The sequence below is a fragment of the Helianthus annuus genome, chromosome 3 (assembly GCF_002127325.2).
Source record: "Helianthus annuus cultivar XRQ/B chromosome 3, HanXRQr2.0-SUNRISE, whole genome shotgun sequence".
Classification (NCBI taxonomy): domain Eukaryota; kingdom Viridiplantae; phylum Streptophyta; class Magnoliopsida; order Asterales; family Asteraceae; genus Helianthus; species Helianthus annuus.
Window position 1 is genome coordinate 169,213,061 of NC_035435.2, and position 60,948 is coordinate 169,274,008.

The following is a 60,948-nucleotide window of genomic DNA, read 5'->3' on the forward strand; positions in this document are numbered from 1 at the left end:
GACTCTTATGGTTACTCGTTACGCACTTTATGCGTTCGGATCGGCATAGGTAACTAGTTTACCCATTATAGCCGAAACAGGTCAAACCATATCATTTCGGTCTCAAAATCCAGAATGTGATTAAGTTACCCATATTAAACAAGTATGCAAGCTTGTTGGGTCAAAACCACATTCTAAGACGGTCTTCGCCTTATCGTGCGTTTAAACCGTAATCTTCATTTAAGAACTAACCGGCTTAGGCTTCGGCCAAATTAAAAGACCCGTTAGGATTCTAATAGGTTATTAAAAACCTTCGTTCCAGATTTAGGAGCCCAGTAAAAGCTATCTGTACTTGCTTGGTGGTATACGGCTGGGATTAAATTTATATTTAGCTCAGGTAAATACTTTTAACTTATTTTCCCTTATACGGGCTTGGGGTACGGTATATAAAATACCGCTTGGTCGGGCAATTGACCCTAACTCATTAGTAGTTGGGTATTATCAATGTGACCCGTTTGAAAACTGGTTTTGTTTGTTTTACGCCTTTGGGAGCTTAATGACCATGTCCCGGATATCCTTGTCATCATTTTACGAAATGGCCACGACCTTGACACCCGGGTGTAGGCGTACACCCGGTAATATGTCCATATTTATTAAGGTATAATCGTTGGCCTCCCGCCGCGGATTTATACTAAGTGGTGTGTCAATTAACCTTAAACCCGGCACGAACCGGGCGACTGAACGCATAACGAACATGTAATTCTTTTACAAGATTAACTTTGATTAATTATTCCCAAGTATAAATATTTTGTGCCTTGTGCATTCAAATCAATTTTTAAAATGTTTTCAAAATGAGTCAGTTAAATTGTATTTACCAGTAAAACTGACGTATTTTCCCTAAAAGACTAAGTGCAGGTACTATGCGTAATAGGCTGGTTTCTCCTAGCATCAAATAGAAGTCTCGCAAGCTTAGATGCCTGAAGTCTGTTGAACAATGTTTTATTTTATTTTGCGATCCGCCTGTGGATCCTTTACTTTCCGTTTGTAATACCTTGATATTACTTTATATCGGATTGTAATGTATTCATCTTTTGCTTCCGCTGTGCATTTTTAATTGTGTTGTTTGACTATGATGATATCAACTACGTCACGATACTCCCCACCGGGCCCACCGGTGACACGTGGAAAATTGAGGTGTGACAGGTTGGTATCAGAGCCAACATTGAGTGAGTTAAACACTAGCCTTTTGTGTTTAATCTCAATGACACAATAGCACATTCCTTAACCTTCTGAGTCTAGACTTAACATAGGAATACCCTCATCTCTATTCGGAGAATTTTTGTTTTCAATTCTATGAATTCTTGATATGTCGCCAAGCAAAGAAGCCGTAATGGAAATTCTCCCCATTAGAAGCCTAGAGAAGGCTGAGCTTCGTACTGCGACTAGGATTAACGTGCAACCAAGGAGAAAACATTCGGAAATAAGATGAAGAAGAAACTCCTATTGCTAAAGATCGTTTCCTTAGAAGTCCTTATAAGGACATATTTATCTTTCAGTCCCTTTGTGGACAACATCATTCCTTAGAAGTCCCGTTTTAGGGCAACCATGTACCTGTATAAATTCTAATGGGATGGTTAGATTTAAAGTAACGTTCCTATTATAAGATCTACCATTATTATGAGATGGCAAGATCTAAGAAGGATAAGACCTAGCTCATGTGTCATTTAAGACAGGGCCAAGATGGTAGTTCCACAATTAGATTCAGATCCTTGATAACATCTCAATTTAGGATTGTTCTGCGTTAAATATTAAAAGAATCTTATAGGTAAAACCTAGCCTATATGTCACTACAGACATGGCCAAGACGGTAAAACCTATCTAAAAGATTCCAATCCATGTTACCATCTGTGAGTATGTTAACATTGCTGACAAACTGTGAATCGTTAAAGTCACACAGGCCGTATGTTAACATTACTGGCAAACTGTGAATCGTTAAAGTCACACAGGCCGTATGTTAACATTTTTGGCAAATTGTGAATCGTTAAAGTCACACAGGCCGTATGTTAACATTTTTGGCAAATTGTGAATCGTTAAAGTCACACAGGCCATATGTTAACATTTATGACAAACTGTGAAGCGATAAAATCACATAGGTCATCATTTAATTGGGTGATTTAAATTCCCTTAATTATATAACCGCCCTTAAGGGCGAAGTGCCTGCGGGCAATAATTAAATGTCCTCTGGGACTAAAGACAGTGGTAGCCTACGACTCCCTGTCAATAAAAGGTGACGAACTGTGGTTCAAACCTAAATACCTCGATTCTGTAAAATCCTGATTATAACTTAAACTTGTCTACGTGACTAGGATTTTTGTGCCATAGTTATATTTTAAATAAATTTAGGATAATTATTATGAAAATCCTGAATAAAATAAATATCATTCCTTTCCTGCCAGTATTTATATTAAAAAAAAAAAGAGTCTCAAAGGGTATAACCTAGCTTGAATGTCTTTAGGGACCTGGCTACGATGGTAATACCTGTTTAAAGAGATTCAGATCCTTGTTAAACACCTCAAAACGTGTTAACACTCCTGACAATAGGTGATGCGATGAAATCACACTTGTCATCCTTATATTAGAAATCTTCCTAACCTTTCATTTAGCCTAAATGATCAATAGGAATCTTGGCTAATAAACGTCGAACATGATGTACACATCTAAACATCCATCTGGGATGTATACCTACGGGCAAGGATGTATTCATGATAAAGATAGTTATTCATAACTTCCTGTCAAAAGGTAATGAGTTATGAAGTTTTCTGATCCAAAGGAATCATTGATTATGTTTTAGATTGTCCTTGTGACAAGGCTTTGTGCCATCTAAAGAATCCTTTGAAACAAGCCTTTGTGTTGTATAAAGTGTCTGTACGACATTGACAGTTGTGACTTATATCCCCTGTCTAATAAGAAGGATTAGATTCTGTGCGAACGCCAAAGATGGTTTATTTAAAAACCTAGGCAAAACATAATCAAATAAACTTAATACTATCTATTGGCCCATATGGTTTGTTCGCATCATGGCTTTTAATTATCAAGTTCGACAATTCCTTATATAATTAAATAAATTATTACTACTTAGTTTGTAGCCTTCGAAGCATCATCATGGCCGACCCCTCCGAAACTCCCAATCATCCAGTTAATCAGAATGATAATGCAAGACTAAATTTAACGGGGACCGAGTTACAGGCTATGATAGATATAGCTGTAAACAAAGTTGTGGACCGTGCGTTGAAGGATCATAAGCGAAAGTCCGATGACACCCCAAATAAGGGTTGTAAAAAGGGTAAGACCGGTTCAAACTATAGCCAGTTCAAGCCAGAGGAGGCAAAACCCGAGTGTAAAACCTGCGGGAAGAAGCACTTCGGAAAGTGTTTCTATGAGCAGACCAGGGGATGTGTCACCCGTAAAGAGGTGGATCCCGAGACCCATGAATGCAAGGACTCGAAAGACAACCAGCACTTAGGTAAAAAGACCAGATGCAAAACCTGTAAGAAAAAACCACCTCGGGAAATGCAGATTTGAATCCCAGCCTTTACCCTGTGGAATCTGCAAGTCCAAGGAGCATAAGACCTTGGATTGCAAGAAGTTGGGAGACGCAACCTGCTATGGTTGCAAAGAAATAGGGCACATCAAAACTAACTGCCCGAATAAAACCAAGAAGCCTGGGGAGACTAAGAAGGACAACGCTGGAAACTCTCAATTGGATGCTCAAGAAGCTAATCAGGATGCCAATATCGCAACAGGTAATTCCTTTATCAATAACGCTCATGCTAGAGTATTACTTAATTGAGGTTCAGATAAGTCTTTCGTAGACAATAGATTTTGTAAATCTTTAAATCTGCCTATTTAAAAACTCTAAGCGTTAAGTATAAAGTAGGATTGGCCAATGGTACCCTAGAGACTGCTCCAGCAATATTAGATGGATGTTATTAGGAACCATTCTTTTCCACTGTCCTTGTTTCCGTTGAAATAGAGGGATTCGATATAGTGATAGGAAGGTCATCTTATAGCTAAACCCATATTCTGGGTAATAAGAAGCAAGTAGTTATCAAGACTTTTTATGTTAAGCCCTTGGCAATTCAAGGAATACTCATGGTAAGGACTGCCTGAGCACTTGTTGAATTTGGTATTTAATACCAAAGCTTTGAGTATGGAAAACTCGGAAAGGACAAACAACAATCGCGATGCTAGAGATGCGACAAGTATTAATGGCACAACAGATGCGAGCCTCAATGTTAATGAAGTTAGTCTCCAAAACTGTAATAAACACAGCTGCTAGAAAGAGATCTAAGAAAAGTCATGAAAGGTTTTCAAACATGCTCATCATAAATCCATTAAGGATCTACCTCAGCTACTCATGTTAAATAGATTAAGAAATAGCCAGTCAAAGCTAAGACTGCCTCGAAATTGTTAAAGAATCTGCAGCTGAGTTTAAAAGGATTAAGAATTGAGGCATTTAACCCTCCTGATGAATGATTAGAGGCAGTTCGCATTAATAATGATATTAGATAAACCCCCCTATTGTGATTTTAGTACTAAGAATTTCATTTGGTTTCGGGTACTGATAAGTTTCTCATAAAAAAAAACCATAAGCTTAGCAAACTTTTAGAAAATATCCCATAAGAACCCCAGATATTAAGTGTAAAGTAAAACTTACAAGCGAAATCATAAGAACCATTTCTCTGCTCATGTCAGAAACCTTTAATCGTAGAATTTTAGAAATATCCTCCCTAAGGAAGTGCGTCAGCATACATAGATGATATCTCTTTGATCTCTAACGATTTCGGATACCAAACAGTATGATAAAAGCACCATATGAGGATTGATGTATCTTGATAAGCCCCATAGATTGCTTCTATGCCTGATCAGTATGGAGGTTTAATGCATGGGACCACAAAGATATCCCGATGGTCATATGGTACTAAAGTCAACTAATGGTATTCAAAGAAGATATCCAGAATTGAAGTTTTCATGCAAATGTTCCCGATTAAGGAATTCGTGGACTTATAACATGAATGTGTCATTTATTTGACTCGAGCAATGATGGATAAACTGGAGCCTGAGATATGGAAAGTCTCTATAACCTCCTTGTATTTTGATCATCTTCTCCTAAGATTACCCTGTTACCTCCTGAGAGGCAAGTAGAGTTAAGATTTATATCCCTTTTAGGGCTGTATTAATATGAAATCTCCAAGACGGCTAGTACCATCATTGGATGAATCGAAACCCTGATTAAGTAAGTTTTAAAATAGAGGATTCATATAGCCTAACTCAATATTCTGAGGATTCGATATAGTTAATTAAGAAAGGCGGTTCATTTTGCTTATGCACTGATTACCGCAACCCTAATTAGGCAACAATTAAGAATATCCATCAGCCGCCCAGGATCGTCGATTTATTCGACTGACTTAAAGGATTAGCTATCCCGTAAGGTTAGTTTTAAGCAGTGATTGGAATAACCATCTCACCTTAAGATTAGCTTGTCTATAATAATTGTTATATAAGTATCAAGGCTGCTCCTTGGGAGACCTTGTATAGATGAGATATTAGACATTTATTGTTAGACAGAAAATTGGTAAGTCCAATTATCAGGATCTGAAAGTTGCCTTGGAAACAACGAATAAGATCATGCAAATCCATAATCATCTATAAGTTGCCAGTATTCGGCAGAGAATCAAGGATTCATGGAAATAGCAAACCTCCTAAGTTCTTGTTAAGAAATAAAGTTCAACAAAAGATATCACCCTGGAAAGGTGTGCCAATCTGTTAATTGTTAGGCTAGTTAAGCTCTGAATATATGAAATCATTCGAAGGAATCGAATGTATCAAGATCAAGTAGCTTATAAGCTAAAACATATTTAAGGAGCTTGGCGGATCTCGCAATACGTTACACATTAAGGATTTAAGGATGTATTTCACCAATAAGTCAAGAAGCATTAACTCATATGATAGACAGATCTATCATATGATGAGAAACCTGTATCGATTAAGGACCGATAGGATAAGAATGCTCGAAAGGAATACATATACCTAATATAGAGGTCAACTTGGGAGCTTGGAAGGACTCCAAGCATGCTAAGAAAGTTAAGTCCGTTATGCGACAAAATAAACTTCCAGCATTTTAGCAAATCTCAAGGTTGAGATTTCTTTTAAGGGGGTGAGGATGTAACACCTCATAAAATCACGTCCAATGATGTATTGACACGTGTAATAAACCCTAATGAAGTCAAACAGTGAAGTTTAGGGACTACTTTTTCGAAAAATCGAAAACTTGATTTTGAAAGGACTGGAAGTGTTAGCATACCTAAAATAAGTTTCTAAATAACCTCTCACGATGGTGATATTCACAAATGTGCCACTTGATGATAAAGTGTAGCCGTTTGCGTAATTAATTGAAAGTTTGCGCAATGAAGGGTTAAAAGCGTCAACATGTAAATTCTTACCTCTGAGTGACCTTTTAACCAACCGGGAGCTTCATGATATTTAATTATACTCTCGGGAATGCCAAGTAATGGCCAACTAAGGTTTTTATGCCTATAAGTTAAGTTACGCGCAACTTTGCAAGTTAGAGGGACTAAAAGCGTCAATATGTTTAATAATACCTTTGAATGGCCTTTTAGCGAACCCGAAGCATCGTGATGTTTAATAATACTATCAAGGATGCCTAATATGGATTAGATGAGGCTTCAATGCAATTAAATGATGAGATGCGCAAGTTTGCGCAATAGAGGGGCCTAAAGCGTCAACTTTTGAATCTACGCCATTCGGTGTCCATTTAAGTGAACGAGAGCATAGTAATATTTAAGTATATGCTTGGGAATGATTAATATGGGCCATGGAAGGCTTAGATGTCATTAAACGGCATTTCGCGCTACTTTGCGCAATTAAGGGACTAATTGCGTCAAACTGCAAAAGGAGGTCGAATCGTATGGTGACGGACCTTCCGGAATATGTTCATAAGTTAAACATACCATATTTATCCTTTATATAGCTTAGGTATAGGCTTAGAGGTGTTTGGTGCGCAAAAATAAACTTTTATGTCATGCAGGGACTAAAAGTGTCAAAAAGTGCACAAGTTTGCACTTTTGCGCATATCTCGCGTTCTGAATATCCCCAGACACCCAAAAATTTATGTAAGCACTAAAATATTTTATTTTAGTGTGTGGCATGATAAAATTCCATTCGTCGTGTAATTTGGATCGTTTTTAGCGTCCGTCCGTGTTTCGTCGTAATTAGCCGAACAACGGGACCGTACGACCAAACGAACCGACATCCGGCATATTTTTGAGCATGTTTCATGTTCCCTATGCTTAGGCATCTTTGTAGAGCCTTAAAAATGGTTTAACGGGTCTTGGATGTGTCGGAAATGGCATTTGGGGGTGCAGGGGCCAAAACTGTCAACTAATGAAAGTGGCCATGTGCAGACCTGGTCCTTACGGACCGTATGCTATGGACCTTACGGTCCGTAAAGCCCCTCCAGATCAGCAGAAAGCTGTTTCCAGCTGTTCCAGCTGTTTGTGAGTGTGCAAATGGTTTTCTAAGCAATCTATGGGCTCCCATGGTATTGTAAATCAGTGGGTAAGAGGTGTACGATCCAGATCAAAGCTCGTTTATCGATAAACGATCTTAAGGGTTCCGAAAAACCTATAAATACCCACCTCAACTTCCCCCAAACTCACACCTTGATCTTGAAGTCTCTAAGTTGGAGACTTTGCTCTTCATACCTGAGAATTTAGGATCAACCCTCCTTGCTTGGACCCTTTGTAAGTGTCCCCTTTCATGCTTAGTTTAATTTTAGCGATTATAACCGAAAGTCAAGCGTCTTCGATAAACGCTTTGACTTTTAAACGGTTGAGCCATGGTTCGCTTCGAACATGGCTACGTGATCGTAATTAGGTAGGCAATTAACCCTCAAAAGGGCGCCTCCTAATTACCACGTTTACTTAGTTTAATTGTCGGGTCAAATGAAAGTCAAACGGGTTATTTCTAATTGAAATGCATAACTATTAAATTAAAGTCATAAAATCAGTTTTGCCACTTTAACAACTTGGTAAATATTAGTTGAACATGTCTAAGCATGTTCAATCCGACGATTCTAAGTATAGGCCGGTTCGGAGCCGAAAGTCGCGAAAGTTGACTTTTGCTTTGACTTTCAGTTCTGACCCGAATTAGACTTATTTAGATATGCCTTAGGATTCCTTTAGGATCATGTTATAGGTTAGTGTAACCCTCTGAGGTTATACAACCTGAATCCTTTGTTATCCTATTCATTTGCAAATTTCCGTTATATGCCGAATTGTTGACCGTTATGCCCTTTTGACCTTAAAACAATATTTTTGAAAATGTGAGAGGATAGAAACCTTCACTACTGAATTATAAACTTGTCCATAAAATTTGACATCAGTTGGAGGTCTAGATTAGGAGTTATGCTTAATATCGTAATTAGAAGCTTCTTTAGTAATTAAATAACGTAAATTGCATATAGCCTATCTAAACCCAAATTTTTATACAAAACTTTGTACCTACTGTATTAAAATAATATTTTGGGATTTTTAGAAATTTTTATTTAATTTTAGGCTGAGCATAACTTAGTGTTCTAAGCTTAATTCGGCTAATGCCGGTTTTGCCCTTTTGGGCTATAAAATGAGTTTTATATATCCGATTGACCTAAAACATTTTTCTATTGATCTAATATGTTAAATAAATTATTTTGAGCCTTCTGGAATTTTCAAAATATCAGCTTTCTATATAAAACTCGGAAATGGCTCCAAATCGCCTTTTTAAGCGTTTTTTTAACGCATAAGTATGTGCTAGAACCTATTTAAGCATATGAGGTTGAAACCTACTGATGTATTCAGTAAAATTTTATATTTAAACAGTAGGAGAATATCTTAAGATCAGAATTCCAATATTGACCTTTTAAGCATATGTGAAATTACCAAAACGCCCCTACGGAGTCTAGGAGGATTAAGATTGATAAATTTCACATGAGGACTTATACCCTACTGTTATAACTTGGTAAAATGAGTAGGTTTACTGATTTAATCAGACCTATAACTCAAACCCTTTTTCACCCTTTAAAATGACCAAAATGACCTTATGAGGCATAAATTGGGTTTAAAACCATTCTTGGGCATAATGGAAGGTATCCTTCTGATATCACAACATGTTTAAGGCATATTAACTTAGGAAACTTGTATATGACTCTTATGGTTACTCGTTACGCACTTTATGCGTTCGGATCGGCATAGGTAACTAGTTTACCCATTATAGCCGAAACGGGTCAAACCATATCATTTCGGTCTCAAAATCCAGAATGTGATTAAGTTACCCATATTAAACAAGTATGCAAGCTTGTTGGGTCAAAAACACATTCTAAGACGGTCTTCGCCTTATCGTGCGTTTAAACCGTAATCTTCATTTAAGAACTAACCGGTCTAGGCTTAGGCCAAATTAAAAGACCCGTTAGGATTCTAATAGGTTATTAAAAACCTTCGTTCCAGATTTAGGAGCCCAGTAAAAGCTATCTGTACTTGCTTGGTGGTATACGGCTGGGATTAAATTTATATTTAGCTCAGGTAAATACTTTTAACTTATTTTCCCTTATACGGGCTTGGGGTACGGTATATAAAATACCGCTTGGTCGGGCAATTGACCCTAACTCATTAGTAGTTGGGTATTATCAATGTGACTCGTTTGAAAACTGGTTTTGTTTGTTTTACGCCTTTGGGAGCTTAATGACCATGTCCCGGATATCCTTGGCATCATTTTACGAAATGGCCACGACCTTGACACCCGGTTGTAGGCGTACATCCGGTAATATGTCCATATTTATTAAGGTATAATCGTTGGCCTCCCGCCGCGGATTTATACTAAGTGGTGTGTCAATTAACCTTAAACCCGGCACGAACCGGGCGACTGAACACATAACGAACATGTAATTCTTTTACAAGATTAACTTTGATTAATTATTCCCAAGTATAAATATTTTGTGCCTTGTGCATTCAAATCAATTTTTAAAATGTTTTCAAAATGAGTCAGTTAAATTGTATTTACCAGTGAAAACTGACGTATTTTCCCAAAAAGACTAATAGGCTGGTTTCTCCTAGCATCAAATAGAAGTCTCGCAAGCTTAGATGCTTGAAGTCTGTTGAACAATGTTTTATTTTATTTTGCGATCCGCCTGTGGATCCTTTACTTTGCGTTTGTAATACCTTGATATTACTTTATATCGGATTGTAATGTATTCATCTTTTGCTTCCGCTGTGCATTTTTAATTGTGTTGTTTGACTATGATGATATCAACTACGTCACGATACTCCCCACCGGGTCCACCGGTGACACGTGGAAAATTGGGGTGTGACAATATTCACGGTGAAAGGGATTGAAAGATGGTTTTCCGACTTTCTTTCAACTCTTTTACACTCAATGTCTTCAAAATCGGTAGAAACGGAGCTTGTGCCAACTTGCTAATCATTCCGGTGGTTGCGTGGCCTAAGATCCAGATTCTATCCATGAGGTTCACCGATTTCGGGTTAAGCATGAAACACCGTCCCGAAGCGTTCACTAGACTGATTTGGGTGATTCCTGTCCGATCAGGGGGACCAAGTAATGACGAGGTTCCTGTTGCTTAACTTGTTATCAAGATACCTCGATAAAACGACAAACAATCAAAACAACCAAGTGTTAGACGAACAGGCCGACCAGGACAGGGTGCTGTCCGATCGGACTGCTGTCCGAACGGACAGCCAGCCGAACAGACAGTCAGCCGATCGACCGGTTAGCCGAACGACTTGCACTATGGGTCCCACACTTAATCAAATTATTTGAAGTTTGGGTATTGAACGAACTGCTATCCGATCGGACTACGATCCGATTGGATTACTCTTCGGATCATGAGATACTTGACTTCAACACTTAATCGATTTTCAACGTGGTTCAATGCACTAGGAATGCCACCCGATCGAACTGTTGTCCGATCGAGTGCCTTCTGCTGAAGAACTTGTTTGTGCTGAGGTACCTAACCGATCAGGTTGCCGGCCGATCGAACGACTGTCCGATCGACCGACCTGAAAGGTAAAGATACTTCAATGTTTTCAAATACTGCAACAAAAACTTCAAAAGTCAAACCATCATACACAAACACATCTTACACAAAGGAAGAAACAATCCACTCGAACAGCCATCCGATCGGACTACCGTCCGACCGGACAACTGTCTGAACGGACTGTCAACTGCACGGTCAGCCGTCCGATCAGACTACCGTCCGATCGACCAGCTGTCCGATCCTCCAACACTAGTTTCCGTTTTACGCATTTCTTATCATTATGCTATCGAACTATTCAGGCTAACCCTACCCTCAAGCGCTCCCTTCAATCCATCAACCGCTATGAGTATACTCGATCCCTTTTTGCTTTAGCACTTTTGGGTGTTACATACGTTACTTATTCTAAATCACAATCGATCACACTACGCAATACTTTTAAACGCTAACCGTTACCGCATGTTATACGTGACTTAATGAATGCTTGTTTGTTATGTTTACACATGGAATGCTGTCTACCTGCCTTAACGACGATAGTACTATAGTTTGGACTCAGCACCCGCTCATGCGGGGGTTGTTAAGGACAATTACTTGCATGGATTACGGTGGTAATCATGTATTGCGAACTGCCTCGGGCAGTCAACCCGCACTCATTGGTATCAATAGGTTCATGTTGATAACTAACATGCTTCGTTTTCCGCTGTGTACGTGCTGGTTATGCGTAAACTATTTCGAAATCTATATGCTACTATCAAACTTGTATACTCGCCTTTACACTATGTGTATTGACTTTATTTTAACGTATGTGACAGGTGTTTAGGATGCTTATTTGCTAGGAAAGCGAGGCTAGAATAAAGCTCTAGAGTCCAACAAGTAGTTGTCTGTAGTAGTCAAATCAAGGGTCTCTAGAAGCAGATAAACAATTGCTATATTTAAATCTGAGTTGTCGGAACAGAATTAATTGCCTAGATTTGGTCTGTAATAATTTGTTTACTGTTTGAGACATGGTATGGGACGTGTTATTTCAAATTGAATAGTAATGATAATTGTTATGGAAACTTCTGGACAATCTGTTTCGCTCAGTGCCATGCCCCGATGATTCCGCCATCGGTTGGGGTGTGACAATGAGCTCGGTACCAACCCATTTAATTACTTATCAAAGGTATCTTCGTTTGTGTTTTATTTAAATCTAGCTATAAGTCAAGTTTTTGTCTAGTTTTTATATGCAATATACAATGTATAAATAGCGACTACTATTATATATTGCGTGCACGCGTGTAACTGTGTAAAGTACCTGATGGACATAACTGCTGGAGCCAAAGAGATAATGGTGATGGAATTGAAGTTGGGGCAATTAGAAAGTAAAAAGTTGACAGAAGCGAAGATCATGATCCAGTAAGTGAGCCGAAGGTTGGTGGAGTCATCACAAAGCAATTCATGAACCTTCTTGAGGGATTGACCGCCAATGACCATATACACGATGTCGCAACCAACTTCAACAATCAGCTGTTGTGGAACTATTATAAACAGACCAAGTTTTTTCCCAAAAGCATGCTGGCCTAGCTCATGGTATCTGTCAAAGCGTTTTCCGGGTATGTTTTCATGCATCTGAACCATTTGCCATAATGTGTATACGGTTACAATCCACTTTTATAAAATGCACAAATTTGCTGGGCCATAATTATCTCCATTCATATAATTACTATTATGTATATGTGATAATACAAACATAACGGTAATAGATGAAAAAGGATACCTCTAATCCACTTTTTAGACCAATGCTGATAACTGTAACTCCAACTCCAACTCCAATAAGAATAACATATTTTCGACTATACCCAAATGGAACCTGCAAACATCAACCCATAAACGAAGTCATAAAATTTAATCAAGTATAACAACTGTTTTTGTTGTCTTAAAATATTCGAAATTTCTGATGTTGGAGGTAAAACCATATCAAGTTTTTGGATATGAAATCTGGTTCAGCTTGTAAACCACATCACAACCTTATGAAAGATCGTTTTTTATTTCCTATTCGCTCACTCTATTGCTTTAATAGAAGAAGAGTGTAACATGCCTTGGTTTTATTAGATGGCTCCTCGGTGGCGCCATCAGAGCTTGAGGAATTGCTGCATTTGGGAGCTACGGATATCATTTTCTTCGATACCAATCCATGACATTCTTTTGTTGAAAACGCCGTGTAACACCTCGTAAAATCATACCCAATAAAATAAAGACACGTGTCAAGTAAGGCAAACGTGTTATAAACCCGGATCAAGTTAAAAGATGTATGGTAGGATTTAAAAGTGTCGACATGTTAATTAATACCTCTGAGCGACCTATTTATAAATCCCAAACCTTAATGTATTTTATAAACATCTGATATATATATATTCAAATCAGGTTATCCTTAGTGATAATTAATTTAAATCTCAAAGAATGGATTCTATGTGAGTGTTACGACAAATTTTGCATTCAAGACCTTTTTCAAAAGAATCCAAGACAACACAAGTGCATGGCAAGGCTTTCATAGCTTTTCAGAACTGATCAAGTGGTCCCATTCTGATGATTAAGACCTTGGATTCGAGTTATAAAAGATTGCATGGTCAAAGCTTAAAAGTTTGCAAATTTTTGTCTTCTGACCATCGGTTACGGACCGTATGAGGTTCATCTTACGGTCCGCAAGGTCTGTAACTGGGCGATACAATTCAAGGTTGGTTACGGACCGCATCCGTCTGGACTTACGGTCCGTAAGAGGTGGATACGGACCGCAAGGGCTTTTGCTTACGGTCCGTAAGACTGTCGCTGGCAGTCAAAAATTGGCAGTTGCCTGTTATAACCGGTTGCACCGCCTTACTTGCATGGTATTCGAAATACAGGAGCATGGCCAATAGTTTTACATGCATAGGGACACATGGGATGATCAGGGAACTTTTGTAGACTTAGGTGTGATGATCTTGTGCAATTTGGGTTCTTATATAAAGAGTTGAAGTTGCAACCATGGGACTTGCTCATTCAAACTCACTTCAAGGACTTCTCTGGAGCTTCTCTGGTCTTCAACAAGTTTCCTTAGGACCCATAATCATGCTTAGGACCTTTGTATGTGTCCTTAACTTCCTAATTTCAGTTTTAATTAGCTTAATGACCATAAGTCAAACTTATCGTAATTAAGGTTTGACTTCGTGATTAATCACTACTGGTCCAGTCATTAGTTAAATTGAAAGTAGTTATAAGTTGGTAATTATGTAGGTAATAAACCCCTAAGAGGGCACCTACTGATTATCACCCTAACTTGGTCAAATGTCGGGTCAAACCTAATACTAAAAAGTCAACAGAAAGCTAATTTTCAAATAATCACATAATTAACAATGTAGAAGCCATGAAACATGTTTTATCACTTGTATAACTTGGTAATTAATGTAAGAACATGTCTAGGCGTGTTCAACCCGACAATTTCAAGTTTAGGCTCGGTTCGGAACCGAAAGTCGCAAAAGTTGACTATTTCTTTAACTTTCAGTTCTGACCCGATTTAGATTATTTTAGAAATGCCTTAGAGCTCTATTAGGATCAGGTTATAGGTTAGTATAACCCTCTAAGGTTATACAACTTGGTTCCTTAGTTATCCGATTCATATGCATGTTTCCATTATATGCCCAAATGTTGACTATTATGCCCTTTTAACCTTAAAACAAGATTTTTACAAATATGAATGGACAATAAACTTTGTTACTGATTTATAAACTTGTCCTAAAAATTTGACATCATTTTGCGGTCTAGATTAGGAGTTATGCTCAATATCGTAATTAAGAAGCTTTTTATTAATTTAACGGCATAATTAGCATATCGCCTAGTTAAACCCTAATTTTGATATCAAACTTTTTACCCATTGATGTAATATAATATTTTAGGATTTTTTTTTAATTTTTAGGCTGAGCATAACATAGGGTTCTAGCTTTGATTCGTTAATTGTCGGTTATACCGTTTTCTTGAATAAAATGAGTTTTACATAACATTTTGATACCAAACCTTTTGCTACTAATTTTATATGATAAATAAAATATTTAAAGCCTTCTGGAATGATAAAAATATCAGCTTATAAAACCCGGAAATCGCTTGAAACCGCCTTTTACGCGTTTTAAACGCATAGTATGTATTAAAACTATTTTTATCATATAAGACTTAATACCTACTGAAATAGGAGCCCCCAAACGTTGAACTTTGCTAACAAATCTGCCTGTTCTAATCAATATGTGTTTGTTAGTATCCTTGTTTTGGTAATACTTGAGAGATAATTATCACCTTTACTGAGCATTGAAGAAAGATTCATAACATTTTAGTTTTCCCATCACAGCTGCAACAAGTAAAATTCTAACGAAAGTATCATTAAACTAACGGAAAACATATTGCCCTTCATGCTTTTCCAACTCATTCGTCTCATACTTTTACAGCCGCTTCTCAACTTCACCATTAGCAAAACCACATTTGCTATCCACCTAGTAGTTTTGTTCACCTACAAGATCAATCATCTTGTTTTTTTTAACGACAACCCAACTACGCTAGGAGACCGTAGCGAACTACGGCTAAGGGCAACTCGCAGTGTAACTGAGAGCCGCCCACCCAAGGTGGTAAATACACGCCCGAACGGAGTCAAACTGTAACACCCCAAAAACGGGTTTAGTAGATAAACCGCGTTAACGTCGAAGAGCGGGTAGAATACTTTTAGTGGTAAAAGTTAACCCGGTAAATATTAGGATTTAATTAAATAAACTGGATGTTAAAAAAAGGAGAATAAATACTTTGGGAAAAACAAAGTATATAGAAGTCCCGAGTTAACGGGACTTAAAGTAAAATGGGTTATAACTTCCCGAACCCATTTAGTAACTAGGAATAGTTAACCTAGTTAATTATATGTTGTAGACAATAAAGGAACTTGACTAATTAACCTTTATTTTATAAACTTTGGAAAATAAAGGGGCTATAATGGACAAAACTGAAAATGAAATTAATAAAAAGAAAATTTGACTCAAAACACACACAAGGTGTGTGTTCTGGTCGATGTTTACACATAGCAAGAAAGGGGTTCCTTCTTTTGAACCCTAAACTCACTATTTGATCAAAATCAGAGGGAAAACAAGCTAGGAATTTGGGGCTTTTACTAAATTCGCGATCACCAAGACAAGGGGGTTGTAAGGTATGTCGAAAATTATGATATGGTGATATTTTGGAATTTTGATAATCATGCATGAATGAAATTCGTGTATGAAATTTAATGTTTTAGAGAAATTGGTGTGAGTATATGTCTAGGAACAAACCCTAGATGCAAACTTGTAAAATTGTGCCATAAACTAGTGATAGTCAATTAATCAAGTATGAGCTAAGTGGGTTTTTGACTAAATAGTAAAAATGATGATATGCATGTGCTTAGAATCATCATAATTGATGATGATTTGTAAAAGATTTATGAAATTGATGATGTTATACGAATAAATAGTGAGTAACTACTTCAATTTCACCTAAATAACCCTTGGTAGTGAAAGACTTGGGGTTTTGACTTTATGGGTATTATGAAATCCGAAAATTTGATGTTATACATGGCTTACATCACAAAGTTGTGTTGAATGCTTGAATCTATATTAGTTGATGTCAATTGATGATAGCAATTACTAGGGTGCTTAGAATTGGTGAAAATCCGAGTGAAAACTACAAGCTTTAAAGGGTTAAGGACCATCTTGACATGTTAAAGAATCATGTGTTAAATGGTTGCACATTAAGTGTTTGATAAAATTCCCACATGAAACTTGAATTGATTCAAGTTTGTGTAAAATAGTTTGAAATTCGTCACTTTTGACAGCCTTAGATAGTCATCTTGTAAAGGCCGTATCTCATTCGTTATTAGGAGTTAGACAACGAACCTTATATGCTCAGAAAGCTATTAAAACATACTACGTTTTATGTTTGAATATGTTTGTTAAATTCTGATGTTAAACGGGTCAAAACAGTGTCAGAAGTCGGCTGAACTGTTTTGACAGCAAGCTGATTGGAAGCATTTTGACTTCTGAGCTGATTTTGCGAAAATCATAATAAATTCTAGGAAGCTCGGATTGAGCTGATTCTTTTTGAGCTGGAAAGATATTTTAGTATTCTACATTTCATCTTTGATCACGAAAGGCTAAATAAAACCGTAAAGTGGTCAAAAGAGTCGATTCAGTAGCTACATTGTAAAGTTGCTGCACATTGTATTGATAAACTTAATCTAAGAAAAATTGTATGCAAGAAAAGGATAAATTGTGAGAAATGTGATAATGATGGCATTCTAATAAATTAGCTTGAGGCAATGTGTCTATTGTGGAAATATAATTTGATTGTAAGACTTGGTAAGAGGTATGTCGTAGTAGCTTTTATTCCATACTTGAATGGTGTGGTGTGTACCATGTAATTGCTTCAAACAAATTTTATGAAATTGGGTGTATTAAAGGCATCTAAAATACATACAAATGATTTATGCAAGTAATATGTACTTGTATGCCAAACATGTTCTAAGTTAGTGCACAGGTACAAACACAAGGACAGTTTAAACTATTGTCTTGATAAATGAGTATGTGTGAATCCATGAGATGTTGTGGTCATTTTATATAATGACAAATCTAACAAATCTTGTGGGTATTGTGTTAAGTTTGATCCCGTCAAGCTAAGTGGGAGCTGGCAAGGAATGGATCAAACGGGTCAAGTGCGCAAGGAAAGCTCGAACGGACGCAAACTGTAAGTAAAACTTACACCCACTTGTAATATATGTGTTTATTTCATAACGATGAATACAATAAAGGATTTGGTTTGAATCATGGGTTCCGACCCAAAACGAAATGAGTCGGAACCAACAAAAATGTTTTAAACCATGATTAATGGTGAAAAAGGCAAAATGGTAAATTAGTCACGAATTGGTTAAGAATTAGTGAGTTTTTCTTAAAGTTACCTTATAGCGTAACTAGTAATGGAAAATGGGTAAAAATGGAAATTTAGTCAAGTATCGACTAAAGTAAAATCAGTTTCAAAGGACACCCATAGCGTGAGCCGAATGAGTTTTAATATATATATATATATATATATATATATATATAAGAAATTGACTTTAGAAAGAAAGGGATCTAGTGAGAAAATCCGAAATGGGTCGGATATGTGATTGGTAATTAAAAACCCATGTTTTGTTACATATGAAAATGTTGGGTTATATAGGTCGAACGGGTCAAATGGTGGGAATAACACCATTTGACAATATCAACTAATGTGGTTGTCAAGTCATGTGTTTTCAGGGGCGAATAGTAATTTGGGTAATTGCGTCGCCATAAGAATATCGGTAATGAAAGCAAGGAGTCGAAACGGGTCATTAGGTTGACTCGAGCCAGGTACGTATAAATAAGATTGTGGTTAAACATATATTTTTTGAGTCAAATTAGTAGCAAATGCCCTTCGTCGTAAATGAGGGGCTAAAGTCGACTAAAATGCCCTTGATGGGTAAATCGGGCAAACGACCTTTAAAGGTTGTTGGAAATAAGTGATTTGATAGATTAAATTCTTAGGATAAGTATAAAAGGGATGATATGGGATCTTAGTGCATAAATACCCTTAACGGGTCAAAATAGAAGTAATAGCAAAACGGGTTAAAAATGTGTAGTAACCCGTAAATTGAACCTTGTACAATAGGAAATAACCATAATAAAATGTTTACAAAAGAAACAAAGGCCACAAACGAGTTTGTTAGAGGAAACCGTGAACGGGTCAAAAGTGTCGTAATTGGACTTCAAGCCGAGAGCTTGAAGTCTAAAATTTTGTGAAGTGAGACGTTAGATTTTAACTCCATTCGATGGAGAATTAAATTACGAGTGCGTAGGAGAAAGAATCGCGTAAAACGGACAAGCGGATTGAAAGATACGAAAGTTTTGTGTCAAATAGTGGCAAAAATGGAAAGGTTGGATGCAGGTGCCACCGTAACTTACGGTGCCACCGTAAGTTACGGTGGAGCTGAATTGGTTACGGTGCTAGCCTACTGATGTACGGTAGGAAAATGTTAACACAGGGGCCACCGTAACTTACGGTGTCACCGTAAGTTACGGTGGAGGCCAGAAATGAGTTATTGTGTTGGGATCAAGATATAAATGTTGGATTTTCCTAATTTCCTCGTTGTATTAGTTATTTAATTATCAAAACTAACCTTTAAGTTGGTTTTGATCACAGGTGAATGTCGAGAGTCCCGGATGAAGATCAAGCATCGAACAAGAACCGAACATACGTTAAACAAAGCTTCCGCAATGTTGTTTTGTCGTTATTCTAAACGGCGAATTAAATCACATTATGTATATCACTTAAATTGTAAAAGTTTTTAACAACCCGTATTTCTGATGTATATGTAATTATTAATTACATGATTATTTCGCTAAATATACGTTAAACCTTGATTTATAAGAACGGGTGTTACAAGTTGGTAATCAGAGCTCAAGGTGAAAAGAATAAAGTGTTCGGTTCAAGGCTTGATCGCAAATCCGGTAGGTACGTGTATGTTAATAGTTTAGTATGCTAAAGTCTTGTAAACATCACATAGGGCTATCGTGTGGTACACGTTACCCCAATTAAAATGATTGATATAGTTGACGAAAATACGCGCGTTGACGCGTATAGTAGAAAAAGCCTTGTATTATAATACGGGCGATTATTGAAGTTGACGTTACTAACTTTTGTGAATGTTTTAATTGAAGGACACTCGCGTTTGAAGACGACGAGAGTCAAACAAATTGTGGATATGATGATGGAACGGTCCGAAGTATGACAAGAGGAGCATGCTTACCGAGGACTAAATCGCGTAACGACCGCGAACAAGGTTAATGGCAAGGAACGCCCGTCGGGGCAAACATTACCAGGTGCACATTTTAAATAATCACACAAATGGTAATGTGCAACAAATACGTAGAAATTGAAAGTTGCATATGTAGATTAAAAAAAAAAACCCGAATAGAAAATGTATTCGGGATATTGTTTCCAAGAGAAACAAATAGAGGCGTTACTTACATAGGGCGTGATGTGAAAACTATAAAAAGGTCATGTATGTCATGTGTTAATCGCTTACTCTGGCCAAGTAAGTAGTGGCATATGGTACCATGAACTTCTTATGGCGGACACGTTTACATCCGATGTAGTAAGGGCGGGGTGAATGGGACTAATTAAAAAGTACCCAAATAAATCAGATAAGCAAACTATTTGATAATAATGTAAACGCACAACCGAGTGACGGAAGCGTATTACATTAGGATAATGAGCCCGAGTGAAGGGACAAAGAAACATGTAAAATGATTTAGACAAGTATTGGGAGGGAGTGTACTTACACTCGAACCCGGAAAACGCAAGCATGTAAAATGATTTAGACAAGTATTGGGAGGGAGTGTACTTACACTCGAACCCGGAAAACGCAAGCATGTAAAATGATTTAGACAAGAATTGGGAGGGAGTGTACTTACACTCGAACCCGGAAAACGCAAGCATGTAAAATGATTTAGACAAGAATTGGGAGGGAGTGTACTTACACTCGAACCCGGAAAACGCAAACATGAAAAATGATTTAGACAAGTATTGGGAGGGGGTGTACTTACACTCGAACCCGGAAAATGCAGATATGTCCCTTAATGAGTCGTTTTTGTAAAACGTCAAACTTAAAGACAAAGTCGGAATATAAACGCGAAACGAAGTCATAATGCATACCGTAAGGGTTGCAATAATAACGACTTCGGTAAAACACCCAGTTGGTGGGTAAGGGTTAAACGCACGCGTAGACTGAGAAACAGGAACGCGAAATAGAAAGTCAAAAGACTCGGGAAATGAGTCATGACTAAAAGATGACGAGAATTTTCGCAAACATAAATTTTGGTAATTATGTTCAACCATTTCAAAGTTGGACGGGTCAAATAAAGAATGAAGTTTGACATTCTTAAGTGATGAAAATTCACCCAAAATGAGTCAAACGAGTCAATTAAGGAATAACGCTTAATATAATAGGAAAACGTAAACCGGTGAAACCGGAAAGCTAAAAGCAATAAGATAGAAGGACCCGAGTAATGGGTTGTAAAGGAGTATAAGTATAAACCGTGTAATGGTAAGCGTAAGACAAACCGACATGTAAATGACGCTAGAAGTCGTAAAGCCGGAAGGATAGTCCGAAAGTAAACAAATGAAACCTTAGACTACGGTCAAGGTCAACTAAAGTTCAAAAGTAAAATTTAATGATTCCAAACATAACAAAGGATGCTTTAAAGTTATATATATATATATATATATATATATATATATATATATATATATATATATATATAAATAGACAATTGAATAAAGACTAGAATAAAAGATGATCTACGGGATCATCATAACCTACGGGATATTAATTAGAGCAAGGGTCTACGGGGCCAAATTGACCCACGGGTCATAAATTGAAGCAAAAGGATCATAAGGGCCTCGCCTCAAAGAGGTGAAAGCCTAAGGAAAATAGCCTACGAGGTTAAGTCAAGGAACCTACGGGTAATTGGTAATAAATAAAGATAAGGGACTAAGAACGGTTTCGGGGACGAAACCTCTTTAAGGGGGGTAGACTTGTAACACCCCAAAAACGGGTTTAGTAGATAAACCGCGTTAACGTCGAAGAGCGGGTAGAATACTTTCAGTGGTAAAAGTTAACCCGGTAAATATTAGGATTTAATTAAATAAACTGGATGTTAAAAAAAGGAGAATAAATACTTTGGGAAAAACAAAGTATATAGAAGTCCCGAGTTAACGGGACTTAAAGTAAAATGGGTTATAACTTCCCGAACCCATTTAGTAACTAGGAATAGTTAACCTAGTTAATTATATGTTGTAGACAATAAAGGAACTTGACTAATTAACCTTTATTTTATAAACTTTGGAAAATAAAAGGGGCTATAATGGACAAAACTGAAAATGAAATTAATAAAAAGAAAATTTGACTCAAAACACACACAAGGTGTGTGTTCTGGTCGATGTTTACACATAGCAAGAAAGGGGTTCCTTCTTTTGAACCCTAAACTCACTATTTGATCAAAATCAGAGGGAAAACAAGCTAGGAATTTGGGGCTTTTACTAAATTCGCGATCACCAAGACAAGGGGGTTGTAAGGTATGTCGAAAATTATGATATGGTGATATTTTGGAATTTTGATAATCATGCATGAATGAAATTCGTGTATGAAATTTAATGTTTTAGAGAAATTGGTGTGAGTATATGTCTAGGAACAAACCCTAGATGCAAACTTATAAAATTGTGCCATAAACTAGTGATAGTCAATTAATCAAGTATGAGCTAAGTGGGTTTTTGACTAAATAGTAAAAATGATGATATGCATGTGCTTAGAATCATCATAATTGATGATGATTTGTAAAAGATTTATGAAATTGATGATGTTATACGAATAAATAGTGAGTAACTACTTCAATTTCACCTAAATAACCCTTGGTAGTGAAAGACTTGGGGTTTTGACTTTATGGGTATTATGAAATCCGAAAATTTGATGTTATACATGGCTTACATCACAAAGTTGTGTTGAATGCTTGAATCTATATTAGTTGATGTCAATTGATGATAGCAATTACTAGGGTGCTTAGAATTGGTGAAAATCCGAGTGAAAACTACAAGTTTTAAAGGGTTAAGGACCATCTTGACATGTTAAAGAATCATGTGTTAAATGGTTGCACATTAAGTGTTTGATAAAATGCCTACATGAAACTTGAATTGATTCAAGTTTGTGTAAAATAGTTTGAAATTCGTCACTTTTGACAGCCTTAGATAGTCATCTTGTAAAGGCCGTATCTCATTCGTTATTAGGAGTTAGACAACGAACCTTATATGCTCAGAAAGCTATTAAAACATACTACGTTTTATGTTTGAATATGTTTGTTAAATTCTGATGTTAAACGGGTCAAAACAGTGTCCGAAGTCGGCTGAACTGTTTTGACAGCAAGCTGATTGGAAGCATTTTGACTTCTGAGCTGATTTTGCGAAAATCATAATAAATTCTAGGAAGCTCGGATTGAGCTGATTCTTTTTGCGCTGGAAAGATATTTTAGTATTCTACATTTCATCTTTGATCACGAAAGGCTAAATAAAACCGTAAAGTGGTCAAAAGAGTCGATTCAGTAGCTATATTGTAAAGTTGCTGCACATTGTATTGATAAACTTAATCTAAGAAAAATTGTATGCAAGAAAAGGATAAATTGTGAGAAATGTGATAATGATGGCATTCTAATAAATTAGCTTGAGGCAATGTGTCTATTGTGGAAATATAATTTGATTGTAAGACTTGGTAAGATGTATGTCGTAGTAGCTTTTATTCCATACTTGAATGGTGTGGTGTGTACCATGTAATTGCTTCAAACAAATTTTATGAAATTGGGTGTATTAAAGGCATCTAAAATACATACAAATGATTTATGCAAGTAATATGTACTTGTATGCCAAACATGTTCTAAGTTAGTGCACATGTACAAACACAAGGACAGTTTAAACCATGTTCTTGTGTCCCTCTTCAATCACACAAATGCTTACCCGTGTCGCCATTACAAACCGTTCATCTCTGATCGACCACATGGCTTACCATGTCACCGGAACCCACCATCGAAACCATAGCTTCTGGCCGGAATATCAATGTTCGAATATTTCGCCAGAAGCCTAATTCAGCCAGGTTTGACGCATCTTTCAACTTTAGTCCATCATCATCTGAGAAAGGCCATGTCGTTTGGATTCGATAGAGAGAGACAGAGAGAGATGATGAGAAATGGAATAGTTCCCTAATGTAATTAAAAACCATTTAGTTGAGAAACCATTCAATTGCCAAGGAGTTATTATTGAGACAAGGGTAAAGTTTGGGATTTCAAGTTTTGTCCTTTATCTTTAGGCCACTTTGCAATTTTTGTCCTTTATGTTAAAATTTGACGAGTTTTGTCCTTTATGTTTAAAAATCAAGCACGTTTTGTCCTTTATGCTTGATTTTTAAGGACAAAACGTGCTTGATTTTTTAAACATAAAGGACAAAACGTGTTTGATTTTTAAACATAAAGGGTAAAACGTGCTTGATTTTTAACATAAAGGACAAAACTCGTCAAATTTAAACATAAAGGACAAAACTTGCAAAGTGACCTAAAGATAAAGGACAAAACTTGAAATTCACTCGTACATATATTAATTTACCATCATAACCTTGAAGTGTCTTAAAATGTTGAGCCCTTTCCCATTCTACCTCTCTAAAATGTGCTGCTTTTCTTTGTATATATTGTTTCAAAACCTGTAGGCGTTGTAAAATTACATCCATGTCCATCACATTTCCTTTATATAGTATTATAGATAATCACAAAGCCAATAGTGAAAAACTGTGAAATATAATTTGTTGTTCGATAAAGTACCGACAGACCACGTATATATTCTTGAACCTAAAGGTGTTCCCTTCAAGAAATCAATGGTTCTCCAAGTACCAGAACATCGTGAATAGACACGAGATACGACAACATCATTACGACGCTTGATGTGTAGAATCTTAAGATCATTGGATGCATCAAGGTACATCCCAGCTGTATCGGCTGAGTTTAGGTATATAGAATCAGAATTCTCATGTAACAAAAATAAATAGCGCGCTGTTGTTGGATTCCAAAGGATCAATTTATTTGAAGGGTGTTTGGTGGAAATCAACAAAAGACCATAAAGAGACGCAATAATATTTAAGAATAAAGGGCAGGTAAAGATGGGGAAAGAAATATTTTTCCGAGCAAAGAAGTCTATCTTTCCACCTACTACGTTGTCAATGACAACTGATAGATTAGTAAACGTGATTAACTTTCTGTTTTGAGAATTAGCCATTCGGCGAGCATGGACGATAGCAAACATATGTGTAGACGCTTCATAACGCCATTGTTTACACACACATCTGAAACGACCAACTACCTTCGAAGGTAGCCTGGATAAAATCTCTTCAACGACCATTTCCATCCCAACACGTTCCATTCTCCGTACTAAAGTTAAACATGAGAAAAAAAATGCATCATATTTTCAAAGTAACGTAAAGTTAACATAATTAATCGAGTTATAATCATCAACACTTCAAGAAGTAACTAAAGCTCAACACAAAAATAAAATCCAATATCTGAAGAAGTAACTAACCGAGTTATAATCTTGTCTCGCAAATCCGATTGTCGTGAAAAGCCTGTAATAGGAGCTTTTGTATATAAGACTTGAAGAATGAGATAGTCTTACAGGAAATATGTCTATTTAAAGGATTTTATGACATACTCTAAAAAATCTTGATAGTAAATAATCAAAATCATTAGGGGCTTGTCGCACCCCTTGCCGCTTTCACCCCGTATACCCTTAAGGGGCGTTTGGTTCGCATGAATTCAATGGAATTTAAGGGAATTGGAATTTGTTTCCATCTCTTAAGATGTTTGGTTCATAGAATTTGATGGAATTGGAATCCCAATTCCAATCTTAATGTGTTTGGTTGACAATAGAATTGGAATTGGAATTAGGCATGTATTCCTTCAAATTCCTTCAACTAAAGGAATTCAAAATCCTTCCTATATGTGAAGGAATTAAAGTAAATTCATTGTAACCTTCGACCGTTTCGACCCGTACCGTTTCGACCCATTTTCTACGCGAACGATTTCGACCTGTAACGTTTCAACGCGAAAGTTTTGACCCGTGCCGCTTCGAATAGAAGCGTTTCAACGCGAACCGTTTCGACCCGTATCATTTCGAATCGAACCCTTTCAACCCGAACCGTTTCGACCCGTACCGTTTCGAATCGAACCACTTTGACCCGTACCGTTTCGAATCGATCCGTTTCGACGTGAACCGTTTCGACCAGTGTCGTTTCGATGCGAACCGTTTCGATCCGAACCGTTTCGACCCGTACCGTTTCGACCAACACCGTTTCGAGTCGAACCGCTTCGACCCGAACCGTTTCGACCCGTACCATTTCGACCCGAACTGGTGGTTGTGGGTGCGGGGGTGATGGATTCTAATTCGTTTGACAACCAAACACAAGATAAATGGAATTGAGATTCCAATTCCAACAATTTCCAATTCAAATTGGAATGTTTAAATTACAAATCCAATTCCTTCAAATTCTAATTCCTATACAAATTCCAATTCCAAATCATTTCACGAACCAAACACCCCCTAATAGATCAAAACCATTGCATTGCATTGCATTGCATTGTGGATTGTGCATTAATGATAAAAATACACCAACTTAAGTACACTAATATCTGATTTTTGTTCATGAGTATCGAAATTATGTAATTAGTTTACGTTGAATCATGTAGATTATTAAATTTAAGAAACAAAGATCATTAATGTAATTTGCGTTTCATTAAAAATTTAAGTAAAATAAAAAAAATAAACATTGGAATTCGAACTCGATTCATTAATCAAATGATTGAACAAGAAGTAACCTTATTCTCTAGTCAGAAAATGATAATAATTCATAACGTGATGAGGAATATTGTTTTCTTTTGTGGTTTTTTTTTGAACTTTTGTAACAAATCTTTAAGGTTTTAAATGAGTTTAATCTTTTATTAGTTTTTATTTTATGTTTTAATCGGATTTGATTGTCGTTTGATTGCTACTTCGCAGGGTGTTTGATGGTCACATTTGGTCCAACAACTTTTATGTCCCTGAACTTTCTAATACATGTCGGTGTAAGTTTGACTTTGTCTACGTTTTACGTCTCGTGGGTTATTTGGTGTCAGAAATTCGTGTTTTTATTTTACGTCTTTTTTTTGTTATTATTTGGTCGCTACTTAGCATGGTTTTACGGTCCGCCATGCTATTAGCATGGTTTTACACCCCCGTACCGCAATGCGGAGTGGTGGCTTAAGACTAATTAATATGATATAAATAGATGTATAAACATAAAATATGCAACGCGAAGTGATGCCTTAAGACTAGTTAATATGATACAAGTAGATGTATAAACATGAAATATCTTTAAAATTATCATAGCATATATCTATACTATATAATAAAAGAAACCTGTTTTGGGACACTTGTCATTCTCTTATTTAATTGATTAAAATTATTAATAATACTAATAATAATAATATTTAATCTAATCTAATAAAAATAATAATAATATTTAATCTAATCTAATACAAATTCTTATTATTAATTCAATAACCTATTGTTAAACTAAAACTTCAATAGAATCTTAAATCCTAGCTAAGCAAGTTTCGAAATTCATAATAATATTAATATGTTAGACTAAATATATTATTGATATATAAAAAAATATATTATTGATATATATAACTAAAATTATTATCAATAATATTAATAATAGGTTTAGAATCAAATACAAAGATTCAAAAAATAAGAAGTCGTACAAAGGGTATCAAATAGACTCAGATTGACCTTATTCAACCGACATTAAAGCCGTCTTATTAAACTCTACGACATTAATTAATATGTACGAGTTGATGGGTTACATTTATATTAACTCATTTATGTCAATGTGGTATGTAAATGTCTATGTCTTCGTTTTGCATTTACATGAAATATCTATACTATATAGTTTAAATTGTTCAACCCGTGTAACACACGGGGAACTAACCTAGTTATATACTATAATAAAAAAATACAGGACGTTGCTGGTAGCGGTGGTATACCCACAGGTGACGTACGATTGATACGACTCTTTAATGTTTATCTCTATCTGCTTTCTTTCCAGAATTAGTAACGCGTATTTCAAACGAAGTCCTTTAAAAAATTTATTTTATAATGTGAAATACAAGTGAAAAGATACAAAATAAATTAGTTTGGAACTGCGATTTAAATAAACATAAAAATGGTTATAGGAAATATAAAAACTTATTATATTACAACTTAGAAATTGATGCAGCAACTAATTGAGATATTAATTGTCGCCTTAGAACTTTCTTTAAGCTTAAAGGGTGTGGTATAAAGTCCTTAAAGGTTTTATCATGCCACGTTAGATTTATCTAGGCGTTACGTCATATGGGGCTTTAAAGTCTCTCCCTTTAACTTGCGTGGTGTGGTATAAAGCCCACTATTAAACAGAATTAAAAAAAAGATCTTATTGGTTGAAATTAGGTGGGCCCACCAACACACAACGTTAAAGCTCGTTAACATGCTGGCGAGCAATGGCGGAACCAGAACAATTTAATTAGGGGGTCAGCATAAGCTTATATTCTATACTGGTTCAAATTAGGGGGTCCATCTCTAAGTTTGTTCTTCAAAAACTCAAAATTTATAAATAAAAATTCAAAAAGTTCCGGTGACCGGAGGGTCAACGGACCCTCTTAACCCCCCTCTGGTTCCGCCCCTGCTGGCGAGACATGGATGACGCCCCCTTTGAAATCGATGATGTGGAGGATGGCGCCCCAGGGGCGCTATGAAGAGTGATGTGGTGGGGTGCCGCCATGCCACACCTACCGGCCTAATTGTCACCTTAGACTTGTGATACTAATTGTTGGGATTTGAGTGTGTATTTTGATTAAGAGTAAACTGCCATTTTGGTCCCTGAGGTTTGGTCACTTTTGCCATTTTAGTCCAAAACTCAAACCTTTTAAATCTGGGTCCCTGTGGTTTCAGTTTTATTGCCATTTTGGTCCAAAAATCAAATGACCTGTTATTTGGCTATTAAAATCTGGTTATTTTGTCTTTTTCTATAGGGGCAAAATGGTCCATCTCTATTTATTATGGGTGAAGATATGTTTAACCATTCATTTATGAGGGTAGGGATTTAATATAATTAATTTAATTATTAATATGTTATAATAAATAGAGATGGACTATTTTGCCCCTGAAGAAAAAGACAAAATAACCAGATTTTAATAGCCAAATAACAGGTTATTTGATTTTTGGACCAAAATGACAATAAAAGTGAAACCACAGGGACCCAGATTTAAAACGTTTGAGTTTTGGACTAAAATGGCAAAAGTGACTAAACTTCAGGGACCAAAATGGCAGTTTACTCTTTGATTAATGAAACTCTAACAATTCATATTTATTATAATAGAATTATGCAGTGAAATAATAATCAATCAAACATATAACAATTGCAAAGAAGTCGATCATAAAAAGAAATCATGTCATCAACTCACGTGTTTACAAACTTATGCTTCCCCTTAATTAATGACATATCACAATTGTACTTTCAAAGTCTAGAACAACTAATTCAATAGATTGTGACAGACTCATGATATATTTATACACAAAAAGTAACACATCATTTAGAAAACGATATCTAACAATCAAAATAACCGAAGGTTCACAGTTGTAAAACAACTGGCAATCTTACAAACAACTGTTAGTACAAAGGCTGTTACACATAGCTAAAACAATTATCCGTTAAAACAACCGTTTATGACCAAGGATTATTCCTCCAACATCAGTTCTTCATATCAACACTTGTCTTTAATCTTTATCTTCAATAGTTGATCTGATCCAACAATTCTTATGTCTTCATCAACCGTTCATCGGAAAGAACAATTCTTTGACACTTGACTTGAATCTTTATTATAGATAACTCAGCTGTTTAGCTTCGTCTAATAAGTTTTTTCAAAGTTCAACAATAAATAAAAATGAAAGTCAGAGAAACTCATCGATCATATCAACCGTATAAATTGTCATCAACAAATAACCAATACTTTAAATTACTAAAATTCAATTTACCATTAACTTTTTTATCTTCTTAATCAAAATGATTATATACTCACTCAACCACTCAAAGCTTTTAGCTTTATACAACAAGGTAAGGTAAATAAGTAGATATGTTTGTGGGTAGGGGTGCAAACGAGCCGAGCCGAGCCCGAGCTTGACCAGGCTCGAGCTCGAGCTCGATTAACTTTATGTGAGCTCGGGCTCGAGCTCGGCTCGATTCGAGCTTTGTTTTCAAGGCTCGAGCTCGGCTCGTTTGTCTTTCATCAAGCTCGAGCTCGGCTCGGGCTCGGCTCGTTTATTATCTATTAATTAATATATTAAATAAAAATAATATAAATAATAGACCTTTTAGGCTCGTGAGCTTGATAAGTGAAGCTCGGGCTCGAGCTCGTTTACTAAATAAGCTTATTTTAGGTTCGAGGTCGGCTTGTAAACAAGTTTGAATAAGCTCGGCTCGACTCGGCTCGTTTACACTAAGGCTCGATAAGGCTTGACGAGCCTAACGAGCTTCACATGCGAGGCTCGAGCTCGGGCTCGATAAACAGACGAGCTTTATTTTAGGCTCAAGCTCGGCTCGGGCTCGATAAGGCTCGGCTCGTTTCGAGCTTTTTCTCGAACCGATCTCGAGTAGCTCGCGAGCCGCTCGGCTCGTTTGCACCCCTATTTGTGGGGTTGTTTTGGATGGCATTTGATTATGAAGTTTCCATTGAATTTAAAAAAAGTTTGCCTAGTCAATTTGTCTTTCTTTTTAGGGGTTTTCTTGTCAAACCCATTCACTCCTGTTTCCATCATCAACAACTTCTCACCCTCTGTTTTTATTACACACACACACACACACACACACACACTTTCATCATCTTCAATTTCCCCCAAAATTCACCAAAATTATGAACTGCTTCAACATCTTCAACTCCAAAACCAAGAAAAAATCCAAATCCTCACCGGAGCTCCGAGAACAACAACAAACCCAATCATCCAAACAAGCTACAAGATTAGTTAAATCAACTGGGTCAATCTCTTCACCTCGATCCATACCCGAATTGTACAGAGAAAAAGGCCACAATCTCAAAAAGTTCTCCTTTTCGGAGCTCCGAATTGCTACTAACAATTTTAACAGGATGTTGAAGATCGGTGAAGGTGGGTTTGGAAGTGTTTACAAAGGCTCTATTAAACCGGTTAGTGGTGAAGGTGATCCTCTTGTGGTTGCCATCAAGAAACTCAATAGAAATAGCCTGCAGGTAGATTATGTTATCTTTTCATCTTTGAATTATGTTATTTTTTTTGTTTGATTTTTTATGTCATGAGTTAGGCATGGTTCACATTTGACCTTAGTTATTGAAATATGGAGTATTTTATTTGACAATGTTGGGTCGGGTCAAAACTTAATTGGGTTGTCAATAACATCATGCCACACTCAACAATGTTGATTTTGAAAAGTATTACGACTCGTTAAGAGCCAGTATAATGCTTAATCGTTCGGAGGCAAATGTCCGACCAATTTAGATAAGAGGTTTTAATCATTCAAACTCAGGGGCTGTTTGTTTACCTCTTAATGAGACTCTTAATGGTTCAGACCTTTTACTGGGTCAGTACTTAATGATTCAGACTGTTTGTTTCACGAGCAGATGTCTGAATGGTTCAGACATTTGCCTCTGCATGGTTAAGCATTATACAGGCTCTTAATGGTTCAGACATTTGCCTTTGAATGGTTAATCATTATTCATTATACAGGCTCTTAATGGTTCAGACCTCTTACTGGTTCAGCACTTAATGGTTCAGACCTCTTATTGATTCAGGACTTAACCATTCAGATGTTGCCAAACAGCCCCTCAGTATAATGTTATCCATTCAGAGGCATATGTCTGAACCATTCAGACACATTTGCTTGCGAAACAAACAATCTGAACGAGTAAGATAAGAGGTCTGAACCATTAAGAGCCTATTAAGAGCTAAAAACATGTTTGGTTGTTGTTGTGTTACAATGTTTAGGGGCATAAAGAGTGGTTAGCAGAAGTGCAGTTTCTTGGTGTGGTGGATCACCCTAACCTTGTAAAGCTTTTGGGGTACTGCTCGGCGGATGGAGAACGGGGCATACAACGATTGCTGGTTTATGAGTACATGCCGAACAAGAGCCTAGAAGCGCATCTTTTTGGACGCGCATTGCCGCCGATTCCTTGGATCACACGGTTAAAGATCCTTCTTAGTGCGGCCGAGGGTCTCACTTATCTTCATGAGGGCTTGGAGATCCAGGTATATTATTATATATTTATATTGTTACCAGGGGCGGAACCAAGGGGGTCAAGAGGGTCTGCTGACCACCTGGTCATCGGAATTTGTTGGATATCATATCATATATATATAAAATCTAAATTTTTGTTTAAAAAAACATGAGTTGAACCCTTGGTTGTAACAGGGTGACCTCGACTAAAAAGTTTTGGTTCGACATTTGATTGTTACAATTATAACTCACTCGCATGATCGTACGTTGTAACAATCTATAAATTAAAAGCGAATGTATACATGGATTAGTAATTTATTTATGTTTTTATTTTGGGAAGGTGATTTTCCGAGACTTCAAGTCTTCGAATGTGTTATTGGATGAGAACTTCAATGCAAAACTTTCGGATTTTGGTCTTGCTAGAGAAGGACCTCAAGGGGACCGGTCTCATGTATCTACAATGGTTAGTATTCCATACCACGAGTTACATGTCTAAGCTAGGGGGGTTAAGTTGAAACTGACCTAACCGTTAAAACCACGGTTTGACAGTTCAAACTACTAAAACCAAACCGTCAAATATATGCTTTTGGAAAAATAAAAATGAATAGGTTCAAATTGTGAAACCGACAAAACTGGCCGGTAACCGGTTCAACCAACCGGACTGGTATGGTTTGTCATTTCCCGAAAACTTAGTTAGTTCTTACCCTGGGCGACATATGCCACTTCCAAGACTCGAACCCGGTACCTCTGGGAAGAGGTGGGTGTCGGTGGCCAACTGGGCTACCCCAGATGGTTAACATACATATAAGTTGAACCCACTTTTAAGTTCTATGCTAACTTGATCATATCATTTCTAGCCTGTTGGTACATACGGATACGCTGCTCCGGAATACGTGGAAACCGGCCATCTCAAATCGAACAGCGATTTATGGAGTTTTGGAGTCGTACTATACGAGATCTTAACAGGAAGACGAGCAATCGATAGAAACCTACCACAATCCGAACAAAAACTTATTGAATGGGTGAAACAATACCCGGCTGATAGCAAGAGGTTTAGGATGATAATGGATCCGCGCTTAAACAATCAATACCCGCTCGACACTGCCCGAAAAGTTGCGAAACTGGCTGATAGCTGTCTGAAAAAGAACCCCGAAGAACGGCCGCCTATGAGTAGGATTGTTGAAATATTACAAGACGCGATTAGAGAGTCGGGAAACGGTAACATTTCCGAAATTACGAGTGTGGCACCGAGTCCCTTACCGGAGCCCTCAACACGAAGAGCGGTCCGTGCATCTTAGGTGAGAATTTACAAGTTGTGTTACATGTAAAGATTCCGTACAAATAGACTTATCGTATAAAACGTACGAATGACATGGAAAAGTAAAAAAACGCGGTGATATTTTCGTAATTATTTTACTTGTAGGGTAATTATCAAAATTAGCCTAAAAGATCATTTCTAGAATAATTTTGATAATTATCCTACGAGTAAAATAATTACGAAAATGCCACCGTGTTTTTTTTTTACTACGTTATTCGTACATTTTGTACGATAAACGTATTTTATTTGATCTTTTGTCTACATGTTTTTGGGACAATGAATAATGTTTGTTTTGTTGTGAATAGGTTACATTGAATATTGGAGACATGAGGTTTTTTTTGTTAGCCGAGGTTGCTTCAGGGATCACGCGAGATGTGAAAGTCAATTTTTATTTATTATTTTATAGTTTATAGTTTATATTTTATTTGTGACTGAATTATTATTATAGGTTTATGATAGAGACGTATGTGTACAGGGTGTTGAATAAAATATGTAGCTACAAAATGTCTTCCACTGTAATTAAATTTGTCAAAGTTGGAGATAATAAACATTCGAAAGGTTTGTTTACTTTTAGTTTTAGTAATATATTTACAAAAGTGTCTTTACAATATGATATGGAGTTAATCAAACAGACCATTTTCAAGAGAATACTAAACACTTTTTTGCAAGAGAATACTATTTTCTAAAAGTCTTTTAACTTTATGTCATATCATTTTATAAAGGTGGTTAAAAATTGAAGTGTTTAACGCGTAATGTCAAGATAAAATTTAAAAATTGACGGGTGAGAATTAGTCAAGTTAAAATTTAAAAATTGACAAGTGAGAATTGGTTTAGAGTTAAGGGTGGTTAGGGGTGTAAGCGGGGAGGCCGTGCGCGCCGCCGCCGCCCTCCCTTTTGTTCGGTGATTGAGACAACTCGGTTAGTAGTCATTGCATTGGATTTTCGAACGTTATTGATTTAAACGGATACACAGCCGTTGAGTTTATAAATAAAAATTACAATTTTCTCATCGAGCAAGCCGAACTAGAAGACACAGGCACATCTAATAAAAAAGACATGTCCGTCGTGATCGAGAGAAAAGCCACGAAACCCATTTTAGAAAAACGCCTCATTGCTGACTGGACCAACACATGACGGACAATGACCAAGGGTCTTCCTTTACCACTACAGATGGTCCAAGAAAACTAATGAATAACACATGACATTTGTGATTTGCATTTTACAATTAGAACTAAATAAAAAAAGCAATAAAGTTGAGAGAAAAATACATGAAGTCAAAATCGGTGCTACACAAAGGAGTTGACTACTTACAATTAAATCACTTAACCTTTTAATAAAATTCGTATCATATAAACTCTAAAATAACTATACACATTGTAAGTAAAGCTATGAATTCCACAGCGCAATGTTACGAGTTACTGATAGCCAATTTACTCTTCTTTAGTTTTAAAGCCTTAGTGGACTTTAACATACGCGAGAAAGCAATAAATAAAGAAGATATCAGATGATTGTTTCTAGACCTTAGTGGTTTTTAGTCTTTACTAAAGGAAATATTTTAATATTACTAAAGATGACCTTACGCAAAGATAATATATTGTTATATATTATTTAGAGGCCGGTTAACGTACAATATTTCTTAACGTACAAGCGTATACTGTGAAATTATGCACGTTGTAAAACTCAAAATCCTAATCACGCATGTTGAAAAGACATAATCGCGTATGTTGAAAAGACATAATCACACATGTTGAAAACCATAACATGCTTCATTATATAATTATAATTTTTTTTTTGAACGGCAAATTTGGATCACTGGAGTATCATCGTGCCACCAGAGGAACCACCCGATCATATCCATCTCCACTAGGCATAATGCCACACCAATTCAGGAGGAAGCCTAATAAACATGGGAAAACCCCTTGTGGGAATTGAACCCAGGACCTATTGGTCCCAAAGTCTTATCCCATCACCAAGATGCCACTAGGCTATAAAGCCATGGACATGCTTCATTAAGATGTGTGATTAGGGTTTTGAATTTTACAACGTGCGAAATTTCACAGCGTACAACATGCTTCATTAAGATGTGTGATTAGGGTTTTGAATTTTACAACGTGCGTAATTTCACAGCGTACGGTCATACGTTAAGCAATATTGTATTTTACACTTTTACATATTATCTCTCTATATATATTAATTCATTGTCTTGGCATAGTAAACTTTAAGAATTTTTATTTTTGTAATAAAACTTTGATTTTTATATAATTTTGCCACATAAGCTCAATGGTTCTATTTTATGTAGTTTTGTTTTAGATTTTTCTCTGGTTTGTTCATCGTTCGGTTGATACTTAGCACAGTATTTGGTGGTCACATTTGCTCCCTCACGTTTTCTAATACTCTTGACTTTCTAATACGTGTCAGTATAAGTTTAACTTCGTCTCCGTTTTACTTCATATGAATCACTTGGTATTAAAATTTGTGTTTTTATTTTACGTTTTTCCCGGTTTTGGTCGTCGTTCAGTTGGTACTTAGCATGGTTTTATGCCCCTACGGTTTTATACATCTCACAGTGTAAATTAAATTTTGTGATTATTATATATCAACTCTCGTGTTTAGATTTTCAAAATATCAAATTATTTTAATGGGCTAATTAATAAAGTTGGGCTGAAATTACAACTGGATCAAGTGCAGAGGTGGAAGTGAGATACACACACACTCGTTGCGTTTGCGACAGTAAAGAAGCAATAATGGTGAAGAGGTTCACACTGATCCAAACCGTTGCAACCGCCGGGCTTTTCTCCGCCGTCTCCTTCTGGTAATTTGAAAACTCTTATCAACTGCTGCTGATTCAAGTTGTTTGTTAATTCGTGCACTTGTTAGGTATGGGTTCATGATCGGCAGAGAAACTTCTCGGAAGGAGTTAGGTGATCTTATCGCAGATCTTCGCCGTCAAAATCCTGATTCTAATCCTCCACAATCTTGATTCGGTAAACTCTCTGTCATTACACTAAGGATATTGCTATATCAAAGCAGGTGCAGCATATTCTACTGATATATTGTGTAACACCCTAGCGATGCTAGTTTATGAGGAATACCAGACCTCAAATTTCACACCGCACAATGAAATATGGATGAAAGGAGAAGTCACATGGGTTGGGTCTAGGGCAACCAAACACAAATCCAGTGGCGAAATCGATAAAACGTCAAATTTTTCCAAAATTTACACTAATTCGGAGCGTCAGGGGGCTGAGATGTACAAAAAAATCCGTGAGCTCCTTGTGGGCTGAGATTTGTTACACTCTATATCCGCCCCTGTTTAATTCCGTGAGCTCTTTGTGGGCTGAGATGTACAAAAAAATTGATTTGGGCCCACCAAACGGGTTCACAGTCCGACCCTATACACAAAAAGAACCGGTGTAGGCCAAACCAGTTTGAGCCCCGACCCAACCCAGTGGTTTGGGAACAATCTGGGATTTCAAACCTAACTGGATTCATAAACCGGCCCGGTTTAGAATAGGTTTGGGTCCAAACTGGTTTAGAACCCGACCCATACTAATTCAGATAGGCTCACACTTTCAAACCTAAAATCAATTCATAAACGGAACCGGTTTGAGCCCGTGATGAAAAATGTTAGATATTTTAGTGTAATCGGGGATTGACTTGGTGATCAAAGCGAATAATAATACACATCAAGCAAGTTAGGAGGTGCGGGAGTGCACGCTTGTTTGAATTATTATTATTCGAAGTGTACGGGCGGAGCCCGTACTCTACGGGGGTTCCAAGGGGCAGCGCCCCTGGGAGCAGGGTCCAAGGGGCAGAGCTGTATCAGAAAATTTTATTTTCTGGAATTTGTCTCATTTTCGAAATGATGGAAAAATGACAGTTTTTGGCAATTTTTTTGTCTGAAAAATAGAGGTAACTGCCATTACGCAGTTACAACCCCAAAAACCAAAATTCGTAGACAGTGTTGAACACATTTCTTCTTTCTGGTTCGAAAATTCACACACACGAACATACCCTGGTTCAATTTCTCATAAAATCAGAGTTGTATCCGATTGAATTTTTCGGGTGAACCACCGAAATAATTTGATCTGAGAGTGATTACACGCCTCTTTGATCATCCGGCAAACTGAAATTCCCCAACAAAAAAGACCAAGTCGGTTTATGAACCGAACCAGTTTGGGCCTAAACTCGGTTTTTGTACACCTCTAATATTGGTGGTGGTACGAAAGTTACAGATTTGACTATTTCAAGCCAATTTGGTAACTTCCTAGTTCCTACATAAGTGCTTTAAAATGATAGTTATTAATAACAAGACTGTATACTGATTGCAGAGGTGCTTCGGGTTGAAGATGGTAGCTTCAAGTAGGTTGAATTTTGCAAATGACTAATATCTTCTTGTGGCTGGGCTCTGCTACCAGCTATTTGTGAGCTCATTTCCCCAAAAGTGGATCCTTGAAGGGCAATTTGTAATAATTTGAATCATGGGTTTATATTGGATTAGCCAAGTTGATTCTGCAAAGCTATTTGATAGCAATTTCAAACCTAAATTCTTACACAAGTTAGGTGATAGAGGTGATTCTTAGACATGTTTTTTTCCAGTCATATTTCATGTCTGTGAATCTGTGATACCGCCACATGTAGGGATGGCAAAAAAGCCCAAGCCCGACGGGTATATCCGAAACCCGAAACATACGGGCCGGGTATACCCGAAGCCCAATGGGTATGGGCCGGGTACGGGCTTAAAAATAGAAAAATTCGGGTATGGGTACGGGTATGAGATTTAGTGATACCCGCCCGATACTCGGCCCATTTACCCGAATAATACCCGAAAGTATCGTATTATAGATTTCCATATATATAAACTTAGTACATGTATTTATTACCTTCTCTATAGTCATATGTGGGTATGTGTTTGGCAAGTGTTTAGTGAACATATAACTTATTTTTGAACATGTATATTGGATATGAAAGCTATTATCTTTTATTATGTGGATGTTTTATGCAATTAGGTGGTCCTCATACAATTACTTAATTAAGTAATCGTTTTAATTTAGTTTAGTATTTGTGATCTGAATATGATATGTAAGTTATTAATCATATTTTCATTTGTTATAGTCATTAAAATAGTAAATCATATAAACATCAAAGTAAAAATTGCACATTTGTCCCAACGGGTATTTTTAAGAAATTAACGGGTATACCCGATACCAGCGGGTATGCCCGATACCCAACGGGTAATTACCCGAAAAATACCCGACGGGTAACGGGCCGGGTATGGGACAAAGAATTACAACCGGGTACGGGCCTGGGATTACCAATACCCGGCCCATTTCCATTCCTAGCCACATGTAGTTGTTCTTGGTGTTTTAGTATGTATTTTCTTCATAAATATCATAAGATTCATAACTAGGTTTCTAACTGAAACGAAAAATAAATATTATCATAATATAATTATAAAAGTGAAGGATACCATCACAGAAAAGAAAAAAAAAAGAGTTAAAATTGGATTAAACTGCTATAAAGGGTCACCAAATCTAACATGTAAAGAATATCATGTGATAAACTAAACCAGAATACTAGAGAATCATTGTTGCACCTTCAGATACATTAGTTTCTTCAGCCCTACATGATGTAACAATCACAAATTGATGACCAATTATATAGATTCTAAAGAAATATAATCTTGTAAATTTTTTTTACCTCCTGCGATAAAAAAATAATTTTGAAAAAGCGTACTAGAAAAAGCGTTAAAACGGCCAAGCAAGTAAAAACTTAAAAAGAAATGTTGCATAAAACAAACAAGTACTTACGGTTTTGGTAAGTTGGAAGGTTGTTCATGGGGTTTTTGCAGCTCATTAAGTTGATGATTCGGAGACTCTGCGTCTTGTTTCTTCCTTTCACGTACAAGAATGATTACACATTTACATGTGAATACCGTCAAAATCACAGCCAATGAAGAGACTACAACGGATTCAATCAAAATCACCAATCCAAGAGCTGCACAACACGTTATAAACATTTAACACTCTTGTACGGCGAATTAAACTATATTAATTATAACTGGAAGCTAAATAAAACAACTTACAATGAGCCACCAGTGGATTCATGGGTGTTCTTTTCATTAAATGTACAGTAGCTTCAGACGTAAGAGGCACCGACATCATATGCAAACAATCTGGATAACATCCGTGCCACCCCATATCATTAACCCTCAATCTAAGAACTCCCTCATGTTTGCCACCCTATATACGTGTGCAATAAAAAGTTTATCTTCACAGTTCATACTTTAGTTATGTAAGTAGGCATGTTCGTGTTCGTTCATTTAACTTTAACCGAATACAAACACGAACGAACATGTAATCGAATACTTTTTTTTTTGTTCGTGTTCGTTTATTAAGAAAATGGGCATGTTCGTGTTCGTTTGTTTAAAACCTAAATGAACTGTTCACAAACATAAACGAACATAAACAAACAAACTTAAACGAACATAATTTAACAAACGCTAAATAACACAAATGAACATGATTGAATAAACATAACTGAACACAAATGAACATAATTGACTAAACATAAACGAACATAAAGTAATTTTTTATATAAATTAGTGATTAATTACGATAAATTCAATTAGAAAATCCACTTTAATACTAGAAACCCCAATTACCAATTAGTTATATTTATGTAAGTACTTGGAAAGTTCTTTTAATGTTTAATATTTATATTAATATAACTACTTATGTATTCAAATTAAAACGAACATAAATGAACAAACATAAATGAACAAACATAAATGAACGAACATAAACAAATTTAAATAAACGAACATAAATGAATGAACATTATGTTTGTTCGTTTAATTAAATGAACATCAAATTGTGCTCATATTTGTTCGGTTATTAAATAAATGAGCATTTAAACGAACTTCCCGCCGAACAAGTTCACAAACAGTTCATGGACGTTCGGTTCGTTTACAGAACTATATGTAAGTACTCAAAACAAGTAATATGATACTCGGTTACTCACATAATAAATAAGTTGGTGAAGAAGAGTGTTGCACTCATTAATGGTTCCCAGAAATCTAACGCCTGTTACTTTGTTGACAGTAAAATGGTGTGAGATTTCAACAAACGTTAGAAGGGGTTGCCACTGTTTGCTTCTTTTCAACTTCAATTCAGTTGTGCTTATAAGCTGAGCTGGTAGCTTGGCTGAGAATGTTCCGATACTTACTTCCACCGAAAACATGACCCGGAAGTTAGTCTCATTCCCTGCAACTTCAACTGGCATGACTTAGATATCCCTATAATAGATTGGAAAATTACTTTATGAGTTTACGTTCTGAAGTGACAAATTAAGTATGATTCAATTAGTTCATTACGATACTTCTTTGCATTTAAAATTTTCAAAATTTTCTCATCATCTAACTATTTCAAGATATAATGTATGGCCGAGGCCACCCAAGCATTCATTTATCTCATTGAAGTAAACTCACCCGTAAACTGAAATTACTTCATATACCCTGAGATTTGACCAGTTTTGCAACTATCGTCCAAAGGTTTGTTTTTCCGCTTCTGGATCCAGAAGGTTTAAAATCTTGTCATTTTCATCCGGCACGTTAACTCCATCCATTTTTCCCCGTTAAGGGGTATTTTCGTCTTTTTTGCTAACTTAAAAGGCAATTCGGTTATTTTCAGGGGTATTCGGACTTTTTACATAAGGTGATAAGGACCGAATTGCTCTTTAAGTTAACAAAAGAGACGGAAATACCCCTGACTCAACGGGGAAAAATGAATGGAGTTAACGAGCTGGATGAAAATGGCAAGATCTCAAACCTTTTGGATTCAGATGCGGAAAAAACAAACCTTTGGGCGAAAGTCACAAAACTGGCCAAACCTTAGGGACGAAAATGGCATTTTACTCACTTAAATACATACTTGGTATCATTTATACCAATTATAGCAAAAAAAAATGTTAGATGACAAAATTGCCCTTAAATGTGTTGGAAAGACAATAACACCTTTGATGAGGTGTCAGTATGTTATTGCCTTATAGGACCATAGGTTACACTTTTAGGACATATTTGTCATGAAGGATATCATGAAAACATATACAAACCTATGAAGTAGTTTTAATATACAGGATTAAAAAAAGTTGAAAACTAATTATCCAGTATTTGAATGTACCTGTAAAAACAGGATGATCTGGATCCCCAACGGAGAAATTAAACTTGTTTCGTCGTCTATCAAATAACAAAAATCCTTCCTTTTCCTTCTCATTCTCTAGGATGATGAATTTAGGCACATTAATAACTGGAGGATCATTAACCGGTTCCACAAATATATGAACATTTAAATGTCCTTCTCCATTTGTATTAAAGGTGGAGAGCGCAATAGTATCCTTGCCATTGAAGTTCTCGTTTCTGCACATAATCATACATTAAAAAAGCTAATCATTCAATAATTAATCAACCAAATGTATTACCCTATGTATTGGAGTGACTTTAGGGCAAAGTTGATGGCTTCCAAACGACCAGTTATATTCAGACGTTCATCCCCTCCGTCCACTTTACTGACTGTAAGTCCAGTCCACATTGGATCCCAAAGTTGCATTGAGACAGGAGAGAGAAAAACAGTCCCGTTTGGTGCAGTCAGCGTAACAGAAATGTTATCTTGTAAGTCTGAATATATCATCTCAAAGCCAGGAAAACCACTGTGAATGAGACACTGTTAGGAACTTAGGACCGCAGAACTGAACATTTCTAGAAGTTTCTGGAACATTTGAGAGCTTACCCGAATTGAGGACCGAGTGTATCTTCAACTGCGTGCAACTCTTTTGGAGGAGAAACAAACTGTGGAGGAATGGTGCGGACGTAAATGTTTACACTAGCATTACCAGTATTGCCATGTGCATTTGCCATTTTGTAAACAAATTTATCATGTCCGTAAAATCCTTTATACGGTGTATATCTTAAGAGATTTCCATACTGCAAAACTGAACCATGTCTGGGCTGCCAAGACAACAATAATGTCAAAATTACATTTTTCGTCCTTTAGGTGTACTGAAAATTGATGGTTTTGACCGGTCAACCTTTTGATACATGTTTTAGTGTTTTACTTACTAATTAGTTAAAATTTTAGAGTTAATTACAAAAGCGATCCCTAAGAAGTTAAAAGAACTAAAAATGCCCTCATATGCTTCGCAAAAGAATAAAACTTGTGATATTATAATATCAGAAACTTTAAATCATACCTTTTGAAATTCACAAAGTGTTGCTTTTCCGTCAAAGATGATATCATTTTCAAGAACATTAAAAGCTGTAGACTGATCCTCCCAGACGTTGACTGTATCATCGCGGACTGAAGGGAACTCCTTAGCTGAAAGTTATAATATTAATAATTATAGAAAATTTATTTTATATACTAATTTGAGTAAAATGCCACTTTCGTCCCTAAGGTTTGGCCACTTTTACGACTTTCGTCCAAAGGTTTGTTTTTTCGCATCTAGATCCAAAAGGTTTGACATTATGCTATTTTCATCCGACTCGTTAACCCCATCCATTTTTTACGTTAAGTCAGGTGCATTTTCGTCATTTTAGCTATTTGTTTTGTTAATTTATATCAAAATCGCAAGATTACATGACATAAATACCCCTGACTTGTCGTTAAAAAATGGATGGAATTAACGAGTCGGATGAAAATGGCAAGATTTCAAACCATTTGGATCCAGATGTGAAAAGACAAACCTTTGGAAGAAAGTTGTAAAAGTGGCCAAACCTCAGGGACGAAAATGGCATTTTACTCTATTAATTCAAATGAAGTTTAAACTTACCATCAAACGCCTGGACTCCAAAGGGCCAAGGCAAGACACGTTGTTGCATATATGAAATACATAACTCAAAATCTCCGGGACCGTATGCCAGGTAGGACGCCGTGTAGGTCCCATCATTGTTATCGTTAAAAAGGCAAGGAAAGAAATGTGAACCATTCGTTGAAGCCATCTCCAGCTTCAACAGATGTTTTACATGCAACACTGGATTATAAAAAGAATCCATCAGTTGCACCACCACATAATTTAGAATCCCGGCTGACACCTTTTTATCGTACTGTACAACTCTTGATACAGACATATTCACATCGGCTGCGCCAAATTAAAAACATGTATTACATTATAATTTTTTTAAATTTAAACAATTAATAATCACATGCATATGTATATGCTGAGATATATTAGAATACCTGGATGTACTGTCTTTTTAAATGGATGGCCACCATTTAGTGGAATATTACCACAAAATACACGAATTTCATATGCACCGGATTTTACAGGCATATAAGTGACATCAAAGTCACTGCTCTCTGTTTTCGAGTTCTCAACAGACTAAATGTAATAAACAAAAGAATTCTGATTAATTTAATGTCCAAAACATAAAGCGAAAGTAGACTTAACATATTCATGTGAAAACGGGTCAAACCAGGTTGTGCATGATCAATCAGCTATGACAATGGGTCGAGAACTGTTGAAAACTAACTGAAAATGAAACGGGTCAAAAGAATGCTTACAAAGTCCAAAATCATTTTTCTTTTGAATTTTTTTCCAACTATTATACTATAATAGTTTTTGTAATCATATAATTGATACATTAGTTATTAAAGAAATACAGAAAAAATGAACAAACGTCGGGTGGTTTGGTCGGACCCGCTTGAGTTGCACATAACAATCACTCATTTCCACAGAAACTATATAATTCAGTTACCCAACCCGCCTGTTGTGCAACCTCTATTACGAACATAGTTGTCAATAGGGGTCGCTATAGCGAATAGCGTAGCGTATAGGTCGAAGGTCGCTACCGGGTATGTAGCCTATATAAATAACGGGATTTCAGTTTTTTTAATATAAATAGCGATTAAATATAGCTATAAAATAGCTGGATTTTAGGTTTTTTTACATATACATGTAAAATAGCGTATATACAAGGGTATTTTTATATAATATACATATACAAAAATTTTAACATTTTTTTCTAGGGTATCGCTATTTATAAAATAGCGCCTGTTATTTATCGCTATTCATTATATAGTATACACGTACCTTATCGCTATTTGTCGCTATTCGCCATTAACAACTATGATTACGAAGCAACATAAGAAGTACTTATTACATTGTCATGTGAGAAATTAGATGGAACATAAGTCATTCCCGTTGGACCAAATGCACCATAACTGAGCATTCCAGTTGGCTGAGTACCTGTTCAATCAGTATAGTTTAAATTTCATAAAGAATATAAGACTTTAAAGAAAATATGACACACTTTTTATACCATGACGATCACCCCTTGGACGTATTTGCGGATTTACACGAAGAGAGAGTGAAGGCAGTGTAATTTGTACTTGAAGCCTTTCTAACTCAATTAATGAAGGATACTGGTAAGCATCTTTTAACGATACCGTAAATCTTGAATCTTTCCCTGCAATAGAATCATGTATACCAGGTCCATACACCCGACTATGTGGATCATCACAGTACCCTATTCAATATTGAGCAACGGCAAAAATCAAACCATCAAACTTTTATCGAAAAATTAAGCAACATAATGACAAATTTATAAAAAAGTAAATTACTATTTTGGCCCACGAGGTTTAGTCAGTTTAACCCTTTTAGTCCAAAAAGGAATCTTTTGAGGTTGCATTTTGTAATGGTTTTGGCCCCTAACACTAACTCAGTTACTGTCTTTTGTTAAGTGTAAGGGTATTTTAGTACTTTTACACCTCAGGGATTGTTTAGGTAAATTATAAAGTTTTTTTTTAATATTTAAGGGGCTATTTGTGTAATTACTCAAATTAACTAAAGCCAAACCACAATCTCATTCTTTATTCCCTGTTAAATGAGTTTTATTTATTTATATATATTATCAAAAATGTTTTTATTTTTTAAACTTTTTTATTGTTATTTTGTTTTTATTATTTCGTTATTTTTTACGATTATTATTTAATAAAACTTATTTTGAATATATAAATGAACATGTCTTTTTTAAAAGCTTTTTTTTTTTTTTTTGTAAATGTCTATTTATGATTGTTCGTTTTTCAAACTTATTTTAAAACCGTTCATCTTTTTTTAATATATCGTTTGTTTAAAACCGTTCGTTTGTTTAAAATTCGTTAATTTATAAACCTTTTGTTTATTAAAGGCAATCATTTTTTTTTTAAATCGATCATTTTTAGCTTCTTTCTTAAACCTTTCGTTTTTATAAACGTCTTTCTTAAAACCGGACCGTTAACACCCTTAATAATTCTAATGGCTATTCGAAGGCGGGTACATATACGACGACCAGTATGAATGTGAGTTCCATGACCCATTCGAAGACAAGCACATTTCAGATAGGTATTCCCATTCGAAGTAATCAACAAGTTATTTATTTTTTTTTATCACCGATTATTTTATGTAACTTTAGAAAAATGAACATTTTGAAAAAAAGTTTTAAAAAATGTTTTTAAAGAGAACGGTTTAAAACGAATGATTTTAAAAAAAAACCAATGGTTAGAAAAACGAATGGTTTAACAAAACAAACGATTTAAAAAAAAAAAAACGAATGGTTCAACAAAACGACCGATTTTAAAAAAACGAATGGTTTTAAGACAAACCCTTTTAGAAAAGATGAATGGTTTTAAGAAAAGTTTAAAAAACAAACGATATGCTTATAAAAAAACAAACGGTATAAGAAGATACGTATTTATTTGTATATTTATAATGTCCTTTATTAAATAATAATAGTAAAGATAACGAAATAATATAAATACTCGAGTCATTACCAAAGTACCCGCTTGAATTTAAAAAAGAAAAAAGTTTGTAATTTACAACACCAATCCCTGAGGTTTAAAAGGACCATAATAATCTTACACTTATCAGAAAAAAAGTAACAAGGTTAGTTTTAGGGGGCAAAACCGTTACAAAATGCAACCTCATGGATCTCATGTGTAAAAAGATTCTATTTTGGACGAAAAGGGTTAAACTAACTAAACGTCAAGGGCCAAAATAGTAATCTACTTTTTATAAAAGTTAAAAACTTACCTGTGTAGATACTAAAATCATATGGCATATCCATAATCATCTCCTTAAACGCTGAGATGATGAGAATGAAGTTCCCCGGTTTAACTACCATGAAAGAAAAGGATTGAATGCCCGGCGATACTTCCTTGTATTGCAAGTCAGTGAGGGGTAAAGACAACCTTTCCTGCATAACTTCAAAATCAAATTCATGCAGCCCCGGAACAAGGTTCCCGAATTTATCTCTCTGGCTCACAAAAGTTTCCATCCTTGAAAACAGTTGAAAAGAGTTTGTTTCAGTGCTCCAATGCGCCAAACAGTTGGCAACATCAAGTGCCTCTGTCCATCAAATATTTGTAATCAATAACGAGAAAATACAATCAACTGATCATATATATAACATATGTTATGTAACCTACCAGGGTGGACAGTTAAAGGTAATGGAGAACCAATTAGAGAATCGTTTTTGTGTTTTATGTGAAATGAGAGATGTCCAGCTGTGACTACAACAAATTCGATGCACACATAACCAAATTCATTCCATCCTTTGTTGCTTATATCCAGCAAATTTATGTTCGATCCATTTAAAGTTGTTGCATGGACGTCAAAATTGTGAATATTCTGTCTCTCGCTTGCACTTGTAACATTATTCCCAAATGCATCTTTCGGTAGTAGTAAAACTGTAGCTTTTGACCCAGCTACAAAATCATTGACTTCACCCATCCATGAGACAACGCCACCAGGCTCATAAATTGGACCTTCAATTTGGGAAAAAAAAACAACGATATTATTGAGCATTATTAGTCAATCAAATTCAAACGTAAAATATGAGCAAAATAAGGAGGCTTCAGTTGTGACGAAAACCTGGGTTGACACGGTAACTTATACTATAACAGTGTACATTGAAACGATCATCGCTAATAAACACATTGAACACCCCTACCATAATTGGCATAAAGAAAATCCTCCAGTTATTCCTGTCAAACCAAAGCCCAGTAACAAGACTACTGTTCCCCATCACTTCATTCACTGAAAAACTTGGATTGAAAGCTTGTTTGTCTTTTTCGGACTTGAAACCTACCTCTACAGAAACCACAATACTTGCAGTTTCACCTGCCCTATATTCCGTTTTCCAGTTATCCAAATGAAAAGAAATTACAGGTTGTTGCCATTGAATACCATCTGCAACAAAATTTCCAGTAAATAAGACAATTATGTGTTAATACTGATGAAATTGAACATATTTATTTTATCCATTTGTTATTATTTTTTGGTCCTCTTTCTGAACTCACAAAGAAGAAATGATATCAAAGGTATAATAATAATATCAACAACAATTTCTGATCTGTTTTCATTTCGCTTCTCTAGATCATTTTTTCATCTTATTTCATATCCTTAATTCTGTATGTGTTTGTGTGTGTGTGCAATGAAATAGCACAAATTCAGACCGAAAATTGACTCAAACTTCAAACAGATCTATACAATTGTAAATTTTCTGAACTCACAAAGAATATATGATATCAAAGGTATAACGACATCAACAACATTTTCTGATCTGTTTTCCTTTCGCTTCTCTAAATCATTGTTTCATCTTATTTTATATCTATAACTTTGTGTGTGTTTGTATGCGCACACTGAAATAGCACAAATTAAAACCTAGAACTGACTTAAACTTCGAAGAGATCTGTACAGTTGTAAATTTGCTGAGCTCACAAAGTAGATCATCATCATCATCATCATACTCAGTAAATCCCACCAATAGCAAAGTTAAGGTAGGGTCTGAGGAGGGTAAGATGTAGACAGTCTTACCTCTACCCGTAGGAATAGAGAGGCTGCTTCCAGTGAGACCCCCGGCTCGATAAACTCACAAAAGTAGATATGAAATCAAAAGTTGTATGACATCATCAACACATTCCGATCTGTTTTTCCTTTCGCTTCTCTGAATCAGTGTTTCATCTTATTTCATATCTATAATTTTGTATGCATTCACTGAAATATCACAGAGTAAAACCTAGAATTGACAAAAACTTCATATGGATCTGTACAGCTGTAAATTAGCTGAACTCACAAAGAAGATATGATATCAATAATGACATCAGCAACAATTTCTGATCTATTTTCCTTTCGCTTCTCTGAATCAGTGTTTCATCTTACTTCAGTGTTTCATCTTATTATATATCTATGATTCTGTATGTGTTTGTGTGTGCGCACTTAAATAGCACAAATTCAAACCTAGATTTCACTCAAACTTCAAATAAATCTCTGCAGTTGAAAATTTGATTATTATTATTATCGATTTTAAGCACAAAACAGTGATTTTAAACTGCAAAATTAAAACCTAGAAATGACTGAAACTTCAATTAGATCTGCGCGGTTGTAAATTTGATTATTATTATCGATTTAAAATACGAACGAATGATGATTGTTGTGAAATTTGAAATTGAAGCATGTGTACCTGATGTTGAAAGATTAGAAAGCATGAAGAAGACGAGGAGAGTGAAAGCGTTGCAGAAGAGCACGTGAGCAGACATTGTTGATGAAGCTTTGGACAGGTTTGAGAGGAAGAAGATGAAGAAGAAGAAGAAGAAGTTGCATAGTGAAAGAGCAGTTACAAGCTGAAATGGAGGGAAATCAGTTGTGGCCGAACGTGTAGGGTTTGGGGTTTATTTGATTTTTTTTTTTTTTCGCTGAATCAAAATCAACCTTTTTATAACCGTAACTTCTGAATGGTTAAGTGTTGAATAGTAAGATGTCTGAACCATTAAGAAACAGTATACTGCTTAACCGTTTAGGGACAAATGTTTGACTAATTCAGATTAGATGTCTTAACCATTTAGAAGTAAATGTGTGAACCATTTAGACATCTGCTCGCCCCCATAACCGGTGCATATTGATTCATTTTTAAACCAAATCGTTTCAAGCAGAGAGCTCATTTTAATCGAAACAAGTATAAAATTACAAAAGAAATATTGTTTTTTTGGCGATCAATTTAAGTTTGAAATTTAAAGTTAAATTAATATTTTTGATAATTTAAGCGAAATTTTGAATAAGAGGTTAACTTCTACAAATATTTTTTAATATGATAAATAGAAAATCAAACACCAGATATATTTAACATGAATTTTGGTTGGATGTCACCACTTTTTTAATATCATAAAAATGTATAATTGAACTCATAAGAAATGTTCTCATATATATTCTAACCTAAACAAAATTTTCTTTATAAACTGTCTATTTAATCAAATATAAAAAAGTTTAAAGATCGCAATATATCGAATTGCTTTATTTAACCCATTATCGAAAACATTGCGGTTGGTCTTACAATTTGACTCATTCAACCTAAGCCCTTCATGACCTACAACATCAATCACACCTCATCATTGATTCAAAGCAAAATCTTTCACTTGTGAGGGTTAAGGATTAGGTTATCTCGTATGCAACAATACCAACTCGGGTTTTTCAATAAGCTTCTTCCATTCATTGCAAAATCGTGCCACGGTTGCTCCATCAAGAATCCTATGGTCCACCGCTAATTTTGCCTGATCAAAATAACACATTATTATAATCACATACAAACAACTTAACCGTGGACGTGAATTTTTTTTTGAAGTTCTTTATTTCAACGACAATTTTCATCCCAAACGGCCTAACTAGCAAGGAGCTAGAAAAAAAAAAAAAAAAAAAAAACAAGCTTACAAAGAGAAATTACACCAATCAATCTTCATGTACAAGAGATCTAAAGGGGGCCTATTTTGAATCCAAAAAAAAAAAAAAAAACAATAGCATTTTTGTCATCACATATCTTTTGTACTAATAAGTGGGTTATTAGGGTACCCGGGGCGCTACGTGGTGGAAGACCCATCACGCATGGATTAACGTGGAACACGACCGCGACTCTATTTGACCACGCGTGGTCTTCAAAACGTGTTGTAGTGAGCACGCGTTGAATTTCTTCCCTGCTTCCTTCTCCTTCACTCCCTGCTTCCTTCTCCTTCACATATGGTGAGTGATGGGCACCCCCACTAAAATCCATCACTAATGATGGAACCAAGTTCGATGACGTGGCGGAACATGATAGGGTGTGATGAGTGATGGAAAGCCCCTTAATTACTATACATGGTTAGTGATAAATAGTTAAAACTAAGACTACCATCTTTAAGTGGTGGTTGGAATCCAACTTCATATGGTTTGTGGTCTCTGATTAATATTGTCTTGATGCTTTAAATGGTGGTATGTTACATGTTTTGAGTGATTGATAATTGGTAGTTAAGGTACCATCATTTAAGCATAATCACACCTTAAATCGAAGTTCTTAGGGTTATATATAAAACATTTTATATTTGTACGTTAAAAAGTTGGGTGATTAACTGTAAAAATAACCCTAACATGCACGAGTTCATGTTCTAGTATACATTTCGAGCCATTATGACACTTGGTTAGATACTTAACCTTGTGTTGTAAAAAGGTAAAATTTAAACTGAAATTCAGGAAGTGAAAAAGAATTACTGTCATGAGTTAGACTGGGTAACTGTATCCATCGTCACCCAAACAGGGGCGCAGGTTAGCGCGGTGGGGGGGGGGGGGGGGAGCTTTTCGCTCAGTAGTGTTATATATGTAGCTTTCGTATAGAAATTTTTGGGTATATACGTTTTCGATATGATGATATGAAACAACATGTAATGGTGTTTATGTTTACCTTCACAATGTCAACAGTAACACGAAGAAACCGAACAACTTTGCCTTGGTATCGGCTTGTTATTTCTATGGTTGCTTTGTCACTTTGAACTTCTTCGACTTCATCTCGCTACCATCAAAGAATTGTTTGATTTAAATACGAGAAACAAAAGCGAAAAGTTTTAGAAATTAGCTGGATCAACTACTTACCTCCTTCACAAAACATTTGCAAAGTTCACATTCCACGATACCTTCACCGGTATGTGCCAAGTGTATGTGGATTATGGTGTCTGCTTGTTCAAGAGCCGCCACACTAATTGACAAGTAATGAACCTTGTTGTTATACAACTGCACATAAAACATTTTAAAAACAAAAAATCATCATTATTCACGACAAAATTGTAGCAACGCCTATGAAGATCCAGATAGGGGTAGAATCTTGATCTCGAATTGGTCTAGTCTGGTCAAATGATTCAATAGATGGATCAATTTAATTAGGTATATCAATAAGTCATCAATCCAAAATCCAAGTGGCTGGATTCGTTTAAAACACGTTTAGTTTCTCTGATACCTTAGGAAAATCTCACATCGTTCTCTTTTGTTCTGTCCACGTCATATATACTGGCCATAAGAATGTCCGCCGCAGATATCCCCAACATGCTTACCGGATTTGCAGCCAAATTATCTGCAAGAAAGTCAACTAAAGGCAATGGAAAATATTTATGGATTCATATCTGCACCACCTAAAAGGGTGTACAAGTTGCATGCAACTCACACTCCTAGGGAGCAAAAAAACGTGGGAATAATAACTTGGTTTTTATACACCGGAAAAAAGTAAGTATAATAATAATATAATCATAAAAGTTAAGAATATAAAACCATCACAGAAAAGGAAAAAAAGGTTAAACTGATATAAAGGGTAACCATATGTAACATGTAAATATTTTCATGTAATAAACTTAACCGGGAGACTAGAGTATCATTGTTGCAATTTCAGCTACATTGGTTTCTTCATCCCTACATGATGTAACAGTGACAACTTCAGAAAATAAGTAATTACAACAGACTGAAAAGTTTCTTAGGAAATACAATCTTGTAAAATCTTTTTGGTCCCTTTCAATCAAATTGCGTTAACTAGGCCCATAACATATGCAAATATCATCAAAAGAGCACAAAATGCAACATCAACACAAGTGTTCAAATGGTCAACCAAGTAAAAACTTAAAAAAAAAGAGTAAAATGCGATTATTGTCTCTGAGATTTGGCCAGTTTTGCGACTTTCGTCTAAAGGTTTGTTTTTCCTCATCTGGATCCAAAAGGTTTGAAATCTACCATTTTCATCCGGCTCGTTAACTCCATCCATTTTTTCTCCGTTAAGTCAGGGGTAATTTCGTCTTTTTGAATACTTAAGTTAACCAAAAAGATGAAAATACCCCTGACTTAACCAAGAAAAATGGATGGAGTTAATGAGCTGGATGAAAATGTCAAGATTTCAAACCTTTGGGATCCAGATGCGAAAAAACAAACCTTTGGACGAAAGTCGCAAAACTGGCCAAACCTCAAGGACGAAAATCGCATCTTACTCAAAAAATAAGTACTTACGGTTTTCGTAAGCTGGAAGGTTGTTCACTTTGCCTGAAGGAGCTAGGATGTTTCCCAGTAAGCTGGATTACATTGTCAGGTGATCCTGAACTTGACTGCACATAATATTTGCAAACGGAAGCCATTAAAAGCCAAAAAGATGATACTAAGAACGAATACTGAAATGATCAGAAGTGGAAGGCAAAATACCATCTTTTCATGGGAGTTTTGCAGCTCATTAAGTTGAAGATTCAGAGACTCTGCTTGTTGTTTCTTCTTTTCACGTACAAGAATGATTACACATTTACATGTGAATACCATCAAAATCACAGCCAATGAAGAGACTACAATGGATTCAATCAGAACCGCCGATCCAAGAGCTGCACAGTATGTTATACACATTTAAACACTCTCGTACGACGAATTAAACTACAACAATTAAGTTGGAAGCTAAATAAAATAACTTACAATGAGCTACCAATGGATTCAAGGGTATTGTTGTCATTAAATGTACAGTAGCCTCAGACATAAGAGGCACCGACATCATCCCAAAACAATTTGGATAACACCCGTGCCACCCCATATCATTAACCCTCAATCTAAAGACTCCATGTTTGTCACCCTATAAAAAAGTTCATCTTCATAGTTCATACATTAATCATTTAACAACAAATATGATTATCAGTTACTCACATAATAAACCAGATGATGGAGAAGAGTGTTGCACTCATTAATTGTTCCCAGAAATCTAATGCCTTGTACTTTGTTCACAGTAAAATGTTTTGAGATTTGAACAAATGTTACAAGGGGTTGCCACTGTTTGCTTCTGTTCAACTTCAATTCAGTTGTGCTTATAAGCTGAGCTGGCAGCTTGGCTGAGAATGTTCCAGTACTTACTTCCACCGAAAACATGACTCGGAAGCGAGTCCCATTCCCTATAATAGATTGGAAAATTACTTTATGTTATAAAGTGACAAATTAAGTAGGATTCAAAGCGTTTCATTATCTTTTCATTTAAAATTTCCAAATTTATCTCATCATTTAATCCGTATTTGAACGTACCTGTAAAATAAGGATGATCTGGATCCCCAATGGAAAAATTAAACTTGTATCGTTGTCTATCAAATATCAAGAGTCCTTTATTTTCTGTTGCATTCTCCAGGATGATGAATTTAGGCACATTAATAAGCGGAGGATCATTAACCGGTTCCACAAATATTTTAACATCCACATGTCCTTCGCCATTTATATTAGATGAGGAGAGCGCAACAGTATCTTCGCCAGCGAAGTTCGCATTTCTGCACATGCATGCAAATAATCATACATTCAAAATGCTAATTACTCGATAATTAATATTATTAATATTAATAAACCGAATGTACTATTACCCTATGTATTGGAGTGACTTTAGGGCAAAGTTGACGGCTCCCAAACGACCAGTTATATTCAGACGTTCATCCCCTCCTTCCATTTTACTGACAGTAATTCCAGTCCACATTGGATCCCAAAGTTGCATTAAAAGAGGAGAGAGGAAAACAGTCCCTTTTTGTGCAGTTACGATAACAGAAATGTTTTCTGTTGGGTCTGAATATATCATCTCAAAGCCAGGATAACCACTGTGAAAAGAGACTATTAGGATCTCAGAACAGAACATTTTGGAAGTTTCTAGAACATTTGACAGCTTACCCGAATTGTGGGCTGAGTGTATCTTCAACTGCGTGCAACAGTTTTGGATAAGAAACAAATTGTGGAGGGATAGTACGGACATAAATGTTTACACAACCATGACCTGTATTGCCATGTGCATTTGCCATTTTGTAAACAAATTTATCGTGTCCGTAAAATCCTTTATATGGTGTGTATCTTAATAGATCTCCATACTGCAAAAGCGAACCATGACTGGGCTGCCAAAACAGCAGTAATGATAAAACTACATTTTTCGTCCTTTAGGCATACAAAAAATTTCATTCTTAAAATCGAACAGGTTCTAGAGATCTTCGATTTCTACACTGTTACTGCCATTTTCCAAGATGCTCATAAACAATTTGAATTTGAATTACAATCAGATGATGGTTTTGACCGGTCAACCATTTGATACATGTTTTAGTTACAAATTATTTTAAATTTTGTATTAATTACAATATTAATCCCAAAAAGGTTAAAAAGACCAAAAAGCCCTCACGTATGGAAAAGAACAAAACTTGTGATAAACCCTAATGATAACTTCAAAACTTCATAAACCATACCTTTTGAAATTCACAAATTGTTCTTTTGTCGTCAAAGACGATATCGTTGTTTAGAACATTAACAACTGCGGATTGATCCTCCCAAGCGTCAACTTCATCATCGCGGACTGAAGGGAACTCCTTAGCTGATAATTACCATTACAATAATTATACCATTTGGAAATTTATCTTATATATTAATTTAAATAAACTTACCATCAAACGCCTGGACTTTAAAGGGCCAAGGCAAGACCTTTTGTTGCATAAATGAAATACATAACTCAAAATCTCCGGGACCATATGCCAGGTAGGACCCCGTGTAGGTCCCGTCATAGTTGTCATTAAAGAGGCAAGGGAAGAAAGCTGCACCGGTCTTTGAAGTCATCTCCAGCTTCAATCTTGATTTTTCATTCACTACTGGATTATAAAAAGAATCCATCAGTTGCACCACTATATAATTTAGAATCCCTGCTGACACCTTTTTATCATATTTTAAAACTCCTGATAGAGACATATTCACATTGGCTGCACAAAATTAAAAAACACATATTACATTATCCATATTTAATTATTAATTAATTATTAAGTAATCAGATGCACGTATATATGCTAAGATATATTAGAATACCTGGATGTACTTTCTTTATGAATGGATGGCCACCATTCAGTGGAATATTACCACAAAATATACGAATTTCATATACCCCGGTTTTTTCAGGCACGTAATGGACATCAAAGTCACTGCTCGTTGTTTTCGAGTTCTCAACAGACTAAATACAATAAACAGAATTCTGATTAATTTAATGTCCAAAACAATATTTAACCATTTTAAGTGAAAACGGGTCAAAAAGTACCCAACCCGCCTGAACCACCTGTTTGCCACCTCTATTACGAAGCAATATAAAAAGTAGTTATTACATTGTCATGTGAGAAATCAGATTGAGCATAAGTCATTCCCGTTGGATCGAACACACCATAACTGAGCATTCCAGTTGGCTGAGTACCTGTTTAATCTTTTAAGTTTACATTTCATAAAGAATATAAAACTTTAAATATAAAATGACTAGCTTTTTATACCATTAGGATCACCCCTTGGACGTATTTGTGGATTTACACGAAGAGAGAGTGAAGGCAGTGTAATTTGTACTTGAAGCCTTTCTAACTCAATTAATGAAGGATACTGATAAGCATCTTTTAACGATACTGTAAATCTAGAATCTAACCCAGCAATAGAATCATGTATACCAGGTCCATGCACCCTACTATGTGGATCATCACAGTACCCTATCAATAAAATAAAACCATCAAAATTTTAAAAAAGATTGAGCAGAATGATGACAATTTTATAAAAACTTACCTGTGTAGATACTAAAGTCATAGGGCATATCCATAATCATCTCCTTAAACGCTGAGATGATGAGAATGAAGTCCCCGGGTTTAACTACCGTGAAAGAAAAAGATTGAATGCCCGGAGATATTTCCTTGTATTGCAAGTTAGTTAGGGGTATAGGCAACAAGGACCCCTTCTGCATAACTTCAATATCAAAATCATGCAGCCCTGGAACAAGGTTCCCGAATTTATCTCTCTGGCTTACAAAAGTTTCCATCCTTGAAAACAGCTGAAAAGATTTTGTTTCAGTGCTCCAATGTGCCAGACAGTTGGCAATATCAACTGCCTCTGTTCATCAAATATATGTAATCAATAACAAAAAGAATACACTCAGCTGATCATATATATAACATATGTTACATAAACTACCAGGGTGGACAGTTAAAGGCAATGGAGAACCAATCAACGAATTGTTATTTTGTTTTATGTGAACTGAGAGATGTCCTGCTGTGACCGTAACAAATGTAATGCAGACATAACCAAACTCATTCCATCCTTTGTTGCTAATATCCAGCAATCTTGCATTCGATCCATTTAAAGTTGTTGCATAGACATCAAAATTGTAAATATTTTGTCCTTCAGTTGCATTTGTAACATTATTCCCAAATGCATCTTTAGGTTGTATTAAAACTGTAGCTTTTGACCCAGCTACAAAATCATCAACTTGACCCATCCATGACGCAGCGCCACCAGACTCGTAAATCGGACCTTCATTTTGAAAAATATCAACGATATTATCAGGCATTATTAGGCAATCAAATATAAGAGCTTCAGTCGTAACGAAAACCTGGATTGACACGGTAATGTATACTATAAGAGTGTACATTGAAACGGTCATCGTTAATAGACACATGGAACGACCCTGTCATAATTGGCATAAAGAAAATCCTCCAGTTATTCCTATCAAACCAAAGGCCAGTAACAAGACTACTGTTCCCCATCACTCCGTTCATTGAGACACTCGGATTGAAAGCTTGTTCGTCTTGTTTGGACTCGAAACCTTCCAGTACACTAACCACGATAGCTGCAGTTTCACCTGCCCTATATTCCATTTTCCAATTATCCAAATGAAACGAAATTATCGGCCTTGGAGGTTTAAAATCATCTGCAACAAAATTTACAGATGTTGATGAATCTGATGTTTTTATTTTTTAACACCCTCTGAACTCACAAAGAAGACATAATAATATCAAAGGAAAAATGACATCAACAACTCATTCAGTCTGTTGTCCTTTCGTTTTTCTGAATCAGTGTTTCATAGCTATAATATTCTAGCCATTTCGAGAAATAGCACAAACTAAAACCTAGAATTGAGTCAAATTTCAAATAGATCTGTGCAGGTGTGTAAATTTGATGGTGACTATCGATTCCAAATACGAAAGAATGACGATTCATGTAAAATTTGAACAGAAACATGTGTACCTGAAGTTGAATACCATCTGCAACAAAACTTAGAGTAAATAAGAAGACAACTATGTGTTATTGTTGCTGAATTTGAACACATTTATTTCCTCCATTTGTAATTATTTATTGTTTCTCGTGCTGAACTCACATAGAAGATATGATATCAATTATCAAAGGTATAACGACATCAACAACACATTCTGATATTTCATATTGTAATTTGTATGTGTTTGTGTGTGCGCACTGAAATAGCACAAAGTAAACCCTAGAATTGATTCAAACTTGAAATAGATCTGTACAGTTGTAAATTTGCTGAACTCACAAAGAAGATATGAAGAAGTGAAACATGTGTACCTGATGTTGATAGATAAGGAAGCATGAAGAAGACGATGAGAGTGTAAGCGTTGCAGAAGAGCACGTGAGAAGACATTGTTGATGAAGATTTTGACAGATTTGAGTGGAAGATGAAGAAGAAGAAGAGTTGCATAGTGAGAGAGCGGTTACAAGTTGAAATTGTGTTGAAATGGAGGGAAACCGGTTACTATGGCCGTAGGGTTTGGGATTTATTTGATTATTTTTGTTTAGTCATCTTTATGGAGATACCGTTATAGCCTATATAGGTAATGACTATAAATTTTTTACAACTTTTATATGCATTTTTTTTGAAAGGTAACTATCATTAACACAACCACCGACCAAGCCGGGCCGGCAAAACAAAACAAAACCAATTACATATTTACAAACGATAACCAATCCCTCCACTCCAAACCTCTATGTTTCGATCTATAAGAAAACCATAAGTAACCTAAAGCCTTAATCTCACTCAAAATCTTCTCTATTCTAACCGGAGAATTGGAAAACTTAACGTTGTTCCTAGCACGCCACATGCTCCAACATCCAATCAAAATAATGCCTTGGATCGCGTCCTTTTTCTTCTCCGAAACCTCAAGGTCTTTGAAGATCGATAAAAGGTCTTTGAGATAAAAGGCGAAGATGTTAGGGATCTTACACCAAACACTAACTCCATTCCATACGTTTGCAGTAATTATACACGTGTTAAACACATGATCAACAGTTTCTTCTTCCGAGTTACACAACGGGCATACGGAAGTGGTGATACCGATGTTTCTCCTTATTAAAGCTTCAGCGGTCGGAACTTTATCCATCTCCATTCTCCACGCATGTATGTTAACCTTAGCGGGAACCCATTTGCACCAACTCAAAACGAACGAGCTTCCTTGGGCCTCATCCTCTTTCAACAAACGTTTGACTGACTTAACAAAAAATGAACCTGTCGGTTCTGCACTCCACCTCCACTGATCCGAGTAAACCGAAACCGTGACCCCCGCGAGGTCCGATTGCAGTTGCGAAAGGCACGAGACTTGACCTGCTGCTGCGATATCAGAACTCCAGCTCCATTGAAGCTGAATCATGTTATCAATAAGCTTGATTCTATCGGCCACACTGCATTTCTTTTTGACCTCCAAGCTGAATAATTCAGGATATAAATTTTTAAGAGAGTCGTTATACAACCAAGGATCTAACCAGAAGTTTATATCCTCTCCATTACCCACCGTGCCTCTCAAAAAGCTTCTTAACGGCCTCCCCCTGCCTTCGTTTTGATGAAGTTTTTTGCTATGTTAAGCCAAGCACCGGAGCACGAGTTTTTAAAAGGGATGCACTCCCACCCTTCCGACTCGAATGAATGGAATCGACGACTTTTTTCCAAAGATTATTCTTCTCAACCTTGTACCTCCATCCCCATTTGGATAACAAAGCCGTATTGATCACGTTTAAATTATTCAAGCCCAAACCTCCATTTTTCTTGTGCCGAGTAACCTTCTCTCACGCGACCCAATGCATCTTTCTTTCTTCTAAATTACCTCCCCATAAGAAATTTTTTATCATAGACTCCAAAGACGCGATCACTTTCTTTGGAGCTTTATAAAGTGAAAAGTAATACGTTGGTAGACTTTCCATAACCGATTTGATGAGAACCACCCTACCACCAATAGAGAGAAGTTGACATTTCCATTTGGCTAGCCGAGCACGGAAAATGTCACACACCGGTTGCCAATTAGAGATCCGGTTCATATTCGCTCTGACTTTGAGCCCGAGGTAGATGAAGGGCTGGCACTCCACAATACTAGCTAATTCTCCAACTTCTTCCACACCCACTCCTAGCCCGTATAAATTGGACTTGTCGATATTAATTTTCAATCCCGAACTTAAGAAAAAACACCGAAGAATTCTAACAACGTTCACAACTTCATTCCTGGACCAATCACCCATCATGATATGATGGCGTCGTCCACATAAAAGAGATGAGAGATACACAGACCATTGTTAGATATCTTAATGCCTCTAATCACCTCCTCTTCCTTCGCCTTCTCGATCATGCACGAAAGGGCTTTCATCTCGACCAAAAAAAGGAACGGAGAGAGCGGATCCCCTTGCCTCATCCCTTTTTCACATTTGAACGTGAAAGTCGGCGAGCCATTCACCAAAACCGAAGAATTAGCCGACTTTAAAATGCCCCATATCCACTTGCACCAGGTGTCATGAAAGCCCATTTGATGTAGCACGTCCACCACGAATTTCCAATTAACATTATCGTATGCTTTGTCAAAATCCAATTTTAGGATAAAGGCTTTGGATTTCTTCCTTTTAATCCAAGAGATAATCTCATTGACTATGAGAGGACCGTCAAGAATATACCTACCTCTCAGAAAAGCCGATTGGGACTCCGAAATAACCCAATCCAACACCAATCTCATGCGGTTCGCGAGAACTTTAGAAATCACCTTGCTAATCACACCCACAAGGTTGATGGGCCTATAGTTTTAAGTGATACCGGGTCGGCAATCTTAGGAACGAGGGCAATAAAAGACGACCCACTTCCTAAGGTAATGTCACCATGCGAGTGAAACCAGTCAAAAACTTTAGCAAAATCTTCTTTAAATAATTCCCAAAAGTGCTTAATGAATCTAAAGTTCATCACGTCCGGACCCGGAGATTTGTCATCCCCACAATCAAAAACTGCAGCCTTGATTTCTTCCTCCGAAAAATGCTCAATTAAAAGATTGCTTTCAGCCTCTGATAGTTTTTTGATATTATTGCAAACCAACTTCGGCCAATCCGGATTCGGATCTTTGAATTTGTTTCGAAAAAACGAAAGAACCTGCTTCTTTATAACCTTCGGCTTAGAGACCCACTCACCATTAATGTTAAGGCCATGAATAGCATTAGCAGCTTTCCTACTATTTACCATAGCCTGAAAGAACTTCGAGTTCTCATCAC

At 36.2% G+C, this 60,948-nt stretch overlaps 4 protein-coding genes, 3 long non-coding RNA genes and 1 pseudogene across 15 annotated transcripts; 4 read left to right on the top strand and 4 right to left on the bottom strand.

The window, feature by feature from the left end:
- The window catches only part of LOC110932566, an 18,396-nt pseudogene extending 5,158 nt beyond the window's left edge, over window positions 1-13,238 (bottom strand).
- Window positions 13,239-16,101: 2,863 nt separating this feature from the next.
- Window positions 16,102-19,537, top strand: LOC110930732. Of its 2 annotated transcripts, none has more exons than XR_002588059.2 (4): window positions 16,102-16,274; window positions 17,757-17,842; window positions 18,377-18,483; window positions 19,313-19,537. It is a non-coding gene; the product is annotated as an uncharacterized LOC110930732 (long non-coding RNA). The 2 variants fall into 2 exon arrangements; XR_002588058.2 differs by having other exon boundaries at window positions 18,391-18,483.
- Window positions 19,538-22,037: 2,500 nt separating this feature from the next.
- LOC110930731 lies at window positions 22,038-23,401 on the top strand. The gene is made up of 2 exons (XR_002588057.2): window positions 22,038-22,249; window positions 23,058-23,401. It is a non-coding gene; the product is annotated as an uncharacterized LOC110930731 (long non-coding RNA).
- A 7,138-nt stretch (window positions 23,402-30,539) lies between these two features.
- LOC110930730 (probable serine/threonine-protein kinase PBL19) lies at window positions 30,540-33,909 on the top strand. Its single transcript, XM_022174095.2, has 5 exons — window positions 30,540-31,038; window positions 31,790-32,050; window positions 32,359-32,481; window positions 32,876-33,316; window positions 33,642-33,909. Exons 1-4 carry the CDS (start codon window positions 30,688-30,690, stop codon window positions 33,314-33,316), a joined length of 1,176 nt encoding a protein of 391 aa, XP_022029787.1. The 5' UTR covers window positions 30,540-30,687; the 3' UTR covers window positions 33,642-33,909.
- Window positions 33,910-36,001: 2,092 nt separating this feature from the next.
- Window positions 36,002-38,323, top strand: LOC110930729. Its single transcript, XR_002588056.2, has 3 exons — window positions 36,002-36,148; window positions 36,214-36,320; window positions 37,668-38,323. It is a non-coding gene; the product is annotated as an uncharacterized LOC110930729 (long non-coding RNA).
- Window positions 38,324-38,820: 497 nt separating this feature from the next.
- Window positions 38,821-49,033, bottom strand: LOC110930728 (protein GAMETE EXPRESSED 2). Of its 5 annotated transcripts, none has more exons than XM_022174092.2 (16): window positions 48,830-49,033; window positions 47,239-47,556; window positions 46,794-47,132; window positions 46,399-46,713; window positions 44,651-44,857; window positions 44,492-44,577; window positions 43,569-43,710; window positions 43,162-43,470; window positions 42,583-42,707; window positions 42,123-42,181; window positions 41,815-42,042; window positions 41,517-41,752; window positions 40,360-40,607; window positions 39,422-39,578; window positions 39,147-39,333; window positions 38,821-38,958 (listed from the first exon to the last, which is right to left on the bottom strand). In XM_022174092.2, the coding sequence occupies exons 1-16, from the start codon at window positions 48,903-48,905 to the stop codon at window positions 38,913-38,915; spliced, it is 3,078 nt and encodes a 1,025-aa protein (XP_022029784.1). In that variant the 5' UTR covers window positions 48,906-49,033; the 3' UTR covers window positions 38,821-38,912. The 5 variants fall into 5 exon arrangements, with proteins under 5 accessions (XP_022029784.1, XP_022029783.1, XP_022029782.1 ...); XM_022174091.2 differs by having other exon boundaries at window positions 40,360-40,601; window positions 42,123-42,340; XM_022174090.2 differs by having other exon boundaries at window positions 42,123-42,340.
- Window positions 49,034-49,644: 611 nt separating this feature from the next.
- Window positions 49,645-58,221, bottom strand: LOC110930726 (protein GAMETE EXPRESSED 2). 4 transcript variants are annotated; one of them, XM_035987753.1, is made up of 20 exons: window positions 58,003-58,221; window positions 57,032-57,349; window positions 56,614-56,952; window positions 56,212-56,532; window positions 55,932-56,138; window positions 55,773-55,858; window positions 55,483-55,624; window positions 55,071-55,379; window positions 54,876-55,000; window positions 54,316-54,533; window positions 54,018-54,245; window positions 53,692-53,927; window positions 53,323-53,564; window positions 53,098-53,251; window positions 52,840-53,009; window positions 52,651-52,745; window positions 51,620-51,733; window positions 51,259-51,396; window positions 51,071-51,178; window positions 49,645-49,913 (listed from the first exon to the last, which is right to left on the bottom strand). In XM_035987753.1, exons 1-17 carry the CDS (start codon window positions 58,133-58,135, stop codon window positions 51,730-51,732), a joined length of 3,327 nt encoding a protein of 1,108 aa, XP_035843646.1. In that variant the 5' UTR covers window positions 58,136-58,221; the 3' UTR covers window positions 49,645-49,913; window positions 51,071-51,178; window positions 51,259-51,396; window positions 51,620-51,729. The 4 variants fall into 4 exon arrangements, with proteins under 4 accessions (XP_035843646.1, XP_035843645.1, XP_035843644.1 ...); XM_035987752.1 differs by having other exon boundaries at window positions 51,620-51,748; XM_035987751.1 differs by having other exon boundaries at window positions 51,620-52,065.
- A 1,718-nt stretch (window positions 58,222-59,939) lies between these two features.
- On the bottom strand, window positions 59,940-60,425 carry LOC118490564 (secreted RxLR effector protein 78-like). Its single transcript, XM_035988268.1, has one exon. It carries the CDS (start codon window positions 60,423-60,425, stop codon window positions 59,940-59,942), a length of 486 nt encoding a protein of 161 aa, XP_035844161.1.
- Between the last annotated feature and the right edge of the window lie 523 nt (window positions 60,426-60,948).

Coding starts and splice junctions, on each gene's coding strand:
- LOC110930726 (XM_022174086.2), bottom strand. CDS start 58,135: ATGCAACTCTTCTTCTTCTTCATCTTCCACTCAAATCTGTCAAAATCT. Junction 55,001..55,070: donor TAAAGTCCAGGCGTTTGATG/GTAAGTTTATTT, acceptor GGTAATTATCAG/CTAAGGAGTTCCCTTCAGTC. Junction 53,565..53,691: donor AGATCATCCTTATTTTACAG/GTACGTTCAAAT, acceptor AATCTATTATAG/GGAATGGGACTCGCTTCCGA.
- LOC110930730 (XM_022174095.2), top strand. CDS start 30,688: ATGAACTGCTTCAACATCTTCAACTCCAAAACCAAGAAAAAATCCAAA. Junction 32,051..32,358: donor ATGAGGGCTTGGAGATCCAG/GTATATTATTAT, acceptor TATTTTGGGAAG/GTGATTTTCCGAGACTTCAA. Junction 32,482..32,875: donor GGTCTCATGTATCTACAATG/GTTAGTATTCCA, acceptor TATCATTTCTAG/CCTGTTGGTACATACGGATA.
- LOC118490564 (XM_035988268.1), bottom strand. CDS start 60,425: ATGAGATTGGTGTTGGATTGGGTTATTTCGGAGTCCCAATCGGCTTTT.
- LOC110930728 (XM_022174090.2), bottom strand. CDS start 48,905: ATGTCTGCTCACGTGCTCTTCTGCAACGCTTTCACTCTCCTCGTCTTC. Junction 42,043..42,122: donor ACACTCGGTCCTCAATTCGG/GTAAGCTCTCAA, acceptor TCTCATTCACAG/TGGTTTTCCTGGCTTTGAGA. Junction 41,753..41,814: donor AAGTCACTCCAATACATAGG/GTAATACATTTG, acceptor GATTATGTGCAG/AAACGAGAACTTCAATGGCA.